This window comes from Solanum lycopersicum, chromosome 11, assembly GCF_036512215.1.
Source record: "Solanum lycopersicum chromosome 11, SLM_r2.1".
In the NCBI taxonomy this organism is placed as follows: domain Eukaryota; kingdom Viridiplantae; phylum Streptophyta; class Magnoliopsida; order Solanales; family Solanaceae; genus Solanum; species Solanum lycopersicum.
The window spans coordinates 2,604,263-2,669,561 of record NC_090810.1 but is presented as its reverse complement, the minus strand read 5'-3'; the positions used below and the strand labels follow the sequence as shown (position 1 = coordinate 2,669,561).

The window sequence follows — 65,299 nt, the reverse complement described above, 5'->3', positions numbered from 1 at the left end:
TTTTGAGAACTCCAAGACTACTTGAAATTATTTGAAGAAAATATGATCAAATAGATTTTTGAAGATAAATTATCATAATCTGATTCAGAAGTTATGACCAAATGCTAGTGGTATTTAAGTTTCGGAAAAAATTAATATTCAAATAATTTCTTTTATAAATATATATATATATATATATACATACACTAATCTACACAATACATGTAATTTAGATTATAAATTAATATAATTAGTTTAAAAAGTTTCTTTCTTCATATTTAGATACTTTATCTTCTTTTTTTTTTTTACGATAATCTTCTCATAAATAGTTAAACAATTTTATAAATATACACGGATTATATATGAATATACTATATATATGTGTGTGTGTGTTATATGAATTATACATATATTATAATTCAAAGTTCAGAATATAAACTTGATATAATAGTTCTAAAAAGTTTCTTACTTTACATGTAGTATTTAGGTGGGTATTATTTTTTAGGAGGATCTTCTCATAAATAGTCGAGCAGATTTATGATTTACTTTTTTTTTAATTGGTATACATAAATATACATTGATTATATAAGAGTATACACATATGTTATACTTGAATTATACATAATTTTATATATCTCTTCGTTATTTTTAATTACAGCAATTAGATGGACGGCTATTTAGATTAATTCACATTCTTCATTTTTTTTATACCTACTTACGTTTTCGATGTTCCCATCTTTAGACATTATAATTAAAAGATAGTCAATTTCAATTTTCAAAACAATTTGTTGTCCAAATATTTTCTGCCTTTTAAAGACAAAAACGGTTACAATTTTGAGTCCAAAATCAACTCAAATCAAAACAAAAAGATTGAGCTATACATATACCTATACATATATATATATATATATTTATATATATATATTATCTCCGGAAAAAATAATAAATTAGTCAAAAGACAGTCTGGCTTATTCTCTCTCTCATTCAGGAACCCTATTTTCTCGGAGATAGCCTGGCTTGACTAGAAGAACAGATTCGTGAGCAAGAACGTATTTCACTGTTGATTCGACAGCAATCATTTTTTTTGGGAAACTTTCATACGAGTATGTTCTTTTTTTTAATAAATCGATTTGACTGAAGCTCTATAGTTTTTAGTTAAATTTTATATGTATTTTGAAAATTTATTTAATTGTAATATTTAATTGACTTATAAATTTTACTTAGTCAAATACTTTGATATTTTTTTTTTCAATATACATAGTGTTCGAATCAATTTACGGACGAGTTATATACCACCTTGCTTTGATATGATTGATCTATATGTAAAGGGTAAAAAAATGAATGCTCTTAGAGTGTTATGAATTCAATGTATAGATGAAAGTGGATGTCCATCATTGTTTATTCATAAATGTATTTAATAAAAGTTAGTTAGTATTTTATAACTTTCGTATGAAATTCATCATTTATGTAAATGTATATTTCTAGTCCTACACGAACACACTTGAAAAAAGAAAAAATTCTCTAAGTAATTAATTATTATAATATTTTGTTTTTTCCATCTCAAAATAAATGTTACATTAATAAAATTATTCTGCTTTAAAAATTCAAGATAAGAAATAGTAATCATTGCCAATTATTCTTTTATATTATATTTCTTTGTTTGTTTTCTATTTTGCAGTTCATATTAGAGCTTCTATTAAATTTATATCACGCTTTGTAAGGCCCATTCGGAGGTGACGCTCCTAACATGATTTTCTTTGTATCAAAGGTCGAGCCCGAGACCTCTGATCAAGAGTGAAACACTCTCACCAGCGCATTACAATCCATGTTGGTTACTTTTATATTATATCAAAGAATTGCTTCCAAATGTTGTTGAATTCTCGAGAAACATCTAATATGGTAATTTAGTAAATTATACATTCTATTTATCATCTTTCTCAATAAACATAAAAATTAGCTAAAACAACACTTATTTCGAGACAGATAAATATTAATTCATTTGCGAAGACTTTTTCTTAGCTAAACAATACTTAAATATTAGGATTGACACGTGATTCAACCTCTTCATTAACCTGTTTCGGTTATTTCACCATACATTCTGTATAAAGTAATAAATAGATTTCCTCATAACTTATATATATTGATTACGGGAATTCCTTAATTATAAATCAAACATCATATGTATTAATTTTATAAGTATGTGAATTTAAATATACCTCCTAAATAACTATCCAACACGATATCACTTGTATACACAGAACTTTATCTCACTGTAACGACCTATTTAGTCGTTTTGAGCAGCAGACTTAATTTCTGGAAAAACTGACTGAGACGATGGAACCCACGACGAACCGTCATGGGCACGACGAACCGTCGTGGGCATCTCGTTCCAAAATACTTAGAATTCTGAAAAATTGGGTACTGAAATCGACTCTCTGAACTTCGTAACGGAATGGCAGGACGGATCGTCGTGGGCACGACGGACCGTCACAGACCTTTTAATGGAATGAAGTTTCTGAACTCTGTGACGGAGCAGTAGGAAGGACCGTCGCAGGCACGACGGCCCGTCACAGGCTGCGTAATCCCAGGCGGGGTCGGATTTCTCTAAATGTTTTAAGGGACGTTTTGGACTATTCCTGCTATAATTATAAATTTAGTGAGTTAATGTTAATAATTTAACTACTTGAGGGTTAAAAGAGATAACCCTGAATTAATTAATGGGCTAATTCACCATCTTTTATACTTAATTATATGCTAATTAGGGTAAAAGAAAGAGAATTTGAATAAGAAAAAGAAAAGAACAGAAAGAAAGGGAAAGAGAATCGATCGAGAGAAAGGAATGAAGGGGAAAACGAAAAAGCTTGCTTGCTTGATCACGAATCTTTGGTAGAGGTAGATTATGGTTTTCATACTATTCGTAGTAAACTCTTAATAGCGAATGATATGTATTGGATAATGTTGTAAACCCTTCTATATGCTTAATTATGTGTTTGCATGTTGTGATTATATAATTGTGATAAAATAATCATGATGAAGCTATTGAATCCTAAATCTTGAAAAAGAAACTCTAATCTACTTTGTTAATGATGATGCCTTAGTATAAAAGAAGGCTTGATGAACGAAAGTAGTGAGATTAGGGAATCGGGTGCCACGTTCCGGTACCAGGATAGAATATGGATCGGGTGCCACGTTCCGGTACCAAGATAGTATATGAGGATCGGGTGCCACGTACCGGTACCAGGATAGAATATGGATCGGGTGCCACGTTCTGGTACCAGGATAGTATATGAGGATCGGAGTGTCACGTTCCGACATCAGGATAGAATATGGATCGGGTGCCACGTTCCGGTACCAGGATAGTATATGAGGATCGGAGTGTCAAGTTCTGACACCAGGATAGAATATGGATCGGGTGCCACGTTCTGATACCAGGATAGTATATATGGATCGGGTGTCACGTTCCGACACCAGGATTAGTAAAGAGAATGAATCTTGAAATACGTTAATATACTCAATTTAATGAACCTAATTCCCAAATGAGTATGATGGGGAGGCGTGAGTCCTCATTGATGAGCTTGGTGTTGCGACCAAGGGTTCTGGTAATTGTAAATGCCGCATGTTGAGTATTGTAGTTGATTTTATGATATTATCTGATATATACTGTTTTCTATTTTGAGTTGGCCGATGATATCTACTCAGTACTTGTGTTTTGTACTGACCCCTACTTGTATGTTTTCTTTTTGTTCATTGTGGAGTGCAGCAAACGTACCGTCGTCTTCAACTCAACCGCAACTCTAGCCAGTCTTCATTACACCGGATTTCAGGGTGAGCTAACGCTTCTAGCTTGGACTGGATCTTCTTCTTCATGTCTTGATGCCTTGAAGTTCCGGCATGGACTAGCCTTTTATGTATTCTAAGCTTTCTAGATACTCTTAGCTTTAGTAATTAGAGGATAGATGTTCTTGTGATGATGACTTCCAAATTTTGGGGATAACAATAGTTGTTGAGTTTTTAGAAGTTATTTAATTGATCTTCATTTATGAGTTTAAGTCTTCCGCATTATTTTCTGTTATTATGTTAAAATATTGGGGTTAGATTGGTTGGTTCGCTCACATAAGAGGGTAAGTGTGGGTGACAGTCGCGGCCCGATTTGGGTCGTGACACTCACATCTCCAAATCAACTATCAAACGAGACCCCATGGATTTAGGGCTAAGACTTGGTATATCATAATGGTTTTGATAATCACGTTTAGACTTTGGATTTTCAATGATTCAAATAAAATACTGATATCAATAGTTATTTTTTTAAAAAAATGTAAAATTTATAAAACTGGACAAATAAAAATAAACGAAGCTAGAGAAGTAATTAGTTTTTCTTTTTTTGATAATTTAATGCATTGAATGTAGACTTAAATTTGTAAACCATATGTTACAACAAAAATATACATACATAAGCATGTGACTCGTGAGACATACAATATGATTTCCATTTTTTCAACACGCACAATGTTTCTACAACTCACATCTCTCTTAATTATATATATAAATAATATAAATTAAAATTTGTATATTAAAGGCGGACCCACACCTATAACATCTATTCGTCAACTTGGAAAAAATCATTTGTATATATGTATATCGATTATGAGAAATTGATAAAAACTATGATATAATTAGCAGTCCACTAGATGTTGCTGTTAGAACAAGTCGAATGAATCACTCCCGAGACTGAGATTCATATTTAGCTAAAGCCTTTTCACTATTTTTATTTTGAATGGTTGATATATTCAAATCTTCGAATTCCAAATTCACCGCGATATATATTGATTCACCAACCCAAAAAAAGTTTTTATTTTTATTTTTTCAAAAGTAGCCGCCAGCTGCCTCCTTTTATAGAAGCAATATGAAAGTGTTTTAATATATTTTTAGGTTTAGTATATACTCTTTTTAAAATACAATTTCACTTTTCTAATTATTTGATCAAATATGAGTGTTGTTACTTATACCAATTCTCAAATTTCATTGGGTTAAAATACTTTCTAAAACTAAAGACCCATTTATTATTCATTTTTTCGAAATAACGTTTCACTTTATTTGAAAATTAGTATTGAATTACGAAAATTTCAAATTCAATTTGAAGTTGTATCTAATTTGGGATAATGATATATAATTTATCTTTAAACTCACTTTTCACTTTTGATTATTTTTAAATATTGCATGAATAAATTCAAATATTTTTTTAAAAAAAAATATATTAAAAAATAATCTTTATACGCAATTCAACTCGATAAATTTTAACTTAAGTTAAAATTATTTGAAATGAAGATTAGTTTTATTTTAACTTTTTGATTCTTGTTTTAAATTAGATATTGTATGTACTAAGCAACTCTTTCTAACAAGAGTTGATTATTTTTTTCATTTTAAAAATATAACGTCGTTAATAATGTAGTACATTGAAACTAATTATCAACTTAACAATTGTTTAGGGATAATTTTCTTGGAGCTAAAATAATAATATAATTAATTCCACATGATTTTTTTTTTAATTCATTGTATTATTGTTTTTAACAAAAAAGACAAATTAGAAGTAATAATTAAAGACAAGAGTAAGATAGAAAATGAGAAAAGATAAATTTTAAGAGTCATATGAGCGTGGAACATGGGAGAAGGAGTTTGGGGACAATCTCAAAGAAATAATTTTATTTCGATACGTAATTAAAAAATATTATTTAAAAATATATTTATATATTATCTTTTAAAAAAATATAAAAATAGGATTGAAAAATAATAGTATTGAGTGATAGGGATGAGGGCTACGAGAATGGAATATGGTGGAGATGGGGCCAACGTGTTGAAGGGTAGAGAAGAAACAATCAATGCGAACACTGAATATTTATTCGTGAATTTTACTTTTTTTACGTTTTTTTTTCGGAAATATTTTTTTTAAAAAAATTTCTTCTTCTTGAACTATTTTTTCTCTCTCAAAAGTTTGATCAATCAAATATATGAACAGTAAATTATAAAATAATATTTTCTTCATACTGAAAACACTCAATATTTGCTTTGACATTTAATATATATATATATATAATATTTTTTTCACTGTTTATATTAATTATTACGACCACGAAGAAACGATAAATCCATATATATCGACATAACATATCTTCTTGGAACTTTGATTTATTTAATAAAATCTGACACATTTGCCCCCAATATAATGTGTTAAGATGCAATTTAGTGGTTGCAATTCGACCACCTTATTGCATATTGAGATGCAAGGTTAAAATTTAGTAAATAAAATATGAATATAAATTATCTTACATAAATATTATTTTCTCCGTTCGATATTGTTTGTCATAATTTTTATTTTTAGAATTTAAACTATAAAAATTTTGACTGACATTTTAAGATGTATTTTTCATCATATTAATATGTAAAAAATTGTAATTTATAGTACTTTTCATATAGTTTTAAAATATTTAATATTTTTGTTTAAAATATCAAATTAATATAATCTAATTTACCTTTGAGAATAAGTTAAATTGACTTTCGATAAGCGTAACATGATAAATAATTTCAAAAGAAGAGAGTATATTCTGCTTATTATTTTAAGAGTTCAATAAATTCTATTAAGTCTTTATATATACCATTTTCCATTAGAATCCACTTTTTTCCAAAAGAAAAAAAAAAAAGGAAAAAACAAAAAAGTTATTCCCACATTTTAATTTGTTTTTGTATTTTTTAATCAATAATTACTTCATCAATCTTATATTAATTATCCATTTTGTTGAATATAGTTATTAATTACTTCATGGATCTTATATTAATTATATTCATCGTATTAAATACAGTTATTCAGATATAATTAATTCAAATAAATCATTTAATACTTAAAATTGTTGTTGTTATTATTATTATTATTATTATTATTATTAAATGCAAAGAAGCTGTGAAGTTTTGAAAATTTTCTCAAGTGTTAAATTAGTACAATTTTTTCATAGTTTTATTTATTAATGAAATTATTTTTAAAAAAAAGTTGATAACAAATATAGAATAGAAAAATATTATTCTATTATATCATGCATTAAACATCGAGGAAAGTTTAAAAAGTAGTTAGGGACTACAAGAGTTTAATCAAGTGTTATTTATGATAATAACAAAATATTATTTTCGTTTATTATATATAACAATATAATACAAAACTATCAACTTTAATTTTATACTTTTTTAGCCTTCAACATTTTGTTTTAGTTTTCTCGTAGAAAATAAATATTTTTCTTTTGTGTTCGATATATAAGTAAAAGTTATTAGTAATTTTTTCCCTATTTTTAATGATCTAATTTTGTAAATAAAAGAAGCAATTATAACAAAATAAATAACTAACAATGTATTTTAGCTTATTATAAAGATAATTTTTTCTTAGTTATTAGATTGTTACGTTTACTATTTATAGGTTACTTCAAATGTTTTTATTTGATTCGTAAAAAAATAACAATTTTTTTTTCAAGAAAAAAAATGAGGAATATGATTTTACTAATTAAAGTAACAAAAATGACTCTTGAGAATGATATTTCATATTGATTGTACCATCTTTAGCATCGTCTAATACACTTCATATTTACCTCTACCCCTTACTCCTTAGCCCTCCGTTTCCGTGACTCGTACATCCACTCCCACCTCTCAGTATTTATCTAAATTATATATATGCTGATTTTTTAAGGGTAACATCACTTGGTTATGTATCGTACACAATAAAGTAAGTAAGAAATCTAGCTATTTAATTATTTTCCTGAAATTCATTTTTCGTGAAAGCATCTTCCTTCGTATCGTTCATACCGAACACATCCTACGTACAGGGGCGGAGCTAGGTGGGGGTTCGTCGACTCAAACGAACTTAGTAGCTTTTTCGTAGATCTTATATTTGTACTAAAAATTAATTAATAACTCATTAACCCTTAACAAATCTGATTGACAACTCTATGATAAGGAAGTGGAATGAAATTTAGAACTCCTAAACTTCTAATACCAGCTTCGCCTCTGGCTATGTACGTATGCGCTCCCGCTACATGCATCAAGAGGCATGGAGGGTTTAAAGACTGCAACGTAATTCATTTGAATTCCTAGTATCGAAAAATTATATTATTATATATATAATAGGGTTTCTTCATATATATAAAATAAATATTATATTCTCTTAACTTGTTTATTTATGTTTTTTTCCTTATATTATAGATTTTCTTAATAAAAGTTCTGACTCCGACTCCCATGTATTTATAAAGAGTCACACTCAAAACAGGCATAGGGTACTCTTGTGATGGAGCCTTCAATAAGATGTTGTACCTAACAGATCTTTCTGTCTATTTGTTTTTATATTATAAAATTACTATACAATAAAAATCAAGAATTAAGTTATTTTTTTGGTTGTTGGTTTTAATTTACCAAATAATATATATATACCCACCACATCCTTCATACCTAATGAATCATTCCATGTGTAATGTTTTTCCTTCAACCATATTCTTCTTCTCTTATTTTTTTCCCTAAAAATTTTTCATGTTCGATATTCGCGTTAAAATTTTGATATTTTGATTCGAACTAATACTGCAATATAACATTCATTAAAAAGGAGTGGGGATAAACGATTTTTATTAAGATTATTTTTCATGCTTAAAACTCAAACGTAACCTTGGAACGTTGAATTAAGAATAAGTTTCTATAAATAATGTGATGAACAATAATAGTACTTCGATCATAGATGTTTAACTTGATGAACCATACATATATATCAGTTGTTACATATGCATAAAGATAATAATTTTCGAAGCGCAGAATTTTAGATTGATTATGAAAATCGAGAACCCCCCACCCCCCTCTCCCCATCTTTAAATCTTAAATTCGTTTATGAGTTTCAATCCTTCAATTACCAAATTAAAATGAAGAGTTTCATGTTTATATTGACACGTCACTTTATGCTATTAATGTATATTGGTACAAAAGGCCCATTTGATCGCTACAACGTATATTAAAAACAATAACTACTTTGTCATTTATCATACCTCTCCCATATTACAAGTTATTTAAATATTAAAAAATAAATAATATTTTATAGTAAAAATAAAATGTGCATTATCTTAATTTTTTAAATTTAACATTAAAAAATAAATATTTATTTCTTAAAAAATAGACAAGTTGAGTACAATAATAGAAGTATATCCTAACAAAACATAAATAGTTGGCCTAAATAGTCAATTGGTTGAAACAAAAAGGTGTATATAGAGTTAAATACAGCCAACACAGTACTGTTGTGGAGTTTCCTCTTAATACTCTTTGAAAAAATAATTAATATTCATTTTCTTCTGTTTTTTTTTCCAAAAAAAAAATATCTGACAAGTAAAAGCGAAACAGAGAGAATAGTTTTAAATATAAAAACATAACTAAAAACAATTACTGATTATTATCTCTGTTTTTGCTTAAATGACACTAATTTTTTACGATGAAAGAAAATATATTACTAATATTATATTTTTTTTTTAATTACTATGTCTTTAAGTCTTAACTATGTTCTAATGATGGTGTTGCTTCTTTTTTTTATTCTTGGTAAAGTAAATTATAAAGTTCTAGGTAACAAGAAAACAGCAAAATCTAATGTTAATTAATCTTGTTTAGACAAAACTTTAATTATTCCTTGTTATCAAAGTTTGCTTAAGAATCTCACACTTATAATTATCTTTTCTTTACAATATTTTGTCCTTTTTCTTTTTAAACATAATCTTGATTAGTAGTCAATCAACGTTTGACTTCATTTAATGACATATATAATAGGCATTGACTTAATTAATTCATACTCGTTTAGGTATAAAGACACGTTACATAAAAATAAGAAGTATTTGTGTTACTTGTATACAGGTGTTACTCTATTTCAATAATTGTCAGAGTCTATACAGGGGTGACACTCTCAACATAACTTTCTTCATATTCAGGGTTCAAATTCGAGATTATGATTAAAGGCGAAATAGTCTCGCTATTGTATCGCGATCCATATTAATTTTTTGTGACCATTTCATTTTTATGATCTTTTTTATATATATATTTGATTTACTTCCCCAATAATTACATTAATTTAGGAAGCATTTAACATGTGGGACATTGTTATGATTCACCAAAAAAGACATAGTGGCTATATCTATATTTATTTTATTTGGCATGGGTTATATTTTGCTATAATTAAAAGTTTTTTCTTCATTTTCAAGTTTCATTAATCATTATGTTCTTAATAATGAGTTGTTGGGTTGTACAAAATAAATAATCATATGGTAGATATTCAAATAGCTAGGGGTCATTTGGTCCAAAAAACGACAAGTTATGCAAAAATTAATAATAAAAAAAATTATTGTGTTTTATTACTAGAATTTATATTTTTAATTCACCTTTAATTATCCAACATACAATAATATCTAAAAATTAAATATAACTTGTACCATTTTAGTAAACAATTCTACTTTTTATGTGGAGATTATTTCTCCCAACAATTTTGAGAGCATTTAGTGTACTTAAATATTTCTTATTATATTATGATCGAGTGAAATTGATTTAAATCTCTTTATAATAATGTTATTTATATTTTCTTTAATAGCTTTTAAAGTGAAATATTATTATAGAGAACATGTAATATACGATTGGATCTCTTTATGAAAGAAAAAGAGGTGCTTGAGATCGGAAGTAATCACCCGTGATAGGAAAAAATAGGGAGAAGGACAAAGGAAAAAACGATGCCTACATTGAATCAATTGATTCGTAATGCAGAAAAGAAAAATGGTATACGTACCGTACTAGATCTTTGTTTCAATATCTCCATACGTGTTTCAACAAGAACATTGAACATAAAATGAAAATTGATCTAAAAGACTTGATTGTTATGATAAAAATATTGTTACTGAGAATTCAAAGCTTATTATAAATGATCAATTTGTGTTTTAATCTATCAAGATCATAGTCTTGTAAAATAATTAGAACTCATTTTACACAAATTATTTTTTAATTTGCTAAAAATTAAACTTAAATAATAAAAAGTTTGGCTTTTCAAAGTGGACCAAAGTAAACAATAGTGAACCCATGTTAACAGCAAAAGACATAATTTTGTCTTAGCACCCCCACAAGAATAATAAAAAAAAACAAAATTAAATGGGCCTTCATTTTTATCCATTTGGCGCTAAATTTTTGAAATTTACAAATTATTTCAAATTAGTTTTTATTCATCAAAATTTCACTCATAAAGTTGAATTGTGTTATATCATGTCCAAACACAACTTCGACTTACAAATAAGCTCCTCATATAGTTTAGAGATGTAAATAATACAGAAATATCGAGTTCAAAATGATAATAAAACCATCGTATAATTTAAGAGTATAATTGTTCAGAGCATTCTTTATGTCTTATCCCAAGTAAGTTGAAACCGACTATATAAATTATCATCGACCAAGACGTTCCGTTAAAACGAACGTCATGTATAAAAAAGTAACAATACAACACAAACATTTTCAAGAAAACAATGAAACCTCTCATATATTATATCTGGAATTCACAAGTGACATGTTCATTCATTCAATGTGATATATAAATTATCATCGACCAAGACGTTTCGTTGATACGAACGTCATGTATAAAAAAGTAACAATACAACAAAAACATTTTCAAGGAACATGGCAAGCTCATTGAACAATGAAACCTCTCATATATTATATCTGGAATTCACAAGTGGCATGTTCATTCATTCAATGTGATATATAAATTATCATCGACCAAGACGTTCCGTTGATACGAACGTCATGTATAAAAAAGTAACACCACAAACATTTTCAAGGAACATGGCAAGCTCATTGAACAGTGAAACCTATCATATATTATATCTGGAATTCACAAGCGACATGTTCATTCATTCAATGTGATAAATCCATCTAAAAAATACTTGCTAAACCACAACTAGCACAAGTTCTATCATACAACTAAGAGATCATCGAAAACGTTGAGATTTTGGTTGAGAGGTTTCCCCTGTGGTAGCGAATGTAACTTCCATTGCAGCTCCGAAATGATATAATTCGAGTAAGTGTTCCCCCATGTACTGAATATCACTCAGCAGCAGCAGCTGGATCTATAGCCAGATTCAAAGCACTCAAAGGAAAAGCAAAGAAGCTATTCTTCAGTCCAGAATTTAACAAAAGCTGTGACACATGCCTTCAATAAAGCAAGGAATGGATTTGTTTCACGTTCACCGGATTTTGTTGAAGTGTCTTTCCATGTTTCACTACAGAAATTAGCAATCGACAAGTAAATTAGTGGGAAATGGGAATCATGTTGCAGGAACGATGAACTTGTTGACACTCGAACAAGGAAAAGAGACGGGAATTGCATTTAAGCTTCAACGAAGAGAAGTTATCAGTTACTCACAGATGAATTCTGTCTAGTGGAGGATTGACTCCTTTCTGATGGTTGCTACTATGTTGAATGCTGGCTTTGCCTTTATCTTCAATCAACTCGTCCGCAGCTGGTTTCTTAGAAGTACCGCTGGCGCTGTTAGTACTGCTACCAACAGTCTCATTAGGCATTGGGCAAGAAGCATTAACTGTCTGCAAAAGTTTTAACATTTTGAATATAGCATGTTAGCATAAATGGAGAGAAATTGAAAGTTTATACTAAATAGTCAAAAAGGCGAGCAGGATCCAAATGTAGACGAGGAGTAATAAACCATTTGTGTTTACATTAATTGGACCTTTTTTAGTTACAACAACAAATTATGCTCGTTAGCTAAAGTTAGCTGCAGATTACAAAATATAATAACCTTAATACATGAACCTTAATCATTGCAATCATGACAAAAAAGCAAGTCTAATGCTAGGAGGTGCCAATGCAAAGCTGTAAATTCTACACAAGTATCGAAATAGACGGACAATCATTTGTTCATGAAAGTAAGGTAGAGTTATATATTACATGTGTTGAAGAACTAGCTTGCTTCAAGAAAATTTGCTCCACCACTGAAAATAATTTCTTTATCAAAGTCAAGAAACCATAAAAGTTGGAGCATCTTAACCTTCTTCAAATCATAATAGTCGAGGTCATGATTGCATGAAGTGACTATACAGAAAGGAAGCCACATAAACGCCCACATTGGTATCTCTTTGACAGATTAATCGAAGTGAACTTTGGGAATAGAAGAAGCTGCCCATCAAAAGATAATATTCGGTTTTCAATCTACTATACATACTTTACCCTAGTATAGTCTGATTTCATAATCCTTATCCAAAAACATACTTGTTAGCTCTCCATATAGCCGGATCTCAAACCAACCCCCAACCCCACCCAAAAGGAACAAAATAAAACACATGGAAAACAGTTTTTAACATACGTGAGCATTAAGGGGTTAGATACACTCAAGTTTGTCAGAATGGCTCTAACGAAGAAACTCTCGACTCCAAAATCATGCCCTCTCCTCATTTCTCCACAAGCACTTCAAATTTCTTTCTTTCAATATTAACACTTAATAGTACAGTATTGGCAGTGAGATGCCTAAGAAATGTCGACAAGAATATACATATCCCTCAGCACTAGTGCACGTCAAATGCAATGAATTTGCAGAATCTAGACTGTGATTGACTAGACTCTATATTTCCCGTACATTTGTCATCTGTACACCCCAGCCCAACAATTAGTGCATTAAAGTGTAAGACAAGCACCGGAGGTGATAAACCTTCAATCAAAAGATTAATTCATAAATATGAAAGAAAAGAGGAACTTGAGAGTTGAGACTCAACCTATGTGAAACATTGCTAAACTTTACTGCTTAAAAAGCTTACCTCACTTAAAGTTGATGAAGCCTTGACTCCTACATCAGTGGCAATGGCCACTCCTTCTGAAGAAGTTGAAATTTCCAATGATGCCTCTCCAGCTTTCGCCTCTGCTTTCTCGTTCAACAGTTTACTCGACTTTTCTGTTGTTCGATCAGCTATCATCATATCAACTGGCTCAGTTATATGTTCTGCAGCTTTTTCCAATGAGGTTATCCTGTCGTGTTCATGTTCTATTTCTTCCAATGTTTTTGCTACACTAGTTGTTTCATTTAATCCTGAATCCAAATCATTGATTTTCTTAGAAATGGGTCGCAGGGGAAACTTCTCCACCAGTAATTCTGACGTTTTAAGTGGTATTCCAGCTTTTGATACTTCGAGGTCACTCAATCCACCTTCAACATCTACATTCTCTCCTACCACCAACTCTGTAGATATTGGTTCTCCATATGTTCCATTGTTTTCAACTGTAGGACGACAAGCATCAACCCCAGAGAGGAGACTCACATTCACACTTTCAGAGATGATCTCAGTAGAATCTAAAACTTGTGCATTGGTATTTTGATGCTTGAAAGAGAGGGTGTTGAGCAAGTCAGATTTACCAGAGATTTCAGTTTCTTTGGTTGTCTCAGAGTCACCAGCCATTTGTTCATTGAACATTTCATGGTCAACTCCATTAATCCCACTAGAATGCAAAACCTCATCCTTGTTTTTTTGATGATCAGATTCAGAATCAATTATGTGTGATTCATTAGACTGTTTGATCCTCTCGGAAATGTCACTTGTGCTAGTTTGTAGTCCATCAGCAACCATCATATCAAGCTGTCTATTCACACCAAAATCAGCTTCTTCACTTTTACCCATGGAATGGTTGGGCGCAAAACTTGACATAACATGGGTCTCACCAGACAAAGATAAACTTTGCGGTTCAGTTGATATGGATCCTAGTGGATATTCTTCTGCAAACATGATATTGTTCTGCTCTTCAGGAGATAACTTAGCTGGACCTAGAACTCTATTTTCCTGAATTATCTCGCGAACTAGTTCTCGTACTGTGTAGAAAGAGCCACCAACTTCCTTGTGCGTCAAATTAAGTGATGGGAAATTCCCATCATTTGACTTCTGATATCTGCAACCATTAAAGCCAAGAGCAAATAAGATGTCATTCTCTCGATATAACTGCTGGTAAATAAAGATATAGTGGTCCAAAGAAGATTGAGATTTTTACTTCTTTTTCATTGAAAATTTAAAGATCATCAAAACGTTCTCTTCTTAGCAGCTTTGGTAGATGTTTTTTTTTTTTTTTGATAAAGAGCACCTTTGGTAGATGTTCATATAGGTAGAGATGACCTAACTAGCAACCTATGAGACAATGATCAAAAACACTGAAACTATAATCACATTTTATGTCTTTACCGTGGAACCTAGCTTATTTATTCACCAACTCTCTACCTTTCTTCTTTGTGCTTATCACTTATCACTTATCAGAATATGCAGTAGCAGCAGATAAAACCTGCGGGTATCTGTCCCACCAGAGTGTGATTATGCATTCACATCTGAAGATTTCTATCCACCAGATGAAGGAAAGGAGGAACACTAACTCACTAAAAGGTTTACCATTTATGAAAGTGGTTAATAAACAATCCAATAGTTTGAAGTTTCAGGTGCTAAGGTTTGTAGGAGGATAATGAACTCCTCTTTGCAGGATTCATATATCTCATGAGTCACAGGGACATAAATTAAAAGGGAAATTTACTCGTGTATTTTTCTGCACCTCCACCTCCCCATCCACCCTCTCGATGTTCTCCATCTTCATCCGGAAATAGGTTTAAGAGGTTATTCTACTCATTTACCCATTTTTTACCCTCCAGCTCTCTCATCGACCCCTTTCGGCTCCCGAACCAACCACCCCCACCCCTAAAAACCTCTTTTTCCTCCCACCTTTTTAACTTCATTTTTCATTTCAGATTGTTTTATTTAGTCGATAGTTTATGCAGTATTTGGGTATTTAACTATACAGGAGTACTATGCATGCCTAATTTGCTAATCTTTGACTGCATATTTCTTTTGATAACCATGGTGTCCTAGCCAGCTTGCGCATACCTCGACTAATCCCACTGGATACCTGTCACCTCCAACCAACAACACATACCAAGTAACTCTGTCCACCAAAGCTAGGGTAGATGGAAAAAAAAACCAAATATTTACATAATACCCCTAAGAAATATCATTTCAAGAACCAGCTCTTAGAATATGGCGAATCTCACACACAGATATAGTTGAACGGTTATCTAGACCGAAGCATCATAAGAATTTAAAAGAAGATTCCGTTCAATAGTCAATACTACTAGAATTGATGATGTCATGATACAAAGTAACACACATGGTGTTCTAAACCCTAAACGGATCAGTCCAAATCAAACAGACTTGACAGAAATTATCAGAAAAGCTCGGTTCAAGGAAGAAATGAAAAAATCACTTACTTCTTTATAAAAGTTTCAACCATAGACTTCCTCTCTTCTTTCGAACGCCTAATCCTAGTCTTCCTGCCACCAGAGTCATTGCAAGTAGCAAGGGCAAATGTTTGCCCGACCCAACCACCCTTAATTGTGTGCATGTTTAGTTTTCAGCTACTCATGTAAAGCTGAAAAGCCGAACAACAGAAAACGTTAAGCTTCAAGATCAAATATTGAAATTCCACAGCTGAATTTACAAACCAGGGAAATGCAATGAAAAGAAGAAAAACTAATTCCATCACATTATTACACACAAAGGCCATATAGTTGAATTTCTCATTTGTCTTGATTTACCCCTGTCAAACAAGTTGATAGGGGGGGTATGGTTAATCTTCAATATTGAAATCGTAACGAACCAATCTCTTTTAATACAAGCAAAAGTTCTAAGAAAAATTAAATGATTAAAACGGACACAAAATGACGAACAATATACTCCCTCCACCAACTTCTACTTGTTCACTATACTAAAATAGATGTCTACTTTTACTTGTCCAGACTTGGTTCCTAATTTACCCTTATTATTAACTATAGTCGTCGTTTCTCAAAACCTTAAATCCATTATACTCAACGAGTGATATAGTAAAATTACGATTCTATTATATTTATTACTCCTTAATGTGTGAGAATTCAATACTGGACAAGTAAAAATGAACGAACAACGCATTACACCACAATGCAACATAAAAAATCAATATTCCCCGGAATTTTCATTTGTGTTGATGCAATCCATATCTAAAAAACTCGCTAAAATTCGGGGAAATACACATACTAATCCATGTACCATAACATGTAAACAGTTTTCAAACATAAAGAACCCTTTAGAAAAAGTTCATACTTTTGTTCCATCTGTAAATCCATTTTTTTTTCATTTCCAACAATTTAAAAAATAATATCAACAAGAACAGTTAAACGCAACAATTAGAAATTGGAAGAGAAAATAAAAAATTGATTAAACAACCAAGATTATCATGCAATCATTAAATTTAACCCCCCACCAAGAAAGATTTCTCTAATTCTGATACTCATGAATAAAACTAATAAAAAATGAGCGAAAAAAAAAAGAAGCGAGAACCCAATTATCACAATTCCATAAGCAAAAAATTTACAATTATAGCTAAACAATTTTCAGATGTAAAAGAGGGAGATTATAGATTGTGTATACCTGGGTAATGGGTGTTTCTGGAAAATAGAGATGAAAAAAAAAATTGAGGGCTTTTGAGAGTAGTGATAAACCCTACACAGTGAACTCTGGAGAGTGAGACGCCATTTTTCTATTGGTCCACATACAGGGCGGGCAGGGCTCATTATTATTTTGGATTTGAATTTATTTTTATTTTTTGAGCAAAATTTTATTTTTTTTTAAAAAAAAACTATTAGTTGAGGAGGATAGGTTTCGGTTTATTTTTATTTGTTCATCGTATTAAAAATCGTCTTGAGTCAGGATTTATTGAAAATAGCATGTCTAGAGATAAGGTTTGTGTACACATTATGCTTTCTGAACTTTATTGTGTGAGATTACGATTTATTGCACTTTTGAAAATCAATAGACAATTCACTGTATTATATCTATTTTACGCTTATTACTAAATATTAGTAGTTTTATACCAATATTTAGATGACTTATAATAAATAAGAGTAATTTAGGAATATGATTATTTTATTTATTGTATCTTAAGAGATGTGTCAAGTCAAATATGAATAAGAACAAAGGAAATATTATTGTTATTGCTATATGTTTTTGAACATATTTTACGTACTGGGTAAATGAAAGATATGAGCTTTAATGATAATTGAATATTGATCATGATCCATCCTGGCACTTAAGTTTGCATATTTTTTCTGTTCTTTTGAGTATTTTAAGTTGAGTTTAGTGGTCAACTGATCATTTTTTAGAGTGATTAAATGGGCTTTGATTTATCAAATTTAGGATATCAACAATAAATCCATGTTGGTTAATTTTTAGTAGAATGCCTACACGTCTTTATGTCTCGAACTAGATAACATTTATCATCAAAATCAACAGCAATAAACCAAGTGGTATAACTAACCTAATGAGAGGCGAATCAACGATCTAGAGTCCATACATTCTAAAATTTTCTTCCATTCTATAGTGCCAAGTACTCATAGATCCGCCTATGTTCATGGTTGAGATTTTTGACAGTCCATGTTGAAACCTCTACCCTTTCTGCTGGAGCAGGGTAAAACTAAATTTGGTCTATTGTATTAAAATGTATATACAGAGTGAGTCTAAAGAATACAATATTCAGCAGAGGCTCAGCTCATTTCAAATACTGCAGAGAATGTGCCTCTTAGGAACCAGAGCTGTCCATTGATTATAAAAGCTTTCAAAAATGCTGGTGAGCCACAGATAACCGACTCGATCTTGCCAAGAGAGTAATGCACTCTCCCTTAATATGTAGTTAAGGTCAGTCTAGAGTATGTCAGTTTCCGTATGTTGATGCAGTTAGAAAGAATTAAACCACTCGTTTCTTGTTTCCTGTCCGTCCTTCTCTTTCATCCATAAGCCCAGAGCAAAAATGAGCTTGGTTGCTATGTGGTGGTGTTTACAAATGGTGTCAAAAATCTCTTCTACCTAAGATGTGTTATCCTCCAAGTGTCTTTTGTTTATACCCGTGTTTCATTCTGTCCACTAGTTTCTCTCTCGTCTTTCTCTTCTTATCCATTTTTTTCCTGTATCTCTCTTCTCTCTCCCTTTCATATATCCCTTGCCAAAATATCTCTCCCGTTAATGGCCACAACCATGTTTCATAGGGATGGTAATTGTCATCAGCAGCTTGTGCCAAGTCTTCATCCATACTCTTCAACAATGTCATGTTGAAGTACTTTGCCCACATATATCCTTTTCGCTGCTCAACTGAGTGCTGCTCTTCCACCGCACCTGACTGAGGATTAATGTAAACCATCTGCCGTGCACTATGATACGCCCACACATTTACCAACAGTTCCAAAACTCGACAGTAACAGTGCTGCTTCTGGTGGTCACAAACAATCAAAACATAAGAACTTATCCTTCTACCATGCATTACTTTGAAGTTCGTACCCAAATGTAAACTAGTACTAATGCAATTTATGTCTATAGGCTAACCTCCATGGTTGAATTTGCCAGTACACAATGTGTCCTATTGCTTGAATTCACGTGCAAACCATCCAGAGCATCAACAAACATCCTGAAATTCAAGCCATGTTAGTTCAAATAAACGATTCATATTTCAAACTACAATATCCAAATTTATGCAAGTAATATAACACCAAACATAAGTATGTTTATTGCCCTAGATTACCTGGAAAACATAACAAACTCTAGAAAAGAAGAGGTTGGCATAACCCAGCTATGTAGGGCTGACCATTTCCCACCATCTTCAGGCATGGGTGGGAGAGCTTCTATATGTGACGGTAAGCCATACATTATACGAAATGCATCTTGGAAAGCATTTCTGCAAGAATGTTAAAAGAATGAGAATCAGCTAAGAGGAACTTATAAAGGACAATCTCCATTTAACAGCAAAACTACACTCGCCCTCTGCACATAAGGTGAAGATACTACTTAAGAAGAGTAGGGTGTAAACGTTCCAGTTTTTCTAGCCCTCTTCTTCTAATATTATACATTCTACGACACGAATTTCTGAATCTCCATTTCCAGCTTCTTGGACTTCAGAACATGAATAGTTGAAATAGAATCAACTTGAACTTGGAATTATTATTTTTTTTCCAATACAAGTTAAACCTAAATAATGTTATTCATCCAAATTTCTACCAGAGAGATCTATACTGTTCAAATACAAGAAACCTATCCACCAAAATGGAAAGGAAAAAATGTTGGCAGGAATGCATAATTTTGAAACAAATCTATGTTTGAATCCCACTGTACGCAATGTAATATTTACCTACAGTTGCCTCCATTCAAAATATCGCACATTGACCAGAAGGTAAGGGCATCATTGCTTCCTGAAAATCCACCATCCACATGCAAATGTGCCCAATAGTATATTACATCACCTTTAACCTTTGCCTGTATTGTTTCTTCTAGGGCCAGCTCAGCATTTTTAGATAAGGAAACCTGATAAGTACAGAATCCTATATGAAACTTGTCAACAAGAAAAGAGTACATAGAAGATTATGTGCGAATATGCCAATGTCAAGTTTAACAATTACAAGAAGAACTAGTTCACACGTAAAGATTCATCAGGAACTAATAACATACTTTTCTTCCAGTAGCTCGCCATGACTGGAATCCAATCCAGGGTCGTCTATGAATATTATCTAAATGGTTTGCAATTGAAAACATGCCACCCATCTCACAGAGGATATCCCGGTAGTAGGTCTCATTCAAGAGGGTAAGACGGCCAACTGCATCAATATCATCTGATCTCAATCTTCGTGCTTTAGTTGACTATAAGGGAAAATGCCATAGTTAGAGCCAAAGAAACCAGAGATGTAACATAATGAAGTAAATAAAATTTAAGAGAATGTACTTAATCTGCATTAGCAAATATGCATAGCATATAGCATTTTATTTTTAAAAACTTCATTTTCTGTACAAACTACAAAGAGATGCCAAAAAACGAGAGGAAACCATATGAAACTGAAACATAGGGAATAAGCCAAAGGAACTCACTAGGCTCAATCCACGGTACAAAGAGCCATGATGCAAAAATGACCAAGCTCCAATTCCATCATAAACCTCATAAATGCATATTGGTTGCCCAGTCCTTTCCAGCTCTCCTTCATCTCTTTCATTAGTTTCAAACCGGAGCTTTTCAGCTTTTCGAGCATTACGATATATATCATCCCACCTACCAATGTCTTTTTCCATTCTTTCCTCAATCTACATATAGAAAAAATGTGCTCAATAGATCTTGCATCAAAGGGAATTCAAGAAAATAGAAACATGAACTAGTAAAGATCTTTTTTATTTCTTATTCCTCCTTGTTCTTTTGTCTTTTGGTTATGGGATTGGATTGGACGGGGAAAGACTACTTTTCAGTAAAAGTTATTCACATACCTCCTCCGACTCGAGTCTATCTACTTCCTCAGAACGCTCCATTTCATTTAAGATGTCCCAATCCAACTCACTTGGAAAGTCTTCCTTTATAGCTGCCTCCAGATCATCTCCAGATACATTCATCAGTGGAACAAAACCTGTCATCTCTAATTCGAGGTCATAAACAACACTGGAATTTATTGGATCCACATCTTTCATTTGAAGATCTTCTATGTCCTTAGGATCCTCTAAATCCTTTTGGAAATAACCCCACTCCCATGATTCCTGCTTAATCTGAGAGGTGTCTCCTGGAAGTATGACATCAGATGGGAAAGTTATGACATTCTCCAGCAGCTTTGCATACCCTGTAATGCATTCCACTGCAAACATGTTCTTGGAAAGCAGCCTCCCAGAAGATGCAATAGTGTGAGCAAATCTCGTTAGTTTTCCATCAGATATAAGTAGTGAGAAATCTTGCACCAATTCATTTGAATCGTGTTGAGAGAAGATGATTCCATGTACTTCATCAGCAACCTGAATACAGAAAGTTATTCCAGGAAATACAAAAGTATTCTACTTTTCAGCTTAAAATGGTGGCGAACAATACTTGATCGACTTACATATTTCTTAATAACAGGATAGTCTGGCGCGACAATTGGTATTCCAAACGACATAGCTCGTATCAGAATAGGAGGAAATTCTTGCTCATATTGGGGGGAGAAGTAGAGGACAATGTCAGCAATCAGTGTAATACCGTTAACATCACCCTTCATATCATGGTGTGAAAGAGATCCCTCATGAAGTCCTAGACGATTAGCAATATCCTACAAATTTTGAGACAGTATAGCTTTTTACAATTTTATTGCATAGATAATAGTAAGTAAACCACATGTTACTGCTGCTGCAAAATGCTGTGAAGCATTATTCAATATCACTTGAATGTTCATCTCAACCTAACAAATAACACAGTAAAGCACTAGCAAGGAGTGAAGACAATAAAAAATGGAGAACACATGATGGATGACAGAAAGTTGAAAAGTTTAGATAGGTAACTAAGACAACAATGCCCTTTAAAGTATAAAATCAAGAGAAAATGATTTAGAACTTCTTTGTCTAAATGAGTTTCAGTTGTTATATGTAAGTATATCTAAAAAGATTTATCCTTTTTCCAATTGAAACAACAAAACTTCTTTTAAAATTGAGATGAAACACTAGCGAAGCAGAGGAAGGCAAAGACAAGCCATCAATCACAAGGACAGAATAAGGAGTCAAACAGGAAGCAGAAATTAAGAATTATCTATATTACTATTACATCACTCAGAATTCTACCTGCAATGCATCATTATACCCATCACTGGAATTTCCTGACATGAAAACGAACTTCAGCCTCTCTTCAGCATCACTTCCAGCAAATTTGAGTAGCAAAGGTTCTATATGACGAATGGACAACGCATAATCCCAGGACAGCTCATTGTAGATAATGGAACTTCCAAAAACTAAAACCAAGAGATCATCTTTGTCAAAACCATACTTCTCCCTTGATTGAGATTTTGAATGTCTCCTACTATAACTGCCAGCAGCCCAATTGTCTTTTGGTGATCCGGGGATCACAAAGAAGTTTCCAGTGTCAAGTCCACTATATAACATCTATAATAGGAGAAATACCACGGTTGAGTACATGATAAGCTTGATGAGTACTTGAAATAAATTTAAAAATTCTGAAAATATAAAATCAGAACGAGAAACAGAGAAGAATGTTGTATATACCGGCAAAGAGTAATCCGGAAATACAATAACATCAGCCCTACGAAAAGAATCTTTCCAATGAGAAATAAGATTTTCCCATCCCATGTTTTCATAGAGACGAAGGCGACTTGCAAGAGTATCTTGTTGAATTATCCATACAAGGGGGACAGAGCAAAAAGGCTCCTGCATAAGGCTGCATAAATATAGAACTCACAAACCATAATATCTCAAACAAAATATAGAAATGCAAAGGATTAGTACTAGATCTAGATTCATCTTTGTTACATGGTCTCCCTGTGTTGCCGACATACCCATGTTGAGAAGGACTGATATGGCTATGGTACTTTGTAGGCATCATTTAGAGTACATCAAGAATGTAGCAATAAAAATTGAACATACTCGTGTTGAATCATCTATTAATAACATAATCAATTTGACAGTAAGATTGAATTATTATAATATCCTACAGCTCTGTTCTTCATTCAAATATGATTGCAACATTAGGTCAAACATTTTTTTTATGTTGTAACAGTCAAGCATATGCAAGTAATGCTTAAAACCCTAGCAAGAGAACTTCAGAATTTAGGACAAGGAGACTGTAAATAAAACTCATTGCCCCTACACTTCACATTAAAATAGCTTAAAATTTTCAAAATAGAAGACCAACACACATTTTAGTTTGTTATTGGTAAATAATGCTCACATGACGTTCATGCTGAATCTCCTGGAATAAAAAGAAGTATGCTTCATCCAATAGGCTAGTCATACCTTGATATAGCATTTTTATCTTCAAGTGAATCAGCAATAACACCGTCAAAACTGCATAAATTAAAATGCAGAAACTAATATAAACCAAGCTAATTGAGAGTAAAGATAGCAAAGTCGAAGAAATGGACTGTATGAGGATCCAAGATGGCATAGCATGCTTACATTGACCAATCAATGAGATCATATCTATCAGCAGTTAAAATTGATACTTTCCCTCCTATTTCTTCCCATACGGATCTCGCAATGCCATCCTCCACAGCATATATCTGCAAAAAAGAGTCTTAAGTAGGGCATAAGATTGCACATAACCATTATAAAAAATTATCAGAAAAGGTGCATTCTTCTGTCACAACTTTGATATGGTACCATATTTTCCACTCATCATACTTTAATCCCAAGTTCAGCTAGAGAACCAACGACTTATAGACAAATTAAAATGTCATAATCAGATGTGTGATGCAATTATCATTTAAAAGATATGTATGGAAAAAAGAAAAGGAATCTTAACAAATAAGAATAACCATAACTTAAATAAGAAACTGCAGAGCAAACAGGAAGAACATATGACATTATAGTTCAAAAGAAGAAAAACTTGTTTCTACGGCCTGCCAGATCAGTCCCCTCCCAGCTCCAAGAGAAGCACCCCCTTACATTTTCCAGAACCTAAGGTGTATTAATCTCAATAGGCCACGGTGATCCAGTTCTTAACCCCAATTACCTCTTTGCAACCAAACTTTCACTCAATCTCAAATAAGAAGTTTGTTATCTATGAATCTAAAATAGAAATTTCAGGTGAAAAGAATCTCTATAGCTGAAATACCATCTTTAGTAGCAGAATTACAATCTGAAGTGTATATTAATTGCAAGTTGCAACACAGACGCTTTAAGTTATTATGTCTTAGACAGTAATATATAGGATACAGCAAGCAGATATTATAACTTGAAGTTACCAAAAATTACCTTAATCATATAGCCTAGGCCCCGTAAGTTCTTCACCACAGTAGATAGCATCAATGACAGTGGGTCCTTCCTCATGTTTCCTAAGACCTTACACAGTCAAATTGAAGCATACTTAAATTAGTGGAAGTTAAAAGAGACCAATGCAATGTGCATTTTGATATAGAAATAGCAGCAGGGAAGATACAATATATTATGAAGACAACAAAATTAAATGGAGACTTGACTCTCAGAACCAGTCTTTTCTCTGTGCATTTTAAAAAGAAATCGGAAAGGTATAATCCATGTAAACATAAAATCACTCACATCTGCTAAAACTCAAAAACTGCAGGAACCAGGTAAAGATCACAAGTCATGAATAATGAGCAAGAGGGGAATGTATATTCTTAAATATGTCAAAATGTTGTGCTCATATCTTATTCTTACTAATTAACAAACAAAAAGTTACGGCATATCCTCCAAATTTAGACAAACATATAGTTTCAGGCTGATAAGAACATTATCCTCTCACTATCACAATTCACACAATGATATGAGATTCTTAAGTTTGAATCATTTGCCATCATCTCCCTAGCTCTAAGGCTCTAGAATAAACTCCACTTACATGCATCTAGAATTCTAGATCCTATAGGTTCAACCAAAAAAAAAAATCTACAAGATATTCACTTAGGATTTTACTAAAAAATAGTTCACTCATTAAATTTGAACTTGCTTTCTTCTGCATTTTTATGACAATCGTTCACAGCTTCCTAAGTTCTATGGAGATTGTATATTACTATTATTAACCATAAATATACAATTCGCATACTTAAACATGAACACAGGTATATAGAATTCTTACTAGCGCAATCCGAGGAGGCCGAACACCAATTCTAGGCTGATTCCTAACCAAGTCCAAGCCATTACCAAGCTGAAACCTCGGTGGTGGAACAAACTCCAATGAACTTCCTAACTTCAAATCGTCCCTAACAGACCATCTCGAACGAGCTCTCTCATTTTGCCTAAACACCGACATGATTGAACTCTGTAACACCATAGACGCTAACGCAAAAACAAAAATAACCAGAAATATACACAAATATAACCATTTCCCTCTGAAACAGAAGAAAATCAGCTTCCTACTAAAAGATCGGTTATGGTGATGGTGATGATGAGATCGTGCCGGAGTTTTCCACTGCCGATCCGACGGAGAAGAAGAAGACGGCAACGTTACCGCCTCCGTCGGTCTCTGTGAATTTCTCTTAAAACGAAAACGGTCACGGATCAAGTGAAATCCACCGCCGGAGCTTATAGCATTGTTATCATTCTTATCCTTATTGTCGTCGCCGGAGCTACGTCCCATCGTCATTGTAATCTAATCGGAATTTTTATGAATTTGTGATTTGAATTTCGTTTTTGGCATTGAAAAGAGTGTGATTTCTGAATCGGAAGAAAATGGCAAATGGCGAATAGCAGTAGTAGAAATCTGTTTATATTGTTTTGCTTTACACAGCTTTACTCTGTAATCTCACTGTTTATTTGTTAATTAAGTATTATTAACACTAATTCTAATCCCTTAATTATTGAAAATTTTAATTTCACTCCTTCAAGTTATTGATTATACACATTTTGACCTTTAATTACTTTTATGTATGCTTTTATAATCCTTTTACACTTAATTATCCTTTTTTTGAGTTTTATACCTCAAATTATATATAAATTATCCTCTTTTTTAATTTAAAATATCATTATCGTTTATATAAGGTAAGAAAAGATCGGATAGTTCAAGTAGGAAGCTAAATTTTTTTTAAAATATTTCAAGTGTATTTTTTATTTTAAATATTTATAAAAATTTTACTCCCTGCTTTTTGTTTGTTGGTTTTTGATTTAGTATGAAGTTTAAGAAATTTAAAAATATTGAATTTTAAGTATGTTCTAAAACTAAAATTATGTAGAATTTACCATTAGTTTTTGAATTTTTAAATATGTCACATTGAAAATTGAAATTAAAGTGTTACAAAAAAGAATAGACATTTTTCTAAACGGACTAAAAAAATAGGACAAACAAATTAAAAACGAAGGAAAGAATAATTCTTACTTTCATCATTTACATATTAATGTATTATATTAGACTTATATTACTACTCAGTATTAGAGGGTTTTTTTTACTTAGATTAAAAATATATACGATAATTAATTGAAGATAATAATACGCGAATTAAAGTCGTATATTATAGAATTAAAATAGTTTTTTTCTCCAACTTATGCAAGTCCTTATCATTATATTTTTCTATTTTCTATTTTTATTTAAACTTTATCAATTTAGAGAGTGTTTCTATTAAGAAATTCTTTTTATTTAAACTATTAAGATCGACTAAATAAAAATGAGATTGACATATAATTAAAAAAAAGGCAAATTAGTAAATGTAATTATAAATTAATAGGACCAGATCTGAATTTTTCAATAATATAGAGAGCAAAAATACTAGTAATATTTCTTTATTTACTTTTTGTATAATTTCTAATTTTATTTTATAAATTTGTGAATTAAATAATCAACGTGATGATATGATCTGTGGGCTCTTCGTGCTTTGCTGGCAGAAAAATATTGGAATAATTTTATTATTAAAAAAAGTTTAAAATAATCGATATATAAATATTTTGTTTTACATAAATTAATAATTAAATCTCAAAAATAAGTAATTAATATTACAAAATTAAAACAGGAGAAAAGTTTTTTTTTCTTGAGATCCACAAATAAATATGGTCTAGTTAAATTTTTATTTTTTAATATTTGAATTATTAATGACACGCTTAACATAATATAATACTTTAGTAAAGTGGGAGAATAATTAATAATTACAAATAAATAATTTTGTTTCTAAAAATTTGAAATATCTATATATGTTATTCATAGTAATTTGGGAAACCGTACAAAAAGTTTGTTACAAAATTGCTTTTAATTATCTTTTTGTCAGCATAAATTTTTTATATTAATAGAAACTAACGTAGTTATGCCATTAATTATTGAAACAAAAACAGAAAATTATAATCTTGAAATAGGGTTTGTGGTCCAAATTTTGACGGTTTTAGAATTTGAATTTGAATTTTATTTGTTTTATCGGATAGATTTGAAGTGCATTAATTTTTTCTTTTTTTAGATTTTAAATTAAAGTAGATTGAGTTATGAATTTAGAATCTCGAACATCAATTTGAATTGAAAATCAAATTCTAAAGTGACTTTGGAATAGGTTCAAAAGCTTTGATCGAAAACCTTTTCTATCTAGTGTCAATTAATACTAACAAAAATTAAAATTAGTTTTATGAAAATCAAAATTAGAATAATGAAAAAAAAATGACTTTTTCTATTGTAATTTTGTGTTTTTATGATTTTCTCATAAAAAAAGTTTAATCTTCTTTCAAAATAAATCAAGTGAATCTGACAAAAATTTAATTTTAACAAAGTTATTTTAACTGTACAAATTTTTTATCGATCTCAAGTTAATATATAATCTAATTCATAATTAAATATATATAAATATTTGAAAAATTCTTAATACATATTTAAGATCTATAAAATATCATTGGATTCACATTGATATATCGATGAAATTCTAGATCTATCTTGGTTTAATTTAATGGAGTACAAAGTTTTTTTTTTATATAATATTTTAAGGAATAAATTTCTTTTAAAATTTATCTATATATTACTACTTTTTCAAATACAAGATTTTAACTCTCAATTGAGAATTTACTGTTTATTGTTATCATTATTTTACAATTTTAACACTATTAATTTTGAATATTATTTTTATAATAACAAAACAGATAAAAATCACCGACACGCCTAATTAATGCTTAATCATGTGATTAGGAATCTAATTGTGACACTTGTGCTTACACATTAATGCTTTGATTCGACCACTCTTAATTTTCTTTCTCTATTAAAAAGTATTTTATTTTTACTTGTTATTTTAATATATCAAAAAATATATTATTTCTATTGTACCGTGACTATGGTCAACATTACTTGTTTTTCCAAGATCTAAAACTATGTATCAATCAATATGAATATTATAGTAAAATATTCATATTAATAATTCTTTCTTACAACGTGCAAGTCCAAAATGGACAAATAAAAAGTAACAGAGGCCAAATATTTTACGTTTTCTCAAGATATAGAACAATGGTGGGCTTTGAAGACCAAACATTGTGGTAGAGGGTACTAGTACTCGTTTATCTTTAACAAGATCAGTCTTAGGTTCGAGCTCTGAAAACAGTTACCTTAGTTAAGGAACGTGTCTTACTTTTCACACGCAAATATGGATTTGGTCAGATGTAGAAACACAAAACACATAAAAAAAGAAGAAGAAGAAGAAGAAGATTATGTATGTTATTACTTCACTACTACATATAGACAAATACTAGTACCAGACCAGTCTTAGATTCGAGCTTCGAGAATAAGGTTACCTTAGTTATGGAAAGTGTGCAACTTTTTCACACGCGAATTCGAATTTAATCAGAAGTAGAAACCAAAAGACAAAAAAAAAAAAAAGAAGATTAAGGATGTTATTACTTCACTACAACATATATGATATAACTAGTGTTCATTCAAGTAAAACTGCATACTAATTACAACTGGATGAGTTATATAGCAGATATTGACTTTGCTTACAATTATTAAGTGTATCTAGTAAGTAATAAGTATTCCTTCATTCTACGTCTGCATGAGCTTCAAGAAATCGTTCAATTATGAGCCTTTCATCTGAGGTAAGATCAGGGTCATCACCGGTGAGCCTCTTTCGTACTGCTGCACTAGTGATGTTGTCTGGATTTTCGTCAAGAACCTGTTGGCACGTCCAAGTTGAACGTTAGAGGTAAGAGATGATAACCGTGAAGCCAAAGAATCGTTACTCTAGATTCAACGGTCAGGGTAAAAGTTAGGCATAAAGGCTAAACGTCCTCATCGTTGCAGCATATGTATATGGTCAGTGATTCGCGTTAATGTACAGAAGAAGGCATATCTAGGACGAAACAGAGGAAGCCATAGAACCTTTCTCTCTAAATCACACGAAAAGTCAGTTTCTTACCTCTACATAGTTGTTGACATGTCCATCTTTGTTGGGAGAAGTGATCGGCTCAAACTCGTTGCATATCCATTCACCGTCTACAATGTACTTGTATTCATATTTTCCTTCCTGTAAATAAAGACGACATTAGGATAACATCCTTTAACGCAATTAGCCTTACCCTGCATTTATGCAAGAGACTGTTTCCGAACTCTTGGTCACAAGGCAACAACTTTACTAGCTTCTCGACAATTTCCATCATTGAAAGAAGAAGGACGAAGCAATTGCAAGCCTAAAACAACATACTTACATGCAAATCCTTCTGGAGAGTCCACAAACCTCGTTCCTCGTCAAACTTTAAAGGTATTCTCTGGAAAACATTATAACGTTCTTAAATAAGCTCTAATATTAAGCATGAAATAAGCAGAATTGCATCGACGTGAGAAGAGTATTTCATGAACCATGTAAAAGGCAACGAAACGCTACAATAATAGGAACCGTTGTTCTTATTCCAGAATGTACTGTTCCAAGTAGTAAGAGCTCTTACGAGATCGAAGACAGGAAGTGTGATTGTCATAGACCAATTCTACCTATAGCAGTATATCCTAGTGCTGAACTGAAGTTGACAGTCGAAATTTGAAAATGATGAACAAAGTATACTATGGTCAGCTGAAAAAACCGTAAAACGTTCTGAAGAAAATAACTAATGGAGAACCATTGTGAGACTTGAATATTACCTGACCCCAACCAATATCAAGTCCAGATATTTCCACTGTAGTACAATTATCACCATGCCATGTTAACGTTACGGGCATTTTTTTAAGGCCTGTAAGCTTTAAACAGGAAGATACTCCGTCAAATTTCAAATTCACTTTATCAAATGATGAAGTGCAGTATATATTACCACGCATCCCACGCCAACACCAAAAGCCATAAGGTAAATACGGGAATGATAAATTGTTAAAACAACAATAGAACTCACAATGTCTGCTGTGGCACTTTTGATGGCATCTAGTTTCGGAAAACAGGAGCGTTTGCTCTGCAAGAAGATATGGTCAAGATACGCAAAATCCAGTTCGAGTTGAAAAACAAAATATAAACATAGAATAAGTTTAGCTACTGTCTACTGGACCCAAAAAGACAAACTCTTCTTCCTCAAGGACGATTATTCACGATATTCTCAAAGAACACTTGTGGTATAGCAAGTCATCCGGCAATAATAACATTTTCAAAAAGTGAAACTAGATAAACAACATTACAGGGAAAAATTACCATGAGTAAATCGAAAGCTTCACTAAGCTTATAGCCTTGAACCCAGAACATATACGTCAACTGCAATTCAAAGTACCAAATAGAACGTAAGTTCAATCATAACTATGCTAGAGTTATAGCAACCTTCTCCGTCAGACAACATAAAGAAACTCATAAGCACATACCGCAACTGCGGGAGCTCTGCCAAGTCCAGCTGTGCAGTGTATGTAAGTCACACCTCCATTTCTATTGATGGCTTTGTTCAATATGCTTATTACAGCTGGAAGCCGCAACCTCAAATCAAATGCATCAAAATCCCTGGTTCATTAGCTTCATCGAATTAAATTTTCGAAATGCCTTATGCATCACACATTGTAGAAATTATATGTAAATTTTATAGAGCCACAAAAGCAAGATGCTTATCAATTTTCGGAACTTGTATGCACAACGATTCACTTGCAAGCGCCAATCACTGAGATAGAGATACAGTCACTGCTGACCTTTTTTCTCTTGAACTAACCTTATTTCGGCACGCAAGTGTTCAATAGCACCACATTTGTTGGCGTATTCACGAATAGCATTGATATCAACCCCAAAGTATCTAGAAAATACTAATTAAGGACTTAAAATGAATTTGTTAATCCGACATGAAACAAATAATCTTGACATATTTCATGGATACTCAAGATCTGGATTTTGTTGCAAGCAAAATATAGTTTTTACTCCAATGCTCCGAAGCTTGTCCACGTCCTCAGGAGTCTGTCATAATTCGTTGGAGTCAATAAAAAGAAGTGAAAAGTATAATATGTTTAAAGAAAACGAATTACACATTACCTGTAGACATGACCCAACAATCAAATCTGGACGGATGAAGTTGTAGTTCATTCCTAACTCATGCCTATAAGTCAAGACTGCATTAAGAAAGTCAGCGACGATATCAGTGCCACACATATTAGTTAGTCAATCGGACTGTGCAAACATTTCTTGATTAGTTAATGACTAAAAGTGCATGTCATAATCCAAGAGTTACGCTAATATAACTGAATCATGTCAACATAGAGCAAACTTGGATTTGCAGTTTGCATAAGAAAAGGATGTTCTTCAACAACGGGGTAGGCAAGAAGGAGAAACAAAGAAGAGTAAATAGTAGAAAACGATAACACATAACTTAACCTATTAGCAAACATGTAATGTAGTTATGTAATACGTTTTCTTTAATAAGTCGGGTCGGAGAAGTATGCACCAGACAACTCCTCAAAGTTAAAGAACATGAAGTTTATAGAACTAAAAAAAAACATGTAGGAAGATAGACTTACCAGCTCCCATAGCTGCAGTCATGTCATGACTGTATGTATCGGATTTTTCCTCATCCTTCTCTGTAGTAGATTCTGGACCAGATACAACCTAGAGAGAGAGCAAGTAAGCGAATGCCGATTCAGAAATGGATTAATTAACATTTTCTGAAAACTACACAAGAAGTACTACAAGTCAATAAAGTTGATGTTTGAGAAAATTGTTATCACAGGAAAAAAACTATTCGACTCCTCTATACTAACACCTTCACGTAGATTGGGACTGAGGGAGTATAACATACTTAATTTCAATAAGGTGCAGAAATCAAGTTCCAATTTTTTCGCCATTTCCGGCTATATTAGGACTTGAAAAATTAGTTTTAAGATGTGAAAGCAATGAAATGTCAGATTGAGTTCAAATCTATACATTCATCTCATAGAAACTTTTAGATGAGACAGCAAAAATCTTGGAGACTGTCGCTTCAAAAAGACGTGTTAATGGCTGAAATCAAAAAGCAACGCTTCGCCTTCTCGTGAATAGGTAAAACAATTCAGCAGTTTCCACAATTCTTCAAATAATCTAATCATAGATCGTTGTTTCAAATATTACCTGTGCCACAATACTTAGACGCTGATCAGCAAATTTTGTCATCCCCTGTGAACAAAAAAGAAATGAGCATGATACAACAACAACATTGAAAAGTATTAAGTAATATCTTAAACCACTTCGAAGCGTTGAGTAAAATACACCACAAGAAATAGCCCTACTTTTGCACCGAAGGGTGTGGACTACTGGTCAATGAAATGGTTTGAGAACTATGAGGTTTTCGGTTCAAATACCAGCGAAGGCAAAAACATTAGGTGATTCCCTCCATCTGTCCAAGAATCGATGGACGACAGAATTATATGGTAACCCCCAAGCTGACTGGAACACCACGTTTGTAGAAAATAAAAAAGATAGCTTTTTTTATTTACACAACTTACCATAGCACCCTCACACTCTCGATTTTTCACGCACAGCCGTGACTTGTTTCTCTGCTTCTTTAGCTTCTCGTGTAGTTAAATGAGAAGAAAGAGCTACACTTTTATAGAAACAAAACCATAAGCTCCAAGTAGCGAGAAAAGCCAAAGGAAAAATTGCTAAAACTTTCTCCACAACCCCAATAAAACACGGTCCCGAAGTAACTTTTTCCTATAACTGTAGTGTCCGAGGCTAGCTTATACGCCACTCGACTAATTCCACAAGGTATATATAACCTCCTACCTCCCACCAACACAAACATCAAGTAACTCTGTCCAATCTTAAAGAAAGTAATTTGATTTAGTATATCCAATTTCTACCAAATATGGTATCCAGACCAACTTTCACACACCTCGACTAATTCCACAGCTACCTACCTGCTACCTCCCACCAGCACAAGTATCGAGTCATTTGATATGGTATACCACAATTTCTACCAAACGTGGTATCCAAACAACTTACACACGTCGACTAATTCTACAGCTACCTCCCACCAATACAAGTACCAAGTAATTCGATTTGGTATAGCCATTTCTACCAAACATGGTATCTAAACAACTTACACACACCTTGACTAATTCAACAGGTACTGCTACCTCCCACCAGCACAAGTACCGAGTAATTTGATTTGGTATAGCCAATTTCTACCAAACGTGGTATCCAATCAACTTACACACATCTCGACTAATTCTACAGCTACCTCCCCGCTACCTCCCACCAGCACAAGTACCGAGTAATTTGATTTGGTATAGCCAATTTCTACCAAAATGGAGACATATATATACCCCTATATAATTTTTCTTCCAATTTACACTAATACAATACAAAAATCAAATCAAACATTTCCAATCAAATCTAATTATCAATAAATGAAAATTACCAGTGAAACAACAGTGGAATAAAGCTTTCTTGAGTTGCCTGTGAAACTTCTCAGTGGTAAACCAGAGGATCTGAAAACCAAAAATAAACTAAATTAATTTAACAAAAAAATAAGGCTCCAACCACAACGATCTATTGTACGCAATCTTACTCTGCATTTCTGTATGAGACTAATTAAATTCAAACAAAAAATAATATATATATATATACCTGGGAAGATTCTGAAGGCAATTCATTGGAAAAATCAATAGATTTGAAGCAGAGTTAAAAGAAGAATGTGAATCTGATATGAACAATTTTTTATCCCTTTTATTAATTTATCAGTTCACTGTATTATACTTTATTATTATATAGTTGTGTCTGATATTTTTTTTTATTTTTTTTGGCGTTTTGTATAAACAGTTTATTTTTTTATATAACTAACTTACACAAATGAAAACTAAAAAGGTACCTTTTTGAAGATTCCCCATAATACCCTTCAAGATTTTTTAATGTTTTCACGGGGGTAATTATGACTACGACAAACTTGTGCCACTAATAAATTTGATTTTCTTAAAAAAAAGAGGAAATATATCAAATCCAATCTGAATAGGCACGAAAATTCGTTTTAGTACTTAAATTACACGGTTACTTATTTAGCTTTTTAGTCTCTTTTTAGTGAATTAAAATAAATTGCCACGTCACTAATGAATTTATTAATTGGATTTAAATTGGGATAGTTAAAAATAAAGGGCAATATAGAACCTAAAGGTAGGACATTTCAGGACTAATAGTTGGATGGAAGGTAATTTTGTACCAATTTTAATAATTCAAGGATATTTTAGGCCCTTATCCGTTTATTTATTTTATATTTCGTCTATTATTATAGTAGTAAAAGTAAAAGATGTATTATTTTGGAAGGACGAAAATTATATATCTCCAAATGATGGTAAATGGTTTGTAGATGCATTTCGTCATATTTTAGAGATATTGGTGTACATGTCGTTCAAAAACTAGAGTATATATACCCTTTTTACTAAAGGGCATATACAATCTTATCCACCGATCCGACATTTAGTAAATATCGAATCGACGGATAAGAACAGTGAAAGGTATATATGTATTAGTATTTGGACGGCAGGGACACCAATGTTCTTAAATGATGACAGGGGTGTCTACATATCATTTACGATGATTCAGAGGTATATTTTTCTTTTTCCCAAAAAATATATGTAATCTGTGTGTACCTATAACTCCCTCCGTCTAGTATTATTTATTATGGTTTCTATTTTTAGAATCAAACTATAAGTACTGTGATCAATATTTTAAGATGTATTTTTTCATCATATTAATATGAAAAAAAATGTTATTTATAGTATTTTTCATATAGTTTTTGAATATCTAATTTTTTTTCCGTTTAAAATATCAAATTAATGTATCTAATTTAACTTTGAGAATTAATCAAATTGACTTTTGAAAAGCATAACATGAAAATAAAAATAAACGAAGAGAGTATAATTTACCGTCACTAATTTAAAAAATCCATTATTGACGGATTTATGATGTATCTATAGTTGTCTCTAATACAAAATATAACAGTCTCTCTATATTAATTATTTTTTCAAAAATATATAACTTCCCTTATTATTAATAAACTTATTAATTTTCTATACATCAACAATTTTGATCATTTTCTCTTTAGGTGATATTATTTAACCTTATTTATTGAGATAAGCCAAAAAATAATACTCTAAATTCTGAACCAGTGGAAATGTCATTATATAATTATAACATATGAATCAGCTTACTCAATACATATATTGATATATAGTTAAATTAACAAAAATTAATAATAGATGATTTGAATGTTGGTGTAGTAATTTACTGGATTTATAATTACCGCCGAGCGTTACGGTGAAATGAATATTTATTTTTTCGCCCTTAATCAGATATTTTGAATTTTATCCGTAAATTTAAAGAAAATGTCTTACCCTTATAATTGATTTTACGAGGCTCATCCAAATTAATATGATCTCCAATCAAATTACAAAATAAAAAAATAATTTCACTAGATAAATAATCAAAATCCTCAAATATTCATACATAACAATATTTATGTGTATACCACATCAATACTATGATATATATATATATATATATTCATCCAATAATAAAATATCAATATTCATCGATCTGATTTATTAAAATTAAATAAAATTTAAATATCGAATAATTAACAGTCGATGGATAAACATGCCCAAATTCTTTGCAAATCCTTTTGGAAATCTTGATCATCCAAAAGGCCTTGATGAACATGTTGACTTTGCTCAATAAATCCTACAACTCTTGAATTAATCACACATAAATTTTCTGAAATAATACATTTTTCTTCTTCTAATAAATCCTTCTTCAAATTTAAAAATTGATTTTTGATATTCCCAAATTCTTCACACCAATTTTCAACTTCTCTTTTTCTTTTTCTTTTCCTTTTTTCTGCTTCTTTCACTTGTACCTCAATTTCTAATGATATGTCATTTAATACCTTCATATTGTTTTCAAGGCTATGCAGATTGTACCCAAAGCTTTCTTGGTTGTTCCTTGTGAAAGAATCTACCATATCAATCTCCATATCCATTTTGTGCCAAAATTATTCTACATATAAAATCAAAAAGAGGAATTTAATTAGATAATCATATGTTTAAAATGAAAAAATGAAAAATCACTAGTACTATACCTTTGATATCCAAATAATAATAATATCAACAATTAATTCAGTATACTAGCGTGTGTGCACAACTTCTTCAATTGTAACAGACTCTTGATAGAACGTATAATGAAAAAAAAAATTGAAACATCAAGATAATACGATATCGAAGAGTTTTGATATCGAAATGTTAATAGTCAAATATTGAACCATTAACACTTGATAGGAGGAGAAGAGGCTATGCCTTTTTTATATATAGAAAACATTAGACAAGATGGATTTGAAAAATTAAAATATAGAAATTATAATATTAAAAGAAAATAAAAAGTCAATAATTTTTTTTTTGTTAAGTACATATCACGCAGTAACAAGTTGGCTGAAATATAAAAATTATATAAAGAGATTATGGAAGATAATGAAAGGGGTAGGAATTTGGAAGCAACTTAGAAAATTCCTTGCAAGTGTATTAATTTAATTTAATGGTTAATAAATAAACCCTAGATTAAAGGGCATGAAGATATCATAAACTTAATCATCCAATTATTTTCTATATAAAAAAAAGCTAAAAAACTTTCTTACTCTCTTTCTTTTCTATCGATTCTCTCTTGGTATTCAATATCCACATTAAAGAAATAATAATGACAATTAGATTTGACTCAACGATTTAGGGGCCTGAAGCAAAACTTAAGAGGAGAACGCTAATATTATATTTTTCATCATATATACTTTTGTTTAAAATCTATTTTACTAGTTATTTTAATTGTCAAGTCATTAATTAACTATTATTTTATAATCAGTTTGTTTTAATAATTTCTTCTTTAAATGACGATAAATAGTTAATTCATTTGATCTCTCTTAAGATATTATTGATCTTAAAAAAGATTAAATCAATTTCAATTTTCTTTTTAAAAAAATATTCTTTCAGCTAAAATAGAAAACTGTTAACATAATTCTATAAGCAATATGTGTATTTGACAAAAAATTTGGTCTTTTCATTTGATTGAATATATCTTCTACTTGTATTATTTCTCTTAGCACATTTAATTTAAAAAATAATCTAAATCATTAAAAAATCAGTATTATATGTTAAAGAAAATTCAAGGTTAAGACAATATTTTTGAAAGAGAAATTAGTATAAAATAGCAAACTATTAACTAAAATTAAATGTTACCATAGTAAACACTTTGTCATTCGTCTCTCTCCCCAGATATCTCGTTCTCTCTCTCGCCTCTCTCACTTTATACAAACACAAATGTATAAATTATGTTTGTATTTTATCAAGCAAGAGAAAACTGTATATACAAATACAAATATATTTTCGTCCTATACGCTTATAATTATACAATACAAATCTTTTCTTACCGAGTTTTATTTTGTCTTTCTTTCTCGCTTTATACAAACACAGATTCCAAATATATACTTATACAATTGATTCTTTTATATCAGCATCCCACAATATACATATTAATAAAATTTGCTATGTCGCACAATTATACAAACTATAGCTCTAACATACAAATACAATTTTTTTTTGTTTTCTAAACCTAAAATTTACTCCTTTTTTTATTCTCATTATGTACTAATCTTAAAATATGTAAATAACTAATAAGCTGTGCTACTAACAATACCAGAATCCAACTAACTAACTATTTTAGCTAATTAATTGATTAGACATTATGTACTAATCTCAAAATATGTAACTAACTAATAAGCTGTCATGCTACTAACAATAACAGAATCCAACTAACTATTTTAACTAATTAGTTGATTAGACTAACTAATTAACTAATTAAAATTGTATCATAATTGGCTACATCATAAAATGTAAAAACTTCTTGTATTATTCTATCTTTGATCCAATGCAAAACTTATACAAAAGCTCATCAACTTTAGCTATTTTTCATTATTCTATAAGCAATATATGTATTTCGAAAGTCTAAACACGGAATATTAATGCGTCAAAGAAAATTATACTCAGCGTTTCTTCGAGACCGGTTTCACAGCCTCAGGAAAAGATCCTGTTACTTTCTTCAACGTCTTTAGAAACTCGCTCTCGCTTGGATCGAAAGCCCCAAATTCAGTTTCTGAAGCAGCGATAACAACACTGTATTTTTCATTTTCGACATCGATCTCATACATCTCCCCGAAAACCTCCATCACCGGAGTAATCACTTCGTCGTAATATCTCTCCCTTGGAATCGTCACGTCGAGTATCAAAACCCCATTGACTCCCAGCAGTTTCTTGATGTTCATCAGCATGGATTTTTGAAGTATCTCTGCAGAAGGAGATTTCATTACTACAGAAGGATTAGCAGCTTCTAAATCCGAAATAACAACATCGAATTTATCGTCAAACTCATTCAAACACTCTCCATCATCCAAAATGTAACCATGGAAACCATCTGTTTCAACTTGAGTAGCGAATTTCTCAGCCATTTTTAATGGATGCCCAGTGCATAATCTCGAGTTGTTACTCGATTCGAATCCGAAATAGTTCTTAGCAGCATCCAAAACAATACTATCTGTTTCAATCCCTAAAACTTTGAATCCTAATTGAGAGTTTAAAAAAGCAACCAGAGCCCCTGTTCCAACACCTAAACAGAGAGCTGTTGGTTTTATCCCTTTTTGAATTTTCCTGTTCAAGAGTAAGTGGTTTACTCTCAAACCAGCTACCATTGGAGTCAAATATGAAGGTCTTAAAACCCCATCATCAACAATCTCGAATTCTACATCTTCCATGTTAACAAAATCAGTTTTATTGGGTTGGATCTTCATGTAAGTTTCAAACAGATATGGGGATTTCCTAAATCTCATTCTTCTTCTAAACTCCGTACCGACCCCATTTTCTAGTTTCCATTCCACATCTTCAATCAACATTTCCCCAATAATCTTCCCGAAAAATCTACCCAACACCAAACTCCGAATCACCATATCTACACGAGTCGAAAACCAAACAGTAGAGCTTTGATTAGACGGTTTCAATTCATCATTCAGAAGCCGAATAAAAGCACGCTGAATAACCGATTGATCCTTTGGATTTATCACGGGACTATGCGAAGTGGGGTTGATTGGGTTCGGCGAATTCCCAATTAAAACAAGTCGATAGAAGTCAGTGTGACAAAGTAGGATTTGAAGATGACCTTCAAAAGTTGAATAAACCCAGTCAGATTCTAGGCCTACCGGAACCACTATTACACCAAATTTAGTGCGTCCTGAAGGGGACGAAGAATCAAGAACTGCAATGCGGAGATGAGAAGCATTGTAGTGATGGTGAATCGAAGGATTTGGGATTGTGAAGGTGATGTAGCGAGAAGGGACGATCGTTTTGGTTTGTAGAGACATTTTTCTTCTTCTTCTTTAGAGAGTAGAGAAAACAGAGTAAGGTAAAATAAGGAACAATGTGATATGCTTAATGCTTTTACAGGGAGGGATATATACTATTTGAAACCACTTATCCTCTCGGGAGCTTACGCTTTCATGTTTTATATCACTCCCGGGGGTTCTTTACCCTTACGGTGGTACTATTTCGCTATCGATCACCTAGTAATAATTAGCCTTGCAAGGTGATCGTTGCCTTGCTCTGCTTTCAAATGTCCTTTTTCGATCACCTAGTAATAATTAGCCTTGCAAGGTGATCGTTGCCTTGCTCTACTTTCAAATGTCCTTTTTTGGTTTAGAACTCAGTTGTATAATCGAAATAGGATTGATTGACCTGAATCCTACTAGGGTTATCCTGAAGCTGCTAACATGTCCCCTTCGACTGAATGACGGAATTATTTCCGTGCGCTCTACTGAGGTTCATTTCAGTCCCGTAACGGGAATCAATGCACCACAAAACCTATTCTTGGATAACAAGTCTAAATGTTTTTCTTCTTGATGAGATCGATATTGATGTTGGTGACGATATTGGTTTTGCTCTCTACCTTCTCACAGTGGGATGGAAACAAGAGAGGTCAATTGGAGTGATAGCGAAAAGACGGGGTCGAGAATCTGTGATCGATCTGAAGAGCCACTCCCAAACACGATTCTGCTCCGTGACGCAGTCTGTCGCCAAGCCCGCCTCTCTCTCCAATTTTGTGGGCCACTAAATGACAAACTGAAACAGATAGCCTAGTGGCATTTCCCTTGAAAACTAGCCTTCACGTCAAGGGTTCGAATCTCTGTTGGTTTTACCCTTTTTTTTAGTTTTTTATTTTATAAAGAATGCTAAAAGCATGGTTTTAAACCCCCAAAAAATTCAACGGTCTGCCACTAAATTACTTCCTTGAAATTTTATTTTGTTGGCTTATATACACTTTTATTTTTCGAACCCCCTAAACAAAAATCCTGAATCCACCACTAGATTTGATCAAATATTACCATCAGATCTAGACTAAGATCTTTCATTTCATAAATCCTGATACAACTAATATAAGTAGACATTCGGAGCTGGATTAAGTCCTTTTTCCTCAAGCCAATATCAAGATATAAGCGCGAATGAAAGAACTCAGCATTCTAAACCGTTTTCTGTTCAAGAACGTAACAAGAATTTACACTTCAGGCGCAACCTCCATTGTTTCTCCATCTGGAGCTTCTTTATCGTCTGTAGCAGTTCCTTCTTCAGACTGCATTTGAGTTGGAGAAGGCGGTAACAGCTGCACCACGTTTTCCACAAGCTCTTCCACTGTTTCTGCAGCTTCCCCAAGAAGGGCGTCATATTTCCTTAATATCTGATATACATCAAGAAGAAACAAATAAACATAACGTGTTAATGATAGTTTTGGCCCAACACAACAGATATTCCTTCCTTAAGCAATGTATATTGTGTTAAGAAACAAGTCACTATTCTAAAATACAAATTCTGGTTCCGCCTCTGTCCAACAATCACCTTACTAGCGACTCACATTGTTAATGACTAAAACACGACTGATGCACCGTTGTTATTTGCTCAAATCAGATGAGTGAACCATATTTTTCTAATGTAGATTACTTACAAGTATTAAGATCCCATGTTGAGAAACAACAAAACCACAGTTCATAGACATCTAACAAGTTATGATGCTGCAAGTTTAAATAGTCAACATACCAAGAACGTCATCTTTTCAAAATTACCGGATAAAGTTCAACGAGTGAAGATGGCCTGATATTGATGATGTTAACGATCTCATCCCCCTCGAGTTTGATACATTCACATTGTTTCGGTTTGATACATTCACATTTTTCCAGTTTGATACATTTACATTTTCCCATGAGTTCACCAATCACTTGTCTTGTCTGATTGCAAGCAGCAGTTTGCTCTAAATAATCATATACCTGGAAGATAAGAAACATTAGATATTGCCGGGTACAACGAAATACCCTCAAACAAGAAGTTCAATAATGTAACTTCCAACCTTGAACTCTGATGGTGCAATGGGGACTATGACCCGCGTAGGATCTCTTCCTGCACCTCTGGAGCGTAGAAAATCAAGCACCTCAAAATTTGTGAGAGCCCCTGCATTTGCTTCGAGGCTGCAAAAATAAATAACGAAGACCATGTACTTAGTACGCTCAACGAAGCAATGGACTTCAATCAGGAACGAAGACATAAAGAGCTCATACATCTTCATCACCAGAAGCCAGGACACCGTGCTCGAACTATTATTCTTCAATCACTCACAAGGAGTTGCTCGCAGAGGGATGTATCTGTAATTTGGAAGGAAAAAAACAAGCGTGAGCCTTGTATTTCATTTTATCTTTTCCCAGAAGAAAGCGTTTTATTAAGGCTTTCTCTTACTTAGTACATAATCGTTATTCAGCATTCAAACCAAAGTCTAATCAGTTGTAGGCTAATAAAAGCTTCAGTACTTAGTGGTTAAGGCTTCACAAGACGAGTTACTGATTAAACCAGATTAGTTGAAAAAAAGATCACAAAATCTTCCATGTTTCTCCGATTCTCCTTTTTGTTTTGAAACGGGATACAAAATGCTACTATTACTTTTCATGATGGACATCAGTCTCTTTTCAAGCTAATCAAGTTAGTACCACAAAAGTGAAGAAAGCATGAAAACCAATAAGAAAAGCAGTACAAAGCATTCAGAACAAAGAACAGTAAAATAGTGCAATAACCGAAACAAAATAAACAACACATAACCCATAACGGAAACACAATAAACAACACATAACCCATACCACATGTGTAACTATCAAGTTTTTTCGTGATACTCAATAAACTTGCTCCCTTCGATACAAAGGGGCAAAGAAACATCGGAAGACGTTCAAATCTAGTCTCGGGTGAATTAATCAGTCAAAAATTGAACGAAATTCCCTTATACCTCAAACACACCCACCTACCTTCTATCTCAAACAACAACCAACACTCAAGCGCGTAGCTTAGTGGTCAATGTGAGTTCCAAAACACAAGCTCTCAATTACAAATTCCATTAGAGACATTACTTCCTATGTTTCCTAGCCTTGGTAGACAAAATACTCTCGTATCGTGTGAAATTAGTCGAGGTGCATACAAATTAACCCAAACACCACAGTTATTAAAAACAAGTACAAGTTAAAATCCATTAAAACAAGCAGCAGCAGCAGAAGAAGAACAAAACCAAGTAAAACCAGTAACAAGAACTCAAAATAACAACTAAAATATCCATCAAGATATCATTTTTATGCAAAAAATTCATTCAAAAAGAAGAAAAATCACTCTTTCTAGAGATTCTAAAGCTTAATTTAATGAAGAATTAAGTCAGTTACCTTTTCTTTACCACTGAAATTGCAGAGATGAAGGAAACAAGTGAGAAAATTAATGGCGGATAAAAAACAGAAGTACTTATTAGGGCTTTGCTTTTTAGCGAGGGTATTATTGGAATTAGATAATCGATGCCCTAAAACGTCACTCAATTTTGCGAATTCATCTAGCAAAGTCACTAAACTTTGTTTTGTATCAATAAAATTACTAAATTTGGATATTTCTATCAATAAAATCACTTAGATCAAATTTATTATTAAAAAAGTTTGACGTAGCAAAATGAATTATTCGTATATTTTATATCATCAGATCCACAAATAAATAAAATCGAAGAAAACTCATTAAATCGGGATAAACTTAATCACGAATTTCTTTTTTTATGATATTGTTGAATAATTTACTTCTTGATTTAATAAATAAATGAATATCTTTTCTTAGTGAAACATATTTTTATACTACTGTAATACTAATACCATAGTAATTTGCCTCCTTAATTAAAAAAAATGAGTAGAAAGTAGTCTAGCAAAAACAAAAAAAATTTAAATCCAAAACAGGAAGAAAAATAATAAATAAATGTCAAAAATAGAGCAAGTATTTATTAAATAAGTTCTTCAGCGTGTAACGATTTTTAAATGTTTCTTGCTATAAATAATAGGTAAAACATTACTTTTACTTTGTAATTTTCACCGTTTGCTAACGTTAGATTTGTTTAAACTTGAAAATAATATTTTTTTCAAAATTGTTAATAAATAAGTTTTGAAATTTGAATTTGTGTTTTGCACATACATTTTAGGAAATGGAAGTCTTTAATTTTATTTATTTGAGAGATTCATATAAAATTATTTTGCTATGCCAATATTTTTTTTTTAGTAATAAATTGAATTGAGTGATTTTATTGCTAAGTGTAATGACTTTAGTGATGTAAAACAAAGTTTAATGACTTTGTTAGATAAATTATCAAAATTTAGTGGCCTTTTAAGATATTAAATAATCTTTTTGATCGATATTCGCATTAAAGTCCGACTTTTAAAAAAGTTTATTTACCAAATTGCCCTTATTTTGAAAAGCTTATTTAAAGGATAAAATGGTAAAAGAAAATTTGTTTCTTCAAAAGTAGATAGACGTACTAGGGGTTCAAGGGTTTAAGGAGTTAGCGCAGAACGAGAAGCTCAAATTGGGGCATCAGAATGAATAAAGGTTAGATTTTTTTCTGTAACCAACAAAGCATTGTTAAGAAAAAACATGAAAAAATGTTTTTCTTGTTGATTCTTGATTTTGGTGACCCAAATTTTGTAATTACTTATAAAAAAGATGGAACTTTATTTCATGTTTAGAGAAGAAGCTAGTTTTTGTTGTTGTTTTGGACCAAAAGTTGCTGACTTTTATGTGAAATTGCCATGAATGGCTGCATAATTGTAATGGAGGAGTCTGAGTGCAGTGTCGTTATGTTTTGGGTTGAGCGTTTGTTCTTATAAAAAAAAGTTGTGATTTTGAGTTTTGGGTTTTTAGAAGTTGTGATTTTTGGAACTTGAAGTTTGTTTGGACATGAATTTTACTTGTATAAATTTTCCGGGTATTCGCTTAAAAAGGTGAGATTTTTGGGTCTATAAGGCTTAAGAAAGTATTATTAACATCTAACACATGAAGGCATATGAGAAACATGGTGTTTTCTACTTGCCTTCGCTTCTTTTCCTTCTTTTTATTCGTTTTCTAATTCTACTATTGAATACATGTGTGACTAGTGAATTGAATCTACCTATATACCTAGGAGTTGACATTGTCTTTTGTCCAGATAAAGGCAAACTTCGAACAGTAGCAGGTCCGCCTCGAACCCTTAATGTGAACAAATTTGCTGAGTCTCGAGCTTCTGAACTTGAATCTCTCCACTCAATTGTAAAAGAGCGGTTAAGTAATGACTTTAGATGTAAAAGAAGCAAGAGAAGGCGAACAACTGGACATGACAATAGAGTGGCAAAAGGTAGAGTTAGAAAGAAGCAGAAACTAGGAGATGAGAATCTCAATAAGCCAGACCATTTGAAGAACGATAAAAAAATGCTTCCACGCCATGTTCGTAGGAGAGTTGAGCTTAAAAAGAATTCTCTGAACGGCTTCTCAACTTCAGGAGATGGGACTAAGAGACTCAGAACCCACTTATGGTATGCTAAGCGTTTCGCAATGACAAAAATTTGGGGATTCTACCTTCCCCTTGGTGTTCAAGGCAGGTAATAGTAACTTTCTGCTCTTTGCTAATATATCTGAAGTGCAGCTACAAAATTTTTAACTTTATCCTAGTGGACTGAAAGTAAATATTTGTTAGCTTGTGCTTAAACAAGAAAATAGACTGTTGGTTTACTAATTACAAAGAAACACATTTGTTCATTGTTCAAAATTGCTTATTTGCGTTGTTGTATTCTTTCTATTGTGGGAAGAAGGTCCTTTGCCTGTTTATATTTCATTAATCATGAATATATGATGCAGGGGGAGGGGCTCGAGAGCTCTTCTGAAGAAACTACAAGGAGGAGTACTTGTACATGATGCAAGTTACTGCAGTGCTGTCCAGTTGGAGGGTCCAGAGGCAGGCACTTACTCACTCTTTCCTGCCAAAATCTGACTTGATAATTGTTCTTTTCTTTAAAATATTTCCTTTTGGTGTCTGGATTACTTAGAAAGTGATGACATAATTAAATAAATATTTGTCTTATAAAGAAAATTACATAAACAATTGTATGTAGCTTTTTTATCATATGTTGGCCCATAACTTGCAATTATGGGCCCAGAAAAAAGGATTAGCAAGGAAAAAGTTGACGTCTGTTAGCTAGAGATTGAGCTTATATAACATGGTCATTCACATTTTCTTTCAGGATTTGTTGCTGTCAATCCTAAATACTGTGCTTGTGCCTTCTCCATACTCATATTGTGAGGATGCTCGTAATGACGTACTCTCTGGTGCTATCTATGGTAGTGCTGAGGTGGGTGGTCAATCTTGCTATTTTGATTAAAGCAATATGCCCTCCGAAATTTGCTTGCTTGATACTTGTGTTTCTTCTGGCAGCTCCATCATGTAGGAGCCACCTTTTCTAAGACAATTGCTCCTGTAACCTATATGTGGCAACCACAGCAGTGTAGGAAAACTGATACAAAGGTCGATCATGCCGGTATATGTGGTGAACAACAGAAGATTGATGGATGTGCTTCTTCAAGACGGCTATGGGTTTGGATACATGCTGCTGCTTTCAGTGAAGGATATAATGCTTTGCTAAATGCTTGTGAAAGGCAGGTTGAGTAAAGAATCATGTGATGTTCATTTCTAATGTTATATATATAGTAGTCTCGCTGTTACTTTCTTCGGTCTCAAATGGTATAATAAAATGGTGATGGCTGAATACATATTCCTTTTTGATTATGAATGCATACAGTTTACTGAAGATGTGATTTATTTGCCTGTTCATTTTGCTGTATATCAGAAATAATGCTTCTTGGTTTTCAGGTAGATGCTGCTGGCTCCAGAGTTAGTTGCATTTCCCTTGAGGATCGTCTGGGGAAGTTGGAACTGATTGGATCAAGGGCATCTGAGCTTCTTCAAAAGCTTTTACATCCTGCAACCTGGTGATTTTTTTGAAGGGACAACCTTTCTATTTTGACTGATTTATGAACATGATTACTGAACGTCTTTGTTTTCTATGCAGTTCTTCAGTAAATTCTTCCCTGGTGAAGTATGCATCCTTCATTGAGAATGACGACCAAAACCTTTCTTCAGCAATCTTTTCTCTCTTTGTCAATGATCCTCGATTTTTGAATAAAGATACTATTGATCCTTTGGAAGCAAAGGGTCAAAATATACTATCTTACAGGAAAGATGAGAAGGGAATTCCAAAAAGGGACATGAAGTTACTCTCTTGCTCGTCCTTACAATGTGAAGGAAGTCCTGGCTTATCTGAGTGTATAGATCTCTGGGATGCTAAAGAAGGCTTTGACCCTCCAATAGAAGAAAACATCCTTTGCATGGAGAAACACCATCAGCGTATGAAGTTGTTTCGCGTTGGTGATGTGAAATCAGGCAGACAACAACCTTCTGTTGAGAGACGGTTTTCTAGTGTCTGCCCTATACTGCTTCTGAAAAGTGATAACCAGAAAACTTCTATTATAAGGTGAATCTCCATGCATAGTCTTTGGAAATGAACATGAGTCCTGATCTGTATTTACACATGGTTGCTCAATATACTCACTTGACTATATTACATATTGCATGTGCTGAAACTGGAATCTCATGCCATAAACACCTGTTCTCGAGTTTTGATGTCTTCAACCTTCCACTTGTGGCTAGGTTGATGTCATTATTTTCACACAATGTATTGTTCTACTTTCACATCTTTTTCTGGTTTAGTTTGTACGCTTAACTTTTGAAGAGAATACATATTTATATGCATCCACCTTAACGACACCACAATCTAATTACAAAAGAAAAAATGGTAACTGCACTTTCTATAGTTGATAGTGTAGGTAATTGTCCTATTGGTTTGTGCTAGTTTTTGGCTTTCTGCAGGTGTATCACGAAAGGTTATTAGTCAATAGAAACATAGTGTTTACTTCTTTGCTAATTACTTACCAGAAAGCTCAGTAGGGCTTAGCTAGACAAGCAACTGTCAGCCCTCAAATGTCAGGGGAGAGATCCTTACTAAAACATTCTCGATCCGTTTTCAAAGACAAAGCAAAAAGCATCTCTTATATTTCTACAAATAGAAATAAGAGAAAACAATTTTATAGAGAATAAGAAATGTGTAACATAAAATGCATATGCGTATGTGTCTTTGTGTCTGCCTCCTATCCCAGTTGTTTGTCTAGGTTGATTTTTCATGGAGATTAAAGAGAATAAAAATAAGTAGTTTTTATAATAGAGCTTGTAATAAATATGTTAAAATAATAATTATAGGAATTGAAAAGGGCATAAGATGTCACTTCAAATATGAAATATCACATTAACTTTTGGGAGATGGTATATTTGCAATTCTGGGGAAATCATGATTTATGATTGTGCTAGAACTTTATATTTGTGTAACATGTTACTCATTTCTCTCTCAAACTTTTCAATACCAAGAGCATAAAAATGAAATTTCACTATCAAGTATATAAGTTAATATTTTTCCTTTAATGTATTTTGATCGTACACTTCTGTTAAGGTTAGGTTTTCTTTCTTGAATAGCTATTTTTTGGTCTTCTACAACAATCTTGTCACATGTCTTTTGCTAGTCTAACCACTTGGGAGAATCAGCTTTCATAGTATTCACCTTTGATTCTTCCTCAATTCAATTACTTAAAAAAATGAGGCAATTAAACATCATGCTTTGATAGGGATATCATGTTCTTATATAGAGAATACCTCACTGTTCTTTTTAATCTCCCTTCAGATGGTCTATTATTCTTCCGCTGTGTTGGATTAAGGTCTTCTGGATCTCTCTGGTGACCAATGGTGCTCAAGCAATTGGTTTGAGAGAGAAGAACTGGATTGCTTGTGATGTTAGTATGCACGTTCTGCTTTCGTTCTGAATTTGAGTTTGACATCAATTTTAGATCCTAATATATGTGTTTCTCTTTGCAGCTTGGGTTGCCATGCTTTCCAAGGGAATTCCCTGATTGCAATGCACACTCTTGTTTTATGGTCTTGGAGGAAGCTGCTTATGATAAAAAATCTGAGCTCCGTTCTCCTCACACAAAGACTTGGAAAGTTCCTGTTTCATCTCCATGGGATAGTGTCCGCCTTGCTCTAGAAGGACTCAGTGGGGCAGGTCATGATCGGATGCAACATGAACAGCTTTCTCCAAACGATATGATAAAGAACTTAGAAATGAGTACTCCATACTCGAGAAGATGCATAACTGACTCAGAGGGTAGTCACAGTGCTCCATTCGAGGGATTCGTGGCAAGGACGTCTTATGTTCTGATTCAGTTTTTGGATGAGATTAGTGGTAGTCATCTACTTTTATTTCCCAAAGCGCTTCACAGGATAAAGTGCATATCCAAATTTATGAAGGACGAAAGAATATTCAACGAGGATATAGATAAGGGCATTTACCAGATAAATCAGGACCAGAAGCTGTGTTTGGTCAGAGTTATTCTGCATGCCCACAGAGAAGGTTCCTTCGAAGAAGGAGCAGTTGTTTGTGCACCTCAAATTGATGATGTAATGTTGTTCACAACCAGGTGACTATTATTATCCATTTTGTATTCAGTTATTTGCTCGCTTTATCCCATTTAATTATATTTATTTGCTCATTTTAAGAATTTTATCTGCAACACGATTGCCTTTTCATTACAATATGCATGACTAATCCTACTGCTAAATGATGATGCTTTGATAACAAATATCTTTGGCAGATCACTTAGGACATGTAATCTGCCAAAAATACGACTTCCATAAAACATCTGGATAGAACCTATCATCATTTAAAAACACATTCACGTACGAGGCTCTACTATTTGGCCGATCAGTAGATGCATTAGCTCTGTTCTATGATAATGCACCAAATTCTAAGCAAGAGGACACTTGGTATTGGAAGTTCTGATGGGGCAGAATCACGGTTCTTTTGTAAGCTTAATTTGTGGGCTTATTAGGATTGAGTCATTTTTCCTTTTCTCGAATAAGATGTTTACGTGGAACCATTTACCTAACGGATGGACAAAGTTATATCACCTTCACTAGCTAGTAGTTAGTATTTATATACATATAGTAGTTACACATGCTTAGTAGATTGCATACGATATCTTCTTTTTATTTTGGCCTGTGCTTTGCCATTCAACATGTCAGGAAATCCAGTAGCAATCTTGAAAACTCTGTTCAATTATTAGTAGGTTTGCATTTTGATGTTTAACAGGACTAATCTTACTTATGCTTGCCGAAAGTGTCTGACCGAAACTAATTTTAAATAGAAGTAAAGGGAGAGCTTAGAGGTGCTTCTTATTATCAAATGAACCTGTTTTTGAATTATGCAGATCAGAGATATCCAAAGGCGAACTTCAAGTACCCGAGTCCTTTGTAAGATCATGCTTCTCTCAACAAGCAACTGGTAAATGGGAATTTCAAGTACCTGAAGATCCTGCTGCCAAAGAATCTTATCGATTACCAATTGGCTTTATTACAACAGGATTTGTTCGAGGAAGGTTAGTAAACTAAACATTAATTCCCGATGTATTTGCATCCTAGCAATTATGACTTGTTCTTTCATTTGTCACTGAGTTCATCCGAATTTATCCTTCAGTAAGAAGCCTGTAGCAGTGGCTCTTTGCGAGGCTGTCTGTCTTGCTCATCTGAGAGAGGAACAGTGGAAAGCTATAAGCGTTAGGAAAAGAAAGAAGGAGATCTATGTCCTGGTTAGAAACTTAAGGTCCACAGCATATAGACTTGCACTTGCTTCTATCGTCCTCGAACAATGGGAAGATGATGTTGAATATATGTGATTATACAAGGGGTTCGCGATGGTTATTTACAGTATTTATGCAGAAAACTCTCCATGAAAAGAGACGAAAAAATTCCAATCTCATGTTTGGTATGTATTTTTTTTCATTAAGATTGTATTTATCCAAAGAGCAATTAGTCTTAGTTGAAACTCTGATGTGAGACTCTGCTACATTGTATTTGGTTTAGTTTTTCTGTAGATTTTGTTACTCTATAAAGGAAATTTGTTAATGAGACAACTTAAACTATGTTTTTTCATTCTTCTCTACATTTTTTTTCCTGAAAATATATCGTTTAACGTGTGATAGCAGGTTAGTCACCATTTTTACGAGGTTACCAATTATGTTTTACTTATCATTGACGTGCTATTTAACTTGACTTCTATGCTTTTCAACTTTGGGTGTGCATAAGTAGACACTTAAATTTATATAAAGTTGAACAGGTAGACATGTGTTCTACGTGACAATCATATACGTGTTATTGGCATTTGTCTATGTTGTTTGACAACGAAAGAATATAAAAATTTAGTAAGTTTATATAATAAAACCATAAATATTACAAAAATAAAAATAAAGTTGAACTTGAAAGTAAAATTTCATTCCTCGAGCTTTTCAAGAATGATGCTCAAGATCGTTAGATCAGACATACACACGTCTAACATTTTTGAAGAATCCGACCACAATCGTTACAAATAGCTAAGAAAAGGTTGGAGTTCAATTTTTGTATTTGAATGATCCCATTCCAAAGATTCCCACCACTCTTTTTCACTCGAATTTATAGCAATCTCTTTAAGTGTAGAGGGAATTTTGAGTTCATCTTCATGTGAAAAAAACAAAGGCAAATTCCTTAACTTAACACATCCCTTTATTGACACTTTCTTTATTGAATTGCACTTCATTTTTCCATTGTATATACTTTTCAATTGTGGCAAAGACCATAAGGTCATTCTTGTCATTTTAGGAAAGACGACGATTCCATCATTTTCGTGATCTTCAATTATTTCTTCGATTTGACTACATGATAGGACATATATCCTCTCGAGATGTCTCAGGTTTGAGCATAGATCAATTGGAAGTAGCTTCTTGATGTTGTGACATCTTTCGATACGTATCATTCTAAGGAAGGAAAAAGTACCAACTAGAGGGATTGAAGGACTCAAACTTGTTTCACATTCATCAAAAATACCAATGAAACTAGGCAATTCGAAGAGATCAAGATGCTCGAGAGAGGGTAATAAGACGGATTCTTGCCCTTGTTTTACCTTCATAAGGTACTCGAGCTTGTTGCACCAACGAACTTTGAAGTACTTCAAATCTTTTGAATCGTATAGACATGACAAGAACTCGGAAAGACAAGTACTAAAGTTGTTGCAACTCTCGATTTTCAAGTGTTGAATGTCTTGTGGAAGCAATAGTACTTCATCTTCTTTACCAAGTCCATAACACTTGACTAGTTTATCTGAAATTCTTCCATGATTGAACTCGATTTGTGTCATTTGTCCTAAACCATCGTAGTCACCTACTAGAATCCTGTAGAACGCGAGGCATCCCTCGTTCTCTTGAGCTTTGATGAACCGGTTGAAGTCATGAATAGTAGAGAACCTACCTTGAAACTCTTCCAACTCGTTTAACACCTCTAGTTCCTCACCTTGCACGTCTATATGGTGCGATAACACTAGACGTTGTAGAGTTGAGAGTTGTGGCAATATACCTATTGGTACCCTCTCTAGCCAACGCATTGCATACATACTCAGGCATTTGAGGCTCAATAGAGCCTCGAGGGATTCAGGCAAAGTCTGAATCCCAGTGCCACTCAAGTCCAACTCTTGCAATGACTCGAGCTTTGCCAGAGTTGGAATTGACCTTAGATTCCAACAAAATGCAAGTAAGAGCGCGGTGAGATTCTCCAACTCGGATACTGAATCAGGCAACTTCTCAATGCAAGTGTGGCTTAAATCAAGCACACGTAACGCCTTCATGTGCTCGAAGAAAGAATCTGGAATCTTCCATAAGTGATAATTCTGCTGCAACATCAATGTTGTTAGCCTTGGACACTTAGCTGATGTGCCTTCTGGTATTTCAGCTATCTTGTTCCTCATTAGAGATACCTGCAATTCGAAACAAAATCATAAAAAACCGAGATCTATCTATCTCATCAAGTTCTAACAAGTTACGTTGCTCAGACTCTTCAAACATGTCAATTAGCATGTGTCTGATCCTAATACGTGTGCAACAACATGTTTGAAGAGTTCGAGCAACATAGTATATCTACGTAACAATACCTTGTCCAAATTTTCGATCCATTCATTCTGTTCTGGTGCATCATGAAGCTGAACTCCAGCTCTAACCATAAACATAGGATTCTCATTAGTGATTTTCAATGCCATATCTCGAATCAAGCTATGCATTTTCACAGTATGATTTACGCCACTTTCCAACAAACAAACGCCTTCCAATCTGTTCAGTATTTCATATCCCTCTTCAAATTCTGCCTCACGACTCTCTTGTTCATCGATAAGTCCCTCTAGAACAAATCGACTTATCAAATGATCTTTCGAGATATTCTCATTTCCTGGATACAAACAACAGTACAAGAAACATTGCTGTAACTTTTCATCCTTCAATGAATCAAAACTATACAACAACATCTTCATAACATCATCATTGTTCTCCTCTTTACATGATTCATCGAACGCCTTTCTCCATTCATCAACGTTACTCAATTCCAACTCTCTAACCTTTGCAGCTAATGCAACAATCCCAAATGGAAGTCCTTTAGTACATTCATTCACCATAACCTTAGCGATCCCTTCAACTTCACGCGGAACAATCATCTCATTCCCGAGTTTTTCTACAAACAAACTCCAACACTCCTCCGCTTCAAGTGTTTTCACTCTGAACTCCCTTTGACATCCCATTTTTCGACATGTTTCGAGTAAACAACTTGTTACTATCAACCTTCCACCTTCAATTTTTAGAGGATTACCCAACATTTTCAAAGGTACATTCTCTAACACATCATCTAGTACTAAAACAAAATCCTTTTTCACTTTGAACGATTCGTGTAACGCGATTGCCCTCTTTTCATCATCATGTTCCTCTATAAGATCAAATCCAAGTGATTTAGCTATATCATTTTGTAACACTTTGATGTTACATTGTTGAGAAACATTAATCCAAATAACTTGGGAATTAGTCTTTTGTTCAACAAGGTGATTGATGAGTTTAGCTAAGGTTGTTTTTCCAACACCTTTAACTCCATATATACCAATACTTGTAATTACTTTGTCTTTCTTTAAACATCTCCAAATTCTTTCACATGTTCTTTTTGTTTCTTCACCAAATAACTTTGTCGGAAAAAATGACTCTCTTGCTTCCATTTTTCTCTTCTTCTCCTAGTAAAAATCAAAGAAACAAGATCAATCACTTTTCACAGTTCGATGCACTAAGTTTTCGTTATGTATGGGGTTTAAAAAAGAGCTGGACCACACAACGAAGCTGACTGACGTGTCTGCAGCAAGTGCTGAGTTGATGAAGAAGGAAGCTGACGATAGGAACAGGTCCAACAAAGCTGACTGGCGAGTTTACAGCACTTGCTGCAGACACGTCAGCCAGCTTCGTTGGACATGTTTCTTTGACATGTCCTAATGGTCAATTTCCTTCTTCATCAACAGTACTCCTAGTAAAAATCAAGAAACAAGATCAATCACTTTTTACAGTTCGATGCACTAAGTTTCCGTTATGTATGGAGATACGGAGAAGGGTTGGACCACACAAGGGTTCATTGTACTTAACATTCTGACTATTTCCACACCTCGAGCTCATGACTGTACGGTCACATGACAATAATTTTACCAGTTATATAAATAAGGAAAGGACATTTTTATGAAGTACAAAGAGATCTTATAAGTTGAGTTTTAAGACAAATATAGGAAGTGTTTAAATATAACAGTTATTGGTGGATTTCTTCCACATCAACAAATTATTTCAATAAATATTTAAATTTTCTTACTCCAAAGTTCAAATAACTTGTTCTAATCAATATTTCGATACTTATATGAAGCACTAAAATGGAATTTCGATGGATAAAGTATTTCACGTTTACACGGGATTTAAGGAAGGATTGAACCCTTAATACAAGCATTAGTCCATGGCTCAAACCTATTGCCACATCATTTTTAGACTAAATCCTCCTTTTTATATTACTAAAATAGTTTATTCTCAAAATGGACTTTCCTAACGTTAATTTATCGTATTAATCGAATTCCGAAATAGATACTGAACATCATGTGAAAAAAACATTTGGGGTATAGCTTCAACGCCCTATTAGTAATTCATCTATCAAGTCAAGCAAAGTGAGTGGAATCTAAAATTTTATCATTAAATAGATATAAATAGTTGTAACATTAATTACCATCAAACAGGGCGGCATATTAAGATAAAAAAGACAAGAAATAAATATAACAAAACGAAACTTTACGACAACAACATAACATACCAAGGAAAAAAGGCAAGAAATTAATACAACAAAACAAAACTTTAGGACAACAACAACATAACATACCAAGGAAAAAAAGTAAGAAATTAATATAACAAAATAAAACTTTACGACAACAACATAACATACCAAGGAAAAAAAGAAAAAAATTAAAACAAAACAAAACTTTACGACAACAACGTAACATACCAAAGAAAAAAGCAAGTAATAAATATAATAAAACAAAACTTTACGACAGCAACACAACAAAAATGATATTTAAACCATCTTGTAGTAAATATTAAAAGTTGCTAAGGTAAGATAAAGAAAAAGTAAAAGAGAGAGCACCATACCTTAGAAGACTTTATTTTCTCTTTAATTCAAATATGAATTCAGATATTTCTTGAGATGTCATTATTTTTGTAAAAATTAGCCAAACGCAAATTATATAGAAAAAAAAATACTACGAAATAAATGGAAAAAATATTCGTTAAGAAAAGAGTTCAAGACCAATGATGTTTTTTTTTTAAGCTTTTGAAAGAGAATGAAAATGAATTAATATAAATCATGAAGCAAATAACATTAGTTATAAATAAATGTTTTTGATAAAATGCTTACCACTAAAATCAAGTAGAAAATACTAAGTCAAATATGCTTAATAAAATTATTATTATAATTACATTTTTTAATTACATGATAAAATAATATTTCATATATATATATATATATATATATATATATATATATATATATATATATATATATATATATTATTTTCAACAAAAAAATCTCATGAACCTTTGAACATGTAGACCACTACCAATTCTTGGGACTTCCATATTGTGTTAATAAATGGTATCCTTATTTTATTTTTATATATATAAAAGAATTGGTTGGTAGATCAATTTTTTTAAAACCAAATTTCTTATTTTATAAAGAGAGTATTTGTTTTATATACATATATCATTATTAATGCTTAAGCCATTTTTATCGTGCCAAGATAAAGGTATAATAATTAATTCATTTGGTAGAATACTTAGAGCTATTTTTGTATCAGTTGTTATATTTTCTTTGTTACGATGATTTGAGAGATTCTCGTATTTATTCATTTTTTGTTTAAGGTTTGAATGGTTGAATTTTATTGAGTTTAAGTGTTCAGTTGATTAAATCGTAATTAGAAGAGTTTAATTTACAATCTGAATCAAATACAAAAGTCTCTGATCAAGTCATTTCCGCTATTTAAAAACAAGACTAGTTAATCTTATTTCAAGATTATTTATTTTTAAGGATAAAATAAATAAAAAAATTAATTCTACCTTAATTTTGTAAATTGACTGTATTTTTAGACGAACATTGTTGGTAAGCTTAACAACTAATATGAAACGGAAAAAGTACGAGAAAATCAAATGTCCATTACAATTGGTACACCTATACATGTTCTATAATAATTGGTCAACATTATTATAGGTATTCGTTTCAAATTATTGGTTAATTTATGAAATTAAGATATAATTAATTACTCTAGCACTTTTTCAATTTTTCCTCTTAATATTAATTATTTTTTAAAATAAACAATATTGGAGACATTAAACAGTGTTGAGGTCAAGAAAATGTGATACTACTAATATGAAATGAAGTATTTAATCAACCTAGCATAATTCCCTTGCAGGAGTGCACAAAACTTTAATTTTTTTGTTTTGAAATAAATACAGCTAATAACTTATTTCCAAGATAAAGTCTTATTAACCATTAATACACAAAAAAATGAGAAGAAAAAAGGCATGCCTCATACCCAACGTGATCTCACAAATGGTGTCTAGGACGGTAAAATATACGTAGACGTTACCTCCTACCTAGTAGAATAGAGAAGTTGTTTCTGAGAAACCCGACCCTCAACTCAAGGAGACATGTTCATAGCACAACTAAAGATTAAACATTACAAGAAACTTGCCACACTAAAACAACCTACAGTATGCTGCATCAAATAAACATCCAAAAAAAGGCAAATATTAGTCTCTCATATTTTTAACATTCATCAGTTAGAAAGTAAACAAGCTAGTTAAAATGCCTCCAAAAAGCTAAGACTTATTTCATAATCTTTCTTAGGTCTGCCATCTTGAAATCCGACGAAAACGCTACAAGAGCAGCTTACAAATCTAAAGGTCCAAAGCTACTCCATTGTTCTTCAGATGTTGCATCAACATGGAGAGTCTCAATCTTTGGTCTTGTAGATGGATCAGGGAAGTTCCAGAAAGAATCAGAATTCTCGAAGAACACGTAAAATAGAACAGCTGATGCCAAAAACAATCCCAAGAGTAATAGATAAATCTGCCACTCTGCAATTGAAGAAATAGGGGAGAAAAAAAGTCAATCTTGGAGTCAAATGCACGCGATTGTCCCTACACACAGAAAGAAAAAGAGATGGACCTTTCCAATCGGTTGGGACATTTAGCTTGGTCACCATTACTCCCCATTGAGAGGAAGTGGTAAGAGCCACCCTGCCAAAATGTGCCTTAGTAAGCAGACAGAATAGGGGCTTTGATTCTTAAAGAATAGTTGATGAGAAAGATTACAATGACATTAGTAGACACGAGGTTTCAACTTTGAAGAGCACAAATATAGGCAACAACTAGTGAAGAGAAATTATCATTAGGAAATCATGTCAACAGGTATCACCGAGACCTAGCACCTAAGACTCAGAACAATAACAACTTGGTGGCATAATCTTTGGTTGCAAATTATTCACCATGAGTGAGTCTACTAAATCAGCTATTTGGTTAGTTATTTCGTTGCTAAGGCAAATATATATATGTGTGGTTTACTAAATAGTTTTAGATGTCCTTTAGCAAAATATGTTTTACTTCTCTTTTTTTGCGTAGGTTGCCTGCTCCTCATTTCTCATATGTGAAGAATATAGAACCTGGTCTACCATTGTTTTTGTTCAACTAGTGCAATTGTGAGCTTCATGGAATCTATGAATCTGCAAGCTAGGGGAAAATGAATGTCAACCCATATGGTTGGACGTTAGGAGGTTTTGGAAGAACTGAATATCCTGCACAGATTTTATATCATGTTTTCTTCTATGTGGTTCTATTGATGTTTTACTTTTTATGCTTTCTTGTTTATGAATGAAGGTTCAGAAATGTCTACTTCTGCAATGCAAACCCGATTGGCAGTAACTCTGTTTATGCCTATAATTCAGGATAACTATTACAATGATCAGCGACATTTCATGTTTGAGCTAGATCATGTTCAAACAGCTAATTTGATCTCAAAGTCCTCATCTTGTGTACTCACGTTGATGTTATATTGGACCCAATACACAAGATGAGAACTTGGAGATCAAATTAGTACGTCAAACATATCTAGTTCATAATGAAATGATGTTGATCATTATAACAGTTCTCCAGAATTATAGGATTAAACAGAGTTTCCGCAAATGGCTTACAGTGCAGATGCAGACATATCTGAACCTTTGTTCAGAAACAAGAAAGCATATTAAGGAAAGCATCAAAAGAACCAAATAAACCACATATGATGAAAACATGACATAAAACCTATGCCGAATATTCAGTTCTTCCAAAACCGTCCAACATCCAACCATATGAATTGATATTCATTTTTCCCGAGCTTGAAGCTTTATAGAAACCATGAAGCTCCAACAACGCTCGACCTAAGTCTATGTTCTTCACATATAAAAAATGAAAAGCACACAATCCTACCAAAAAAGGGAAAGTAAAACAAAATTCAACTAGCACAGGACAGGCAAAAGGACATCTGGAACTATTTGATAAATCATATATATATGCCTTAGCAACGACATAATTAACCACATAGCTGATTTAGTATACACTCATTCATGGTGTATATTTTGCAGCTAAAGATCACGCTGCCAAGTTAGTCTTTAGTTAAAGTTTAATTTTTTGTCTTCTTCAATAATTAGTTGTTGTGACTGTTGCATGCAAAAGTAGCTCATAAACTAAAGATATTCATGAAAGGTTCTTGGCATCACTAAAGTCGTATGGACTACGTACAAGACCGTCACAAAAAAGCTTCCCTTTACACTCTTCAGTCACGAGTTATATCTACTACAATTTCCTCTTATTTCTCTCCATACATATCTTGTGGAGAAACAAGACATCCTAACACTGTTTAGAATTCCATGAAAAACATGGCTTCTAAAAGAGAAGGCATAAGCTTCAGAACAGAAGACGAATGACAGAGAGTCAATACTTCATAGAAAATTATAGCTAAAATTGCACATACCTTTCACTGGGACAAAACTCCAAAGAAGTAATATTAGTACCCAAGTGCAACCTCTTGTGCAAAGAGGAGATCTCCATCTTTGTCACATCAATAACACAGACATCACCATCTTTGCTTCCCCTGCATTTAAATGACAAGCATAGATTCGGATCAATGCATTAACAAACTAAACGCTGCAGCAGATAACAATGCAAATGGGGTGCAGCCATTAAAGCCTATGAGGAATGGAGCAAGTTACAGCTTATGTGGATGAGAGAGTTTTTGGAACAGATCTTCTTAAAATTAAAGGGGGGGGGGGGGGGGGGTTGTGGTTTGAAACAAGATACAACTAGGTGTCTGAAGTTGAACTTTTGAGGGAAGACAAGCAAACAAATTTTCAAGATATAAATCCTGGAAATCACAAATCTTTTGGAACTATTAAAAAATAAAATAAATTCTTAGCCTCTGTTATTTTGATTTAAAAATATTAAACCTGAAACTTTATCTTTAACCTATTACCACCATATACTATTTTACCACCCTGAACTATTTTAAACTCTAATAAACACACCCTTAAATGTGATAAGAAGGATTCCACTTTTTCTGGTGGGGAGAAGGTTTTCCATTAATGGAGTATGAGTGTGAGAAAGAGGAAGACGATTTAGTAGAATAAATGGATGAGAAAACGTCGGAAAAAAATTCATCAGCGACTTCTGTACGTGGTGAGCATGTGAAAAATCAATTTAGTTCTAGAAAATATATATAAAAAAAAAAAGACTTCGACTCTACTTCACAAAGAAAGAAAGGAAAATAATTAAAAAGATATCAACTTAAGTTTTAATGTTAATAAATTAAGTGTCCAAAGTTATCCTATTTTAACTTTTTCCCACCCCTAACATGCTTCCTAGTGAGTGAGCACTCTTTGTTGTACCACCTCAGCATCGAAGGGTGTATTTATAACACTTTAAGATGGATCAAAGGGGTAATGAGACCCCGTAAAGGAAAGGTATGTTCCTGGAACTTTGGTCATAGTTTGTTTTATGTTGTGGTTACGGAAGACAAAAAAGGCAAGTGAATCAGATTTTTATATGACACTAATTTTGTATTGCCTAAATATAACAAAATGGAAAAAAATATCTTAAGCGGGAAGAGGCGGGTTGAAAATTATGTGGGTGAAAGGTTCAACCCCCCTTCCCCATTGCCACCCCTAGCTGTAAAACATCAAAAGTCATGTATGGGAGGGGAGACATTCATCAAAATGAAGACAAATCAAGAGTAGCAAAAGAACATAATTCAGGCAAAAAGTTCAAAAAAAAAAAAGAGATGGTGTTTTTGAAATATGGGAACACTTCAAATCAATTTGATGGAATCTTACGCTAGACTCCAACTGGAAGGGGAATAGGAACCAGATGCTACTCTATTTTAGGTCCACTTCATGACTCACTTTGGCCAATCTCATCACAGAACTTTAAATGTTAAATCAACTCAATGATTCATTCAACATCCATGTAAAAATACTTTGATGAAGATTCACAATTGCCAAATGATGTCAAATTCCCTTTTTTAGCTTCAACAGTGCATATCTAAGGAAGGTATTGGACAGTAAGATGATGATAATTGAAATTCAACATTACTAGGAGACACAAAAGGATAAAGATCTTACAATGCGAGATATTTCCCGTCCAAACTGATTGTCATAATGGAAGCTGGCTTATTATACAGGCTTTTATGTCCAATTTTCTTCCATGTACTGATGTCCCAAACTGCAATCAATGACTTATTGCCTGTTTTATTGACACAAGTTTGGATAGTTACACAATGTTTTCAATAAGAAAAATTACACAATCTCAATTTTATAACTTCATTGACTAAAGCCAGACTTTAGAATACCTTTCTGAACAGTAGTGAACAAAAACGGTTTTGTCCCATCTTTAGAGAACCTGCAGAGCTCAATATTCTCATCCTGCAATGTGGAAGACAGGATATTATAACATCAACATAAAAATAGATAACCAATTGTCTAACAGGTAAGACATCATATTATTCAGAACTTACTGTATTTCGTGACAAAGTTACTGGAACACCGTCCCTTGTGTTCCATATTCTGGCGGCACCATCTGTGGACGTGGAAGCTAAGAACTCTGAATCTAAGCTGTATATATATAAAGATAGGAAAAGACATGAAAATCTTGGTCAAGAAAATCATAGGAACAATAATTCTTAAGATTCCATAATCCATGGATTAAGTATCATTTCTGCAACTGCAATAAGAGGCACTGTAAATTCAAGATTCTTAAATCTTTTCAAACTTTTTTTCTAGGAAGATTTCATGATCATATTTAAAAATCAGATTCACACTTCAAAACTCAAAGAGTATAGCATGAATGAAAATCCATGCATAAATGCATGTATTAGGGTTTCTTGATTGGGAATGTATCGTTCTTGAAATATCAAGATGTTTAGCTCTTCTATGGACATTTCTCACTTCTTAAATATAACCAATATCGGATAAAGTATAATTCTGTATCCAAATTCAGTTAATGTAGCTTTACATCCCATAATATCCACCTCCAAGATAGAACCCTGCAAATTAGATCACCGTTCGTCTCCTTATTCACTTTTAATTCCACATGAGAACAAACTACTTAAACACTCAGATAGGATCACATAGAGCAACAACAACAATTTAACAATCTGATGTGATGCATAACATATGAACCAAAAAGCTAAAATCCACATGGGACTATAATTGGATGAAAAAAGCACTTCATTCTGATCTTTAAAGTGAAAAATCTACATCAGAATTGTTAAAAGACACAAGACTAAGATCCTTCACTTCATTTTCACATCACTTAGTTTCTTTAGAATATAATCAACGTTTTCAGCACTTAAGTGTGAGAAAGGTAAGAGAACAAGATGTATCGCTACTCAACGCAAGTGCACAGACACTGAAGATTATAGGTCCCCAGAGCTCATATCAGGTTAATTCTCACTTATGATAAATAACGGAGGATTAAGTACAGCTATAATCTGAGGAAAGCTAATTATACCTGAAATCCATGTCTCTGAAAGACTTGTGAGCTTTAGGTTCATCCACAATAATGCGCATGGTTGGCCACTCAAAAAGTCTAAAATGTCCATCCTTCAAGATTCAAAGTAACACAACGTCAGGACAACAAGACAATAGCATCATGAAATATAAGAGACATAATTTTTCACAAAATTGCTTACAACTCCGCCTATGGCTAATTTGGAGCCATCAACACTAAAGGCCATGCATTTTTGTGGACCAACATCTTGGAGAGGAAACTCCTTGCACACAAATTTTATATTATCTTCATGACCATATAACTCAAACAACCTGCAGAAAAGAGCAAACAATATATCCTCTTCCCAGGCTAAGAAATAAATAAAACGCAAGACAAAAATCATATTAAAAACTCAGACTAGTCATCTGTATGTTCCTTTGTTGGGTGACAAACTTAATCAGTAATGTGAAAAGATAACTATCATCCAAAACAAGAGCTAAATAACCTTTGCATCAAAAGCGGGTCAGCACAACTGAAAGCTGCAACGACACATGCCCACACAGGCGAGGATTAAAAGTAGACGTTGGAAGCAATTGAAGAAGGAAGCAGTAGCAGCTATGTATGAAGCTACAATTTATTATACCTCGCAGGCGAGGAATTGAAGGCAGTTTAGGCAGAAACATGTAAATACAAATTTTATCATCGCACAAATAAAGGAGTTACTAGGTAGATTAGAAAGTAAAGGAGTCTAGAAAAGCAAGAAAGTATCTTAATACATAGGATTGTGTGGTAGATAGTTAATAGCTAGATGCTATAATTTTGTTTACTTTCCGAAATTGTAATACTTTGTTCTTGGTATGGTAATATTCACAGTTCATTGCCAAAAAAAATAAAAAAATAACAGTACTCGTCCTGTTCACCTACCGCGCAGTAACACAATTACCAATCATCCATTTCATTAATCAGAACAACAAAATCATGCATTAATAATCCTCATTCAACATACAAACAAAGCCAAAATCAAAAATTCATAATAATACTCATCAACAAACAGTACTTGTCCTGTTCACCTACCGCGCAGTAACACAATCACTAAGCATCCATTTCATGAATCAGAACAGCAAATTCATGCATTAGTAGTCTTCATTCAACAATACAAACAAGGCCAAAATCAACAATCCGAAATCACAAGGCATTAAACTCATTCATATCTTGCTTACCAAAACCACCAACTACCAAAAAAATCAAATCTTTTTCACAACAAAAACAGTAAAAACCAAACTTCCAGACTAACTTAGAATCAAAATCGAAAAGGGTTTCAATATTTACTTGCAACCAGTAGTGGTGGAGCACACAAAATCATCCCCAGTTGGATGTACCGCAATCCTCACTGGCTCTCCACCTTCCTCCAACACATACGTCGCCTAAACCAATACCCACAAAAAAAAAAGTTCAAATTTCACACACAATCACCAAAAATTCCCAGAAATGATAACGATTGGACCAACCCCACAACTTAAAAACTCATCTATTCATACTAATTCCAACTTATAAGTACTGTGTTCAGTAAACAACAAATTCAAAATTTCAAAAATTATTTAATGAAAACAAACAAAAGGGTACCTTGGGAGAAGAAGAAAGAGAAGTACTCTCGGAATTAAAGGATAAAATCTCTAACGAAGAACAGGTTCCGGTCGACTTTCCGATCACCACCAGATGCGCGTTTTCCGGCCGTTTGATCCACGATGCACGCGTCACTTTCCCTTCAACAGATACATCACCACCCTCCATTTTTTTTATCTTCAAAAACTCCACAAAACCCCCAAAACCCAAAAACCTCAAGGTACAATAATGGCGGAAAAAAAGTGAGTTTTTGGAATCAGTGAAAATTGCAATTTATAGACTTTTCTTTAATTATTTATTTATTTATTTAATATAAACTGTGAAAATAGTCAATGGATTTTTGGGATATTCCAAATAAGAAAATATTTAATAATTATGTGGGAATACTTTGGAATTAGCAAATTATAATAAATTTTGCACGTCCGTTTATATTTTTGGCAAAAAAAATTTAATTGTTTTGTTGACTGATTTAACAAGAGGAAAATCCAAAAAAAAAAATGGAAAATATCTTTAAATTAGATGGAAATTATTATTATTTCATCCCAATATAATTATTTTTTTAGTCAAATCATAAATACTTTGAATAACATTTATGGTATATTATTTTGCCATATTAATATGTAAAAATAATAATTTATAATATTTTTCATATAATTTTTGAATATTTATATTTTTTGTGAAGTTTCATTTTATGATGGTTAGTTGTTTTATTTTTCTACGTGAATTATCACGTATTAAAACACATCTAGTTGAATAAATAGCGACAATTCAAATAGAAAA

At 32.6% G+C, this 65,299-nt stretch overlaps 8 protein-coding genes and 1 long non-coding RNA gene across 10 annotated transcripts; 1 reads left to right on the top strand and 8 right to left on the bottom strand.

Moving 5' to 3' along the window:
* Positions 1-11,856: 11,856 nt before the first annotated feature.
* Positions 11,857-17,637, bottom strand: LOC101259105 (probable GPI-anchored adhesin-like protein PGA55). The gene is made up of 5 exons (XM_004249971.5): positions 17,500-17,637; positions 16,305-16,465; positions 13,831-14,950; positions 12,428-12,606; positions 11,857-12,284 (listed from the first exon to the last, which is right to left on the bottom strand). Exons 2-5 carry the CDS (start codon positions 16,436-16,438, stop codon positions 12,173-12,175), a joined length of 1,545 nt encoding a protein of 514 aa, XP_004250019.1. The 5' UTR covers positions 16,439-16,465; positions 17,500-17,637; the 3' UTR covers positions 11,857-12,172.
* Positions 17,638-18,504: 867 nt separating this feature from the next.
* On the bottom strand, positions 18,505-26,295 carry LOC101258810 (uncharacterized). The gene is made up of 14 exons (XM_004249970.4): positions 25,652-26,295; positions 24,814-24,900; positions 24,016-24,119; positions 23,854-23,904; positions 23,107-23,278; positions 22,669-22,986; positions 21,960-22,163; positions 21,361-21,873; positions 20,974-21,183; positions 20,560-20,748; positions 20,243-20,415; positions 19,640-19,792; positions 19,444-19,525; positions 18,505-19,330 (listed from the first exon to the last, which is right to left on the bottom strand). Exons 1-14 carry the CDS (start codon positions 26,156-26,158, stop codon positions 18,941-18,943), a joined length of 3,153 nt encoding a protein of 1,050 aa, XP_004250018.1. The 5' UTR covers positions 26,159-26,295; the 3' UTR covers positions 18,505-18,940.
* A 3,043-nt stretch (positions 26,296-29,338) lies between these two features.
* Positions 29,339-34,559, bottom strand: PTPKIS1 (protein tyrosine phosphatase). Its single transcript, NM_001247023.2, has 14 exons — positions 34,512-34,559; positions 34,303-34,372; positions 33,012-33,056; positions 32,426-32,513; positions 31,944-32,020; positions 31,792-31,868; positions 31,630-31,710; positions 31,295-31,427; positions 31,131-31,190; positions 30,841-30,897; positions 30,596-30,691; positions 30,169-30,228; positions 29,880-29,987; positions 29,339-29,636 (listed from the first exon to the last, which is right to left on the bottom strand). Exons 1-14 carry the CDS (start codon positions 34,535-34,537, stop codon positions 29,502-29,504), a joined length of 1,113 nt encoding a protein of 370 aa, NP_001233952.1. The 5' UTR covers positions 34,538-34,559; the 3' UTR covers positions 29,339-29,501.
* Positions 34,560-36,451: 1,892 nt separating this feature from the next.
* Positions 36,452-37,251, bottom strand: LOC112940298 (uncharacterized). The gene is made up of 2 exons (XR_003244283.2): positions 37,015-37,251; positions 36,452-36,932 (listed from the first exon to the last, which is right to left on the bottom strand). It is a non-coding gene; the product is annotated as an uncharacterized lncRNA (long non-coding RNA).
* A 1,707-nt stretch (positions 37,252-38,958) lies between these two features.
* Positions 38,959-40,326, bottom strand: LOC101252839 (uncharacterized). Its single transcript, XM_026028317.1, has one exon. It carries the CDS (start codon positions 40,324-40,326, stop codon positions 38,959-38,961), a length of 1,368 nt encoding a protein of 455 aa, XP_025884102.1.
* Positions 40,327-41,323: 997 nt separating this feature from the next.
* On the bottom strand, positions 41,324-43,827 carry LOC101258513 (uncharacterized). Its single transcript, XM_004249969.5, has 5 exons — positions 43,702-43,827; positions 42,565-42,648; positions 42,357-42,474; positions 42,076-42,276; positions 41,324-41,693 (listed from the first exon to the last, which is right to left on the bottom strand). Exons 2-5 carry the CDS (start codon positions 42,570-42,572, stop codon positions 41,514-41,516), a joined length of 507 nt encoding a protein of 168 aa, XP_004250017.1. The 5' UTR covers positions 42,573-42,648; positions 43,702-43,827; the 3' UTR covers positions 41,324-41,513.
* A 963-nt stretch (positions 43,828-44,790) lies between these two features.
* LOC101252549 (ribonucleases P/MRP protein subunit POP1) lies at positions 44,791-51,404 on the top strand. Of its 2 annotated transcripts, none has more exons than XM_004250444.4 (11): positions 44,791-44,893; positions 45,489-45,918; positions 46,175-46,271; positions 46,558-46,665; positions 46,749-46,973; positions 47,184-47,302; positions 47,383-47,844; positions 49,102-49,210; positions 49,293-49,894; positions 50,684-50,851; positions 50,950-51,404. In XM_004250444.4, exons 1-11 carry the CDS (start codon positions 44,884-44,886, stop codon positions 51,146-51,148), a joined length of 2,529 nt encoding a protein of 842 aa, XP_004250492.1. In that variant the 5' UTR covers positions 44,791-44,883; the 3' UTR covers positions 51,149-51,404. The 2 variants fall into 2 exon arrangements, with proteins under 2 accessions (XP_004250492.1, XP_069147489.1); XM_069291388.1 differs by having other exon boundaries at positions 44,798-44,893; positions 46,175-46,275.
* A 257-nt stretch (positions 51,405-51,661) lies between these two features.
* On the bottom strand, positions 51,662-56,055 carry LOC101252249 (probable disease resistance protein At4g27220). The gene is made up of 3 exons (XM_069291557.1): positions 55,976-56,055; positions 53,428-54,540; positions 51,662-53,253 (listed from the first exon to the last, which is right to left on the bottom strand). The coding sequence occupies exons 2-3, from the start codon at positions 54,523-54,525 to the stop codon at positions 51,832-51,834; spliced, it is 2,520 nt and encodes an 839-aa protein (XP_069147658.1). The 5' UTR covers positions 54,526-54,540; positions 55,976-56,055; the 3' UTR covers positions 51,662-51,831.
* A 1,437-nt stretch (positions 56,056-57,492) lies between these two features.
* On the bottom strand, positions 57,493-64,918 carry LOC101258215 (SEC12-like protein 1). The gene is made up of 10 exons (XM_004249968.5): positions 64,520-64,918; positions 64,226-64,320; positions 63,099-63,228; positions 62,918-63,009; positions 61,923-62,019; positions 61,758-61,830; positions 61,531-61,651; positions 59,889-60,008; positions 58,050-58,120; positions 57,493-57,958 (listed from the first exon to the last, which is right to left on the bottom strand). Exons 1-10 carry the CDS (start codon positions 64,685-64,687, stop codon positions 57,771-57,773), a joined length of 1,155 nt encoding a protein of 384 aa, XP_004250016.1. The 5' UTR covers positions 64,688-64,918; the 3' UTR covers positions 57,493-57,770.
* Between the last annotated feature and the right edge of the window lie 381 nt (positions 64,919-65,299).

Excerpts from the sequence above, each read along its gene's own strand:
- LOC101252839 (XM_026028317.1), bottom strand. The coding sequence starts at position 40,326 with ATGTCTCTACAAACCAAAACGATCGTCCCTTCTCGCTACATCACCTTC.
- LOC101252249 (XM_069291557.1), bottom strand. The coding sequence starts at position 54,525 with ATGGAAGCAAGAGAGTCATTTTTTCCGACAAAGTTATTTGGTGAAGAA. Across the intron at positions 53,254-53,427 it reads GGATCGAAAATTTGGACAAG|GTATCTCTAATGAGGAACAA; the intron begins GTATTGTTACGT and ends TTCGAATTGCAG.
- LOC101258215 (XM_004249968.5), bottom strand. The coding sequence starts at position 64,687 with ATGGAGGGTGGTGATGTATCTGTTGAAGGGAAAGTGACGCGTGCATCG. Across the intron at positions 62,020-62,917 it reads TTCAGAGACATGGATTTCAG|CTTAGATTCAGAGTTCTTAG; the intron begins GTATAATTAGCT and ends ATATATATACAG. Across the intron at positions 57,959-58,049 it reads TGTCCCAACCGATTGGAAAG|AGTGGCAGATTTATCTATTA; the intron begins GTCCATCTCTTT and ends CTTCAATTGCAG.
- LOC101258810 (XM_004249970.4), bottom strand. The coding sequence starts at position 26,158 with ATGACGATGGGACGTAGCTCCGGCGACGACAATAAGGATAAGAATGAT. Across the intron at positions 24,120-24,813 it reads GCCTAGGCTATATGATTAAG|ATATATGCTGTGGAGGATGG; the intron begins GTAATTTTTGGT and ends TCTTTTTTGCAG. Across the intron at positions 23,279-23,853 it reads GATAAAAATGCTATATCAAG|CCTTATGCAGGAGCCTTTTT; the intron begins GTATGACTAGCC and ends ATATTTATGCAG.
- LOC101258513 (XM_004249969.5), bottom strand. Across the intron at positions 42,277-42,356 it reads TTGCACCATCAGAGTTCAAG|GTATATGATTATTTAGAGCA; the intron begins GTTGGAAGTTAC and ends CTTATCTTCCAG. Across the intron at positions 41,694-42,075 it reads CACTCGTTGAACTTTATCCG|ATATTAAGGAAATATGACGC; the intron begins GTAATTTTGAAA and ends GATGTATATCAG.
- PTPKIS1 (NM_001247023.2), bottom strand. The coding sequence starts at position 34,537 with ATGAATTGCCTTCAGAATCTTCCCAG. Across the intron at positions 32,514-33,011 it reads GTCTAAGTATTGTGGCACAG|GTTGTATCTGGTCCAGAATC; the intron begins GTAATATTTGAA and ends CTCTCTCTCTAG. Across the intron at positions 31,869-31,943 it reads TTGTTGGGTCATGTCTACAG|ACTCCTGAGGACGTGGACAA; the intron begins GTAATGTGTAAT and ends GAATTATGACAG.
- LOC101259105 (XM_004249971.5), bottom strand. The coding sequence starts at position 16,438 with ATGCACACAATTAAGGGTGGTTGGGTCGGGCAAACATTTGCCCTTGCT. Across the intron at positions 14,951-16,304 it reads GTTGAAACTTTTATAAAGAA|ATATCAGAAGTCAAATGATG; the intron begins GTAAGTGATTTT and ends TAATGGTTGCAG. Across the intron at positions 12,285-12,427 it reads CCACTAGACAGAATTCATCT|TGAAACATGGAAAGACACTT; the intron begins GTGAGTAACTGA and ends TAATTTCTGTAG.
- LOC101252549 (XM_004250444.4), top strand. Across the intron at positions 46,666-46,748 it reads CTATCTATGGTAGTGCTGAG|CTCCATCATGTAGGAGCCAC; the intron begins GTGGGTGGTCAA and ends TTCTTCTGGCAG. Across the intron at positions 47,845-49,101 it reads CAGAAAACTTCTATTATAAG|ATGGTCTATTATTCTTCCGC; the intron begins GTGAATCTCCAT and ends ATCTCCCTTCAG.